This window comes from Nanorana parkeri, unplaced genomic scaffold (genome assembly GCF_000935625.1).
Source record: "Nanorana parkeri isolate BGI_ZX_2015 unplaced genomic scaffold, ASM93562v1 scaffold108, whole genome shotgun sequence".
NCBI classification, from domain to species: Eukaryota; Metazoa; Chordata; class Amphibia; order Anura; family Dicroglossidae; genus Nanorana; species Nanorana parkeri.
The window spans coordinates 1022138-1082470 of record NW_017306376.1 but is presented as its reverse complement, the minus strand read 5'-3'; the positions used below and the strand labels follow the sequence as shown (position 1 = coordinate 1082470).

General features: G+C 38.8%; 1 protein-coding gene across 1 annotated transcript; it reads left to right on the top strand.

Annotated features, from left to right (window-relative positions):
* Positions 1-14891: 14891 nt before the first annotated feature.
* UNC5B (unc-5 netrin receptor B) lies at positions 14892-48847 on the top strand. The gene is made up of 16 exons (XM_018553064.1): positions 14892-15174; positions 17833-17976; positions 18396-18499; positions 21984-22164; positions 25639-25806; positions 26958-27122; positions 29280-29312; positions 32714-32908; positions 33411-33782; positions 35731-35818; positions 36386-36554; positions 37263-37496; positions 40341-40490; positions 41409-41573; positions 45391-45569; positions 47811-48847. The coding sequence occupies exons 1-16, from the start codon at positions 14892-14894 to the stop codon at positions 47974-47976; spliced, it is 2796 nt and encodes a 931-aa protein (XP_018408566.1). The 3' UTR covers positions 47977-48847.
* Positions 48848-60333: the final 11486 nt, after the last annotated feature.

Here is a 60333-nt window from a genome sequence, read left to right as displayed (position 1 = left end):
TGGGTGGGGGGGGGGGGGTGGTGAGGGATGTAGTGTTTCTCAGCGTGGGCAAGGTATGGCAGAACACTCAGCACTAAGATGAGTTGGCTGTGTTTCCAGACACCCGGTAATTAGTGGGAAATTCTCGAGTCTATGAGAAAAATTGTAATACTTATGTACGGTAATGACTAAATGACTAATGAAAACACTATAATTACTTTGCTGCAGCATGAAAAAAAAGAAAATAACAGTTTTCTGAAGAGATCTTGTCTCAACACATAAATTACTACCTCAGACATTTATCTAGTGTGGCCTTGCTATTTGCTTTGTAAATGTTTCATGCAACCCAACTCGGTGAACTAGAATTTACTATGACTCTGTACCTGCTCATTGCCCTGTTAATTGCCCAGCCAAGGATATACTGTATGTGCATATAGGTTCTTGTTATCTTTGCACATGGGATTCAGTTTAGCTGTCCATTTATTAGGTCTGTCTACGGTTGGAAAGATAGAAACCTTAGCTTTTTTCCACCTGGGAATAAATATGAGCCTTATGATGATTTTCCTATTAAAAAAACCAAAAAGTTCTGTTTTTACCCACCAGGTTGCAACCCCGTGTTGGGCTACAATCTCAATACAAATTATTAAACTAAGCATGAGATTGTAGTCCATCTGCCTCACCTGACCGCACGTCCCAGAGGTGTACCCTAACAAGTAGAAGAGATTGATGCTATTCTGTTACTTGGAGGTGTCATGAAAAATAATTTTGCGTGCATTATTGGAAAACCAATGATCAATATGCTTATAGCATTGCTTTTAAAAATATTCCGGTGTCACTAGCACTTTAATAACCAAAGTATGCAAACCCGCAGTATCTTTTCTGGGCTTTTTTTGGATAAAGAGCAGATGGGGCAGTTAGACATTTTGGAGCTATGACAAATCAACCTTTTATTTTGTTACATCCAAAATACAACCCTTGTTCATTTATGTTTGTTCTTTGTTATATAATTGCCAATTGTACTGAATCATACAGTGGTTAGTGGGTAATATATTCTGAATAGACCATGTTTGTAGTAGTTGAATGACTATGCACTGTAACTAACACTGCACTAACAATATCATATAAAATCTCTGGATGGCCTGCCAGAAAGAGCATTTTTCCATCCAGTAATGGAGCTAATTCTTAACCCTGTGGTTGCCAAATTCAGCAAAAGCTTGTCAGACAATTAGGTTAAAGGGATGGTAAAGCTGCACTCTGTATTTTCGAAAAGCTTGGCATAACAGTAGAAGCTTTTCATGTAAAAGCCGCTTTACCCTTTTCACACAGATGAATAGAATTCACATTGTCTAGGAATTTTATGGGATGGGACATAAATATGTAAAAAATGCATGATTGTCTGTCGGTTCTTGTTACACTGATAATGACATACTACAGAGGCCGTGGAATGTTTCAAGGAGTATCCAGGGATGGAAAAAATAAAGGGTATGAATTGTCTGTTAAGCCACAGTGCAAAATTATGGCTTAGTGAAGAAGTATACTAGGTAACCTGTGACACCAACTACATGCCAGGAAATGAATGTCACAGGAAGTGAAGAGTTGCATATTGTCTAAATGTGGAGAGATGTTTTTATGAGAACAAGGTATGGTGATATATCTTTGATCCTTTTTGTTGCATCATTGGGTACAGCAGTGATTTTCTCTTTTAGCTCAGTCTGTGTGCGCATGAAGTGCATGTGTAATAAAGGTTGTGTTCCTTTTCCTTTTTCTCCACGGGTAACAGAAATCATAGTATTTGGTGACACGGAAACATTACAATGTCTGGGAAAATCTGTGTGTGCCCTCCTGATTGTAAGCACCCATTATTACCTTCTAGCTAACCCTAAAGTAGAACTAAACACTCGTTTTTATCAGTAGATATATACAAAAACATTTAGAAAAATAAGTTACCAAAAAGGTCAAACTTACCTGTGTCTCAGCCGCTCGCTCCTGGCTGTAGATCTGAAGCTTCTCAGGCATCCATGCAGGAGGATGAGAGCAGGTGCATGCACAGTAGAGATCGTCGTTGGGGGAGAAGCGGAAAGACACGGAGGTGAATGCATGCAGGAATTTGTGACTCTAATGTCACTTTAAAGTGACACTAAACTCAGGAGTTAAATCTTAAAAATGCATTCAAGTACCTTAAAGGAGAACTATGAGGTGAGTGCTTTTCACTCACCTCATAGTTCTAGCCGACCTGTGACAATGAAACTGTCACAGGTCGGCTCAGTAAATCGGGAAGTGAGCGAACACATAACAGCGTTCGCTCACTTCTCCATCCTGTCACGGCTCTCTGCCGTGACAGGGGAGGAGCTGGATTCCCCCCTACCCGCTACGTTCCTCCAGCGCTGACTGGCTGAACGGACAGGGCAGGGGGTGGGTACAGCTGGCTCTGCCTCTAGATAGGCAGAGCCGGCTGTCACTCACGCAGCTGGGCAGATCCAGACATAATTGTCGGGATCCGCTTTAGCTGCGGCGTCTCAGTATACCGCGAACTGTAGCTCGCAGTATACTGAGCTTAGGGTGACGGGAGGCCGCTAGTTTGTGTCCTCCCGTTACCCTAAGGAGAACTATGGGGAAAAGCCCTAACCCCATAGTTCTCCTTTAACTATTAACAAAAATTTAGCTTATTCCTATATCACTCAGTTGTAGATCCTCAAATCATTTCTGAATTGGTGCTGGCACTGTCCTTCCTTCTGGAGGGTGGGTACTTTTGTTCCCCATGGTCCCTGTGTGTGTTGTAAAGTAGTCACCACTCCAAGCTCGCTCCCTGTGATGAAATACAAGCTCAATACAAGTTAGCTAAACATGAGATTGTAGTCCATCACTGGAGCGAGCTTGGAGCGGTGACTACTTTACAACACACACAGGGACCATGGGGAACAAAAGTAGCCACCCTCCAGAAGGAAGGACAGTGTCAGCACCATTTCAGAGATGATTTGAGGATCTACAGCCGAGTGATACACAAATAAGATACGTTTGTTAATAGTTAGGATACTTGAATGCTTTTTTAAGATTTAACTCCTAAGTTTAGTGTCCCTTTAATGTGGTTTAATAATTGCCTGATTGTTACAAATTATAGTTAAAGGGAACCTCTACTCCATCTTACACTTTTAAAAATAAAAGTTCTGTCTTAACAAGATGCCTGCTTTTGCCTTTATTAGGTATAACCATTTTTATTAAGTATGCATGTGTAATTGGATTTGGAGAACTCTCCAATGCACATACACAGGATTCTCTTATACACATGTATTCAGGTAAACCTTTTTTATTCCTTAGTTACTTGTTACTTCATTCTTTTCACATTCTCATTAAGAGTACACCAGATCAAAATAATGACCAAAATAATTGACATAAAGGGGCCTCAAGATAACTTAAGAGCTGCAAATGTTATTCGTTAAATGTAATGCTACAGAAAGCTGTCAGAGAAGATATATAACAGGAGATGGTTAGAGATTGCAAACATGAGTTGTTGCAGGCAGAGGACATGTTTCAGGAGACAGTCATAGCCTGGAGACGTATTACTTGAGACTGCTTGAGACTATTACAACCCATTGACACATCAATGCTCCCACAATTGTGCTCCCTACAGTCCCCTTAAAAATTACTTGTGCAGTGTTTGATACTTCTCTCAGCAAGATACACTATAAACCTGTATTCACACCTGAGTGACATAAAATATGTAAATTTTTGCACATTTTTAATGCGCGAACACAGTGGTGTGTTTTTGCAAGCAGATCTTAGCACATTTACGTGAATGGGCAAATCATGTATAAATGAATGTGCAAAAATGCAGCAAAGGTGCGTTTTTGAGCATTCCCATTGAAGTCTATAGGGCCAAGAAGAAGCTCATGTATTTTCTTCAAGCGCCGGGTATTTTGTGTCAAGCAACAAGACGCTTAGATGTGAACATGGCCGTAGAAATGAATGTTGTTTTTTTGCCTGAAAAAAACACTACAAAAGGCTCTGTGTAAGAATGGGGGCTAAAAGATCAGAGAAAAAACTCAAAACCTAAAAAGATAAAAGGGATGTACAGAACAGGAAAAAAAGGAGGATAGTATGAGCGAAATAAATCAAACCATTAACTAGTGGTCAAGCAAAACATCCACTGTCTGCAGGGGGCCCTGAGGGCTGTACAGTAAGTACTAAAGGGCTGCAGGTTGGGCGCCAGGATTGTACACCATCAAATCCACATATTTGACTTATTTATTTTATTAGTGACATTTTGGATTGACTTAAACAGCCCGTAGAAGTAAGGTGACTGTTGCCCATTCTGACCGTTTTTAGCCATATCAGGTTTCCATGTTATACTAAAGTTGCAGCAGACACTCGATTGCTGAAAGCTGTCTGGGGAACATCGACTGGACAAGTTAGAAATGCCTTGATCATTATTCTTCATTGAAGCAGTGGGTACTGCTCACCCACATCTCTTCCCCACCCCTCACGCTGACATACCATGTAGGTCTGCAGTGATGACCTTCAAATTTATAGTGGGCTCTGCAGCATTGTAAAGATTTGCTTTCCTAAGGGCAGTCATATGTGCCTGCACATCAACCACTCCCTAATGTCTATGGCCAGTCCTGCTGCTTATGTAGGATCCACTACACCCATACAGTATGTGTACCCTGCTATAAAGTGCTATAAAATATTATGGCGTTATAAAAACAACCGTTATTTTAAAACAAGATTTTTACCTTTTTAAAACTTTTTTATTGTGTGCTATTGCTAGTGTAAATCTAAAGTGCTGTCGGGTATACTGAATGTACCTAGAATTTCCTCCACATACCTGCAGCAGCATGTAAACACCGCCATTACCCCCAGATGCTTGGCTTTTCTCAGGGGTAAGGCATTCCTGGTAGTAAGTTTGCCCACTCCCATTTCCCACATATTGGCACATCACTATGTTGGTCTGACTCAATGACCAATAAAAATATGTAGCAGGGGGTAAGCAAGCTTCAAAACTACCAGTAAGTGCCGAAGTGTTGCCTGTTAGGAAGCCCCAGCATTTGCCAAAATGGCAGTTGCAGATACCTCTATTGGAATTGTTTTTCTTTCATTCTAATGGCAGAGCTGCTTTAAGTGACATTATAATCTAAAGTTTAGCTCCACATGTAATATTTCCCCCCAAAATATGTTCTCTGAACGGAGATTGTGGTTTCTGTTTTGCCTTTTTAATTGGGGATTAGGAAAAAGCTGCCGTAAGATGTGCTCTGCATTTTGTCATATAACAGGCGTGCCTTCATTGGGAGCAGGACTGCTTCCCAGCACACAGGAACTTCTGCAGCTGGCTCACCTTGACACCAATTTAGTGAAACATTCGTCCTCGGCCCAGTTTCTAGGGAAAATCATTATCAGGCTTTTCTAACTAGGCTGCTCTGTCATTTACTGCAGAAGTGGAATAAAAATCCATACTGGGAAAAATAGCAACTCTCACACTATTTTATCTAAACAGTTCTTTATTGCCAAGCAAAGTTAGGTGTAATTCAGGGAGGTCGATTTTTCACTGCTTATTTTTATTTATAAAAAGTGGGGGATGAAAAATGGCTAATTTCTGTAGACAGCAGGGCTTATTTATCAAGTTCCTAAAGCAAAACAGTGCGTTGAAGGAATCATTTTCTGCACAATGCTGTAACATTTTAGAAAGTGGTAGGCCCCCCATTTAGCATGCAGGCTCCTTTTCTCAAATAATACTGTAATAAAATTCCAAGCAACACAACTACCAAGATATAGATTGCCAGTGTGCTTGGACTGTTACTGTTGCCTAGAACGTTTTTAGACATAATTTGTTGCCTTTTAATTAAAACAGCTCCTTCCTGGCCCACAAAGTGTCCACTGGCTTTTTGAAATCACAGGAATAGATATCAAGAAATACATTGTAATGACAATTTCCTTCATAGTCTTTGCTTGCCTTTCCTGTTACAGTCGTGCAGGGTGTCTATATGTGACTGTGCAGTAGGCAAATAAGTTGGACCCAGTGTGCTGAGTAATCAGCACCCTGTAAAAGACTTGGTTTGACACTCTCCTCTCTTCCTCAGCAATACAAGTCTGTGGGAGGAGACTTGAGATGAAAGGTGTGGCTTTTACTCACACTTCAATAAGGGCAGAAAAATAATTTTTGCAGGGATGAAAAAAAAAAAGCATTTTAAGACATTTCCAAACAAAAGCATGTGGACTTTTTACTCTCTTTAGTCCTAGATTTTCAAAAGTAGCGTGTTTTTGCATGCTGTGTCTTTTCCATACAAATCGTTTTTTTTGGTCTATCTCAGCTTTTTCATCTGTCAGAACAGAGAAATGCTGTACACAGAAAGCAGAAAACATCTGCCATTATATTAGAACTTGTAGGCTCAGCAGGTGCATGCATGGCTGGATTCCTTTTTGAGCTCTGTAGAACTTAATGTCCACATAGCCACATGATGGTAAGGAGCACTGAATAGCGATACCTTAAACTATTGATGGAGAGAGAAGATGTTGGTATTTGGCCAGCATTTTGTTATAGCAATCATGTCAGTGTGTAATACATACAAGAGGGTCTTCCAGTTATGTTAAAATGAATGTAAAGGTTTAATAGATTGTGTGCACATCATTGAACAGCACTATAGGTAAACAATGCTTAAAGGAGAACTATGAGGTGAGTGCTTTTCACTCACCTCATAGTTCTAGCCGACCTGTGACAATGAAAGTGTCACAGGTCGGCTCAGTAGATCGGGAGGTGAGCGAACACATACCGGGTTCGCTCGCCTCTCGATCCTGTCACGGCTCTCTGCCTGCATGTTCTCCCTGTGCATGCATAGGTTTCCTCCCACAATCCAAAGACATGTTATGTTAATTGTTTGCTGCCTAAATTGTCCCTTGTATGTGTTTATATGCGTGTGAGGTAAGGACCCTAGATTGTAAGCTCTTTGATGATGGGGACTGTTGTGAATCTACAATATGCAAAGTGCTGTGTAAATACGTTATCTAAAACTAGGAGAAAAAAGTTTTGATTATACTTAACAATTAAGTGTAATTTCATATGTCATTCAGATGTAGAACTTAGTGGTAGGCTGGACATATTTTGATATTATTGTCTTCCTTGTGACTCAGGCTGAGTCTGTTTAAACAGCCCCGATGCTGGCAACGTACACTGTACGTCGTCAGTCACGAAGGGGTTAAAGTATTAAATAAGCAAATTAAAAAATTTGAACAAGCTTGCAGCAGTGTCACTTCGTTTTCATATGTACTGCATTTTTATACCATCCTGGAATGCAATAAAGGAGGTACATGGCTATTGTTTATACCTATGAAGTACAGAAGTTAGTAGGTTTGAGGTTAAAGGACTCTAGAGCCTTAAAGTGTTATTAAACCCTCAGGCTAGCGAGCAGCAGATATATGCAAAAACTTTAACAAAAAAACCTTTTGAAACAGGTTTAAACTTACCTGTGTCTTCGCCGCGCACTCCCGTCCGAACATCGGACGAGTCTCGGGTGGCTGCAAAGGATCTTTGGGCGCGCATGCACAGTTTAGATGCTTTGCCAGGAGACGAGGAGAGACACAAGGTAAGTACATGGAGCAGCGTGCACCCGCCAGACTCTGTGGGACATCAGAGAAGAGGAGGAGAGAGGGGTCAGCGCTGGATCGGAGACCCGCACCTCAAGGTAAGCCCTTAAATTAACATTGGGGGGAGGGGAAAAAATATCCTTTAATGTCACTTTAATAGTGCATGCATCCAGCCACATACAGAACACTCCTCTTTGTTAGCTGCATAAAACTATGAGCAGCCCTATGACTTAATATAGATACAGGTGGTTGGACATTGCCAGAAAAAAACAAATAGTATCCAGCACTTATATGCGCTAATATAAGGAAGTAATGCTGACTTCTACAGTACTGTCAATGGTGGTGATACACCTAGTAACTAGCTAATCAGATTCTAGCTGTCCGTTTTCCTTTGTTTTCTATGGGACTTCTGCTCCACTTTTATAGGATATCACTGACATAGTAAATGCTTCGTAATACAGCTTAGTCCTGTAACATTGTGAATACAAGGATAAAAATGATATATACTTGGTTGGGGCTGGAATCGCTGCCAGCTTGAATTTTATTCCAAGTATAGGCATCGTTTTTCCTTTCAGGTGGCCTGTAAGCAAATTTATTGCCTGAGATCTTTTCAAGTGCAGATAAGCATTTTTTTCCTTTACTTTATTATGAAGATGATTTCATACATTTGCATTCTTGTGACTCTCTAGTTCTCCTAACAGATGGAATTAATTAAAGTAAAAATAGAAAGAAAGAACAGATAAAACATACTGTGCTTGATGACCCTGCAAGAGCTGTTTTACTATGGGATTTGTGCTCATTTTTTAGTGATGTACCAGCAAGAGCTCTGCTTTATCTAGCGTTTGATGAGCCTCTTACTTTAATGTCATAGGGAGTGCAGATTTCTCAGCCGTCCTTATTTGTGTTTGTTTTTTTTACCCAGTGTGATATGGAGTCCTTCTTCTAGTTATCCTGTGAACAGCTTCTCCTTACTGCCAACCCTAATTAATCTGCTGGGCCATGGACAGCCAGGAGATGAGTGCATTCAAGTTCAGCTCTGCCAGTTGCCAACAGCCCATCAGTGGTGGGACAACTGCCATACTAGCCCACTCCGTTGTTACAGGGCCCAGGGCTAAGGAGGGCTCAGAGCAGTGCACACAAACACTGACATGCACAATGTATTAGACGCCTTCACGTGTCCATTGCAAGTTTTCACCATAGCAGTCTGTGCTACTGATCTGTGAGGACAAATGCCCAGTCTCTGATGAAAACCAATGGCATTCACTGACTCTTACTGTGTATGGTTAGCGTTCCCTGAATGGGAGGCAGCATTGCATTGTGCATCTCTTACATAAGGCAGTTTTTGTAGGGTATGGCATTAATTTATGAAACTCTATGGTGACACTAGCTTGCTTGCTTGAAATGTGTCTAATGAACTACATTGTGTTAAAAACTGATTCTTACACATGGAAGTGTTTGTAAAGCCAAAACCTTTTCTTGTTTTGAATAGTATAAAGAAAGGTTAGACCTATTATCGGGTATGTATTGCTGTCTTTACCCCTGCTGGAGATATTAGCCATCACTATTGGTCCTGATGGTCATTGTAATAAAAAGTGATGGGAAATCCAACATTGTTACAGGAGGTGAGATGAGGCGAGGGGGGTATCCCCTCACTTGGAAAAGATACCTTACTTCCTGATTTGTCTCTGGAACAGTTGTTTAAAGTGACACTAAACTCTGTAGTTAAATCATAAATATGTATTCAAGTACCTTAACTATTAACAAAAATGTATCTTATTTGTGTATCACTCGGCTGTAGATTGTCAAATCATCTCTGAATTGGTGCTGACACTGTCCTTCCTTCGGGAGGGTGGCTACTTTTGTTCCCCATGGTCTCTGTGTGTGTGTGTGTGTTGTAAAGTAGCCACTGGTCCAAGCTCACTCCAGTGATGAACTACAGTATGATGTCACATTTAGTTTACTAAATTGTATTGAGATTGTGGTGCATCACACACACAAAAAAAAAAGCCTTATCCATTGTCTACTCCTGAAATGAAACAAAGTTATGACTTATCCAGAAATCACAGGAAATCCATATGATATCAGAATGATGTCACAGAGTCCCATAAGTTTACCATTGTAGTAGTGCTGCCACTGACAGTCGGCAGGTCCAGCTTTAACATTGCCAGAATTGGCTACAGCCACTGTCACTGGGCACTGCTTAAAACGCCATTGCAAAAACAGATGTAATTACAGCACTGTTTCACAATGGCAGCTAGGACTCGCATGGTTAAAAATATAGATTACATTTAAAGCAAGCCTATCGCATAGAAGAACCTTTTAATCTCAGAGCAACACATGAAAGGAGGCACAAAGAATTAGCTGAACATAACTTAGTTTATCTGTCTGTATACTCTGAGCGCCTTGAAGCCCAGGGCGCTTCATTTTGCATCCTTCACTATAGTCGTTAATGCAATACAGTGAGCCTCATCATCCAGCATTGCAGACAGGGTGCACCGGAACTTTTATTTCTTAGCTGGAAGTCAACAGCGGCATATTGAGTGCCATGCGTTATGGGACTTCAGGGGAGCCCAGAAAGGTAAATTTATGTGCCTTCTGCTCCGGTGCTTACTTTTTAGTCTGCTTTTGCAAGTTTGCTTTAAAATACTTATCTTCGCTTAAACGGTGGTTCTTGAAATGAAAATGATATCTATACATATCTGTCTGTATTGATTGATTCATTAACCACTGGAGTGTATGCCATCCTCATTAGCACTAATTAAAGACTTACAATTACCATCTAATAGTTTTGACAGTGTTTTGCATGGTGACTACAAAAGCAATGTTTAAATAAACCCCACAGTGTCTCGAAGGCAATGCAGCCCCTTCACAGGGCCTTAAATAGGTTTTCAAATGCATTGCTACCATCTGTTTAGGAGTCCCTGGGTGCTTAAATCAGGGAAACAAATTAACTGCGTATGAGAGGGAAAAACATACTTAAATGTCCATTGGTTAACAACTGTTTATTTGTGGTGTATTACTTCAGGCTAAATAGGACAGCCACAGGTACTGGTTGGAAAAAAAAGAACATATAGAAGTCTATTTCTTGTTTTGGATGACACCATCAGGCATCAGTGATAAAGCCATGTAGGGATGCACCAATACCATTTTTTCAAGACCAAGTACAAGTACTTTCCCTCAGGTACTTGCCGATACCAATTACAGATACTTTTTCTTAAAGGGACAGGTGACATTTTTTCTAAAATAATACAGGCTAATGATTTTAGGGCAGTTTCTTTATAACTGTGAAGAACTATAACTCAACCCATGATTATACAGCAATGGAGAATGGCAACCAGCAATAGAAGACTACATATCCCATCAATCCATGATTATACAGCATTGGGGAATGGCAACCAGCAATAGAAGACTACATATCCCATCAATCCATGATTATACAGCATTGGGGAATGGCAATCAGCTCACCTGGGCTGTGTGCGGTTTCACCAGGGCTGTGCTTGGGTCTCCTCGTGGCTGCGTTCGCATCTCACCAGGGCTGCGTTTGGGTCTCACCAGGACTGCATACAGGTCTCACCAGGGCTGCGTTTGGGTGTCACCTGGTTTGCGTTTGGGTGTTACCTGGGCTGCGTTCACATCTCATCAGGGATGCGTTCGCGTCTCACCATGGCTGCGGTCCATAATAGAAGTCACCAGCCCTCGATGATATGTGCAAGTAGTAAAGCACTTTTTATTCAATCGTCACATGCATCAAACAGCCTAGGCTGTTTGACGCATGTGATGATTGAATGTGACGATTGAATAAAAAGTGCTTTACTTCTTGCACATATCATCGAGTGCTGGTGACTTCTATTATGGACTGTATCTGACACGGCGCCATCCGTGTTGTCACTTCAAGCACCAACCTCTTACTCAAGATCTGTACGTTGTATGGAGTGCAGGTGATTTCGTATTAATGATTTCACCATGGCTGCGTGCGCGTCTCACCAGGGCTGCGTTCACATCTCACCAGGGCTGCCTGTGGATTTCAACAGGGCTGCATGTGGGTCTTGACAGGGCTGCATTTGGGTGTCACCAGAGCTGAATGCAGGTCTCACCAGGGCTGCATGTGGGGTTCTCCAGGACTGTACAGGCGGGCATCGGGCTCTCCAGGGCTGCATTGGCATTTTACCATGGCTGAGTGTGGGACTGTCCAGGGCTGTGCCAGTCTTGGGAAGGAGGAGGAGATGTGAAACCAGACCGGCATTATTTTAAGTGCCGGCATCTGCGCTATATATCGGTGCATCCCTAAAGCCAAGTTAAACATTGAGATTGGAATCTGTTTTAGGTTCTGGATATTGTGAGGATCCCCAAGTTTATACCATGTGGCAGTCATTTTCATTTTTTTTAAATCAGGTTTTTCTTGTGGTCTGTGTATTTCTGACCCTGTGACCCACATTATCCTAGTCCCTTGACCTGTTGTCACAAGGACAAGAAGAGAGGTGAAATCTCCCCAATGTGGTCACAGACAACACAAAAAAACTCAATGTTCTTATCTCCCACTTTGCAAAATAGAGAAAAAAAGGTTTTGGCTGGAGTTTGACTTTAAACATTGAAAATAGCTTTGTTTTGTTTTATTGTATTACGGTCTCTAATTCAGTCTCTAACTTTGAAAAGAAGATATAATCACAGTTTACAGTACTTCTCACGTAATTCATTTGTTACAATTTCATTGCCAGGTATTGAGAAAAGCTTGGCACATTCGTCATTTCAGTTTTCAAAATTAGGTACCTGTGTTGAACCTACCTTGAATGAAATGTGCCATTGTGGGTAACCTTCCATTCTAGACTCAACCACGTACATGTCAGGGCAGTGATATACTCTGCACTCTCTCCTTACCTTAGAGTTGCATACAATTAAGACAATGCTGGGAAAATTACAGCCTTAAAATAAAGTCAGATTTAAAATTCTGTGGTAGTCAATGGTAGGGTGATATGGTGACAACAAGTGAAAGAAAGACACAGATAGATGAAGAAATTAGCCTGGAGTTTAATTCATCATTTCCAAAAGAGCAGTTAATGGATTATGACAAATGTCCTGCCGCTTTCTCTTAGTGCCGTGTTAAAACTGGAAATGAAAAGTCAATTTTCCCTAAATGGATTTTAAACGAGCCAGCAAGCGTCCCTGCTCTCATCCTTACTAAAATAATTTTATTTTTTTACAGGAACAAACAACAAGCCACAAATACAGTTTTAGATTGTTTAATGTTTCCTCAATTTTCTCCAATAAAAAGAAAAATATACTTTATGTATAAGAACTGTGTTTTATATCAACCGTATGTTTAGTAGAACTGAGCTTATCTTTTACAATAAAAATCTTATTTCTTATCATTTGTCTGCAATGACCTAACTAATTTTTGTATGAGGTGGAGGCTGATAGGGTACAAATACAGTGGTAACTTGGTTCACGAACGCTTCTGTCCGCGAACAATTCGGTTCGCGAACAGGAAGTTTGGCAAAACTTTGCTTCCATTCGCATTCTCCGCATCAAGTGACGAACAAAACCACAGCCATCTTCCTTACTCTGACACATGGTCGTGGCTTCCTCTAGAGGAGATCGCGTTCTGATCACAGTTTGATTCGGATCACGACCAATTCGGTTCGCGACCAGAATCGTGGAACAAATTAAGTTCGTGAACTGAGGTACCACTGTATATGTTTACTGTAGAATGCTGACATTAATATTGAGCTCGCTAAGCACCAGCCAGAAATGGGCTGCAGCGTTAAAGCTGCCTGTAGGCTTCAGATGGCAGTCAGCCATGTGGGAATGACACCTTTGCCCTCATGCCAGAACATCTATAGACAACTGCTGAACATGCTATAGAGCTAATTTCTCAAGTTTGCGTAAATAAAGATCTAACCTGCTTGATTATGCCAGACAGCAATCATCTGACAAAGTCATAGGCTGCCCCTAGACCTCATCATCACCTGATCATTTCATATCTATGGGTAGCTTAAAACTTTTTAAGCTGATTTCCAATTACTGCACATTGTTTTTCTTTGCACCATCATAATAATCCTTGTATGTGCCTGCTATCAACTGGGCTTTGGTTCCAAAGGCTTCAGCTGGAGATATTAAAGCTGTGTACAGTGGTTAGATAGTATTTGGTTCTATTCAAACACAGAATCAGGTATGGTCATGGTTCATGGTCACAAATGATATGTCTAAGAAAACCTACATCCATAATTAAGGTGTTTTTGATGGGTGGTTAGTGTTAAATAGTATCTCCCTCTGTAACATTATTATGAAGTGTTCTGAAGTTCCACCAATAATCTTGTCCCCTCACTGTTTGCTCTACATGTAAAGGAATCTTTTAAAGGAGAACTATGGGGTCAGGGCTTTTCCCCATAGTTCTCCTTAGGGTAACGGGAGGACACAAACTAGCGTCCTCCCTAAGCTCAGTATACCGCGAGCTACCGACGTAGATGACGGGATCCGCCCAGCTGCGTGAGTGACAGCTGGCTCTGCCTATCTAGAGGCAGAGCCAGCTGTACCCACCCCCTCCCCCGTCCGTTCCCGCCAGTCAGCGCTGGCGGATCGGAGCAGGGAGGGGGGAATCCAACCCTCCCCCTGTCACGGCAGAGAGCCATGACAGGATCGAGAGGTGAGCGAACCTGGTATGTGTTCGCTCACCTCCCGATCTACTGAGCTGACCTGTGACAGTCTCATTGTCACAGGTCGGCTAGAACTATGAGGTGAGTGGAAATCACTCATCTCATAGTTCTCCTTTTAAGAACTGTTATGTCCTGTAAACTGCTTGTTATTATGTAGCCAATGTTACAATTAGGGTTGCACAGATACCAAGTACAGTACTCGGTACAAGTACGAGTACATGTACCGATACTTTTGAGCTCCAAGACTACACTAGAGAAAAATTCAAAAATTAGGAGGCAGCTGTCATTTATAAGGAGCACACAGAGCTCCTGGGGTTTGTACATCTCTGTTTTAATGTACGATTTTGTTTTTATAAATATAAATAAAGGGATGCACAAATACCAGTTTTGCGAGTACGAGTACTGATACTTGCCGAGTACTTACAAGTACGAGTACTGATACATTTTTGTTTATTGTCATGTGACAGTTTTTCTAAAACAATACAGACTAATGATTTCAGGACAGTGGTGGAACGCCAGAGCTAGGTCCCAGCTGCAACCACTGCAACCCGGGTAGTTCTCATGAAAATGCCAAGTATCTGCACTGGTACTCGAAAAGTATCTGTGCATCCCTAGTTACAATTAACAGTATTTAATACCCAGAGGACAACCATTATTAAAGCTTGCTAGTAGTTTGCAGTAGTAATATCGATGATAAATCTTGACATTTCCATATTTTGTTCTTACATTGTATATTTTCTGTCCTTTGCAGGAGTAGAATACAGTGATGTCCTACCGGACTCCTTCCCTTCCGCTCCAGCAGAATCTCTACCACATTTCCTCTTGGAACCCGAAGATGCCTACATTGTAAAGAACAAGCCCGTAGAGCTTGTGTGCAAAGCTAACCCAGCCATACAGATCTACTTTAAATGCAATGGGGAATGGGTCAACCAGAATGATCACATTACTAAGGAGAGGGTGGATGAGCTCACAGGTGAGTTACAAATGTTTTTTTTAGTAAACATGTGTGCACACTCTGAAAGCCAGTTACAAAGCAGAATTGTTGCCCAGAGAGAACAGGTGAAGAGTTCATATAACTTGACCGGTGTGCACTGGGAACGTCCACAGCAACAAAAGTCCATGTCAAGACACAAGTCTCCAAGGCTGGCCATACACGGCTCTGTTTTTCTCGATTCCTCCATCAATGCTACGAGTACGTTTATCGAGAATTCCCCGCTGTTCCTTTTGTATTCTTACATTGCCTGCCGGCCTCTGTCTCAATACCGAACAGATCCGCAGCTCATTGGTGGCCAGCTCTGCACCCACTGTGCAAATTTCCACAGGTTCTTGAGAATTCGCACAGTGTATGGCCACCTTAAGGTATCTACATATTTCAAGAGAATAGTTTTGCACCATTTTAATGAATGTGGCTAAATGTTTGTGCTCAGGAAATTCTAACTGGTGGTACGCAGTCCCACTCATGTGCCTGCTATAGCTAGCTTGTCTCAGTCCAGTGGGCAAACTTTTATTGAAAGTGGCTGATGATCAATGGAGAAGATGATTTTACATCATGAAATGTTCACTACTTAAAGCAGTCTGGCATACATTATTAACCCTTGCAGTGGGGCTACCCCCGCACTTTAAGCGTTAACTGCTCATTTTAGTCTAAGGCAGAAAATAAAGTTATACTCACCCGATCCTCTGAGCTGGCCAGCTGTGAGAGTGCTCCTTCAAGCCTATGTCCTCCTCCTCTGCAGTGATGGTATGTCCCTCGGTGTCCTAAAGTCCAATAAACAGTGTATTGGACGTGATGATTTTTTTTGTAAAGATTGTTTACAGTTAGCAAAAAGGAAGTGAAGAAAAAAGTTTTTGTTTGTAGTAGGAAAATGCTAAAATGTCTTGTTTGTATTGCTGTCTGTGTCCTTATTGGGAAGGATGTCTATCAACGAAGGTTGCAACTTTGTTGTTACAACCTTTTTTTATGTTCCTCCCTAGACCAAAATGAGTAGTTGACCCTTGCAGTGCAGGGGATTGTACGGTGTGGTGCGGTGTGTGTGTGTGTCCTGCCGCTACTGGTGCCACCATCGCCTTCCCGGTCTCCACTGTCCCCCGGGACTGGCATGGTGGGTCTCCCGTAATGGATCGGAGGGAGATCAGCAGGCTTCCAGCCACTGGTCCCTCCTCCGATCACTGGACCCGAAAGTGATGTGCATTACATCACTGAGGCTAGGTTTACACCTAGGCATTTCAGATGCCGAGCTGTTTTCGTGCGGTTGTCGCGTGTTTTCGATCGCGCGACTGTTCATTGTAAACCGTGCGATTGTTGCACGTTTTTCAATGCATAGAGATGACTATAGGACCCAAACTGCGCGACAACCGGCCGGAAACAGCTCCTGCACCTTTTCACACGACAGGCGATTTTGGTCGCCCCACAAACCGCAAAGGTGTGAGCAGCCTCCATTGACGTCAATGCGAATTTGTTTTTTGCGCGATATCGCGCGATAAATCGCTTAGGTGTGCACCGGTCCTTATAGTGTCACTGTGCACACTCTCCAGCTCTTAGAGCCAGAAGAAAAAGCTGGTGAAGCAGATCTCTGCTTCATCAGCTTCTTTGGGGTCCCTAGGTGACATTAGAGGTCTGAAAGATCTCTGTCTCCATAAAGAGGACCTGTCACATTATATTTGCTATTACATAGGGGGCTTGTTAGCTGGCGTGACCCCATCTTTTATATTTTACTAAAAAATTTAGTATTATAGTCTGTTTCTGTGCACTAAATGTCATTATTATTTTATTTTATCCTATAAATACGTGTCTGATACACATCTGTGCAAATACCATGCAACATAACAAATTGCAGCTAGCATCTTTTTATTCTACAGGGCCTCTGCTGTTTTAGTCTACAGGACCTCTGCTTTCAGAAAAATATATAATTGTTTGGGGGTCTGAATCTGTTTTCTAGCCAACAATCTTGATTTTATCATGTTTGAGCATATGTAAGAAATTGCTCCGGGTAGCAAGTGGTTAATGCTGAAAATAAATGGCTGATTTTTGGTGATGGCACCTTGCCTATGACTATCTGACAGTGACATACAATGTTGAATATGGAAATGTGCAGGCTCAGTAATATCCCTGTTCCGAAACTAGAACTAGTTGTGGTGTTGGTGGATAGCGGGAGAAATAATTTGTGGGATGTATGGGCAGCGGAGTGGGGTAAGTGCTAGGGAATTGTAATGTTTTGCCAGCGTAATTGTGAAATAGAGTTAAAATGGTGGATCATGTGAGATGATCTGAGGGTCATAGAGATACGAAAGCGGAAGAGAAATTGCTACTAGAGGCAGAATCCCCCAGGGGCACAACTCTAACCAAAGCAGCGTGCTGATTGCAAAAGTGAATATATATAGGCTGCAGCACTTACTTTTGGCACCTGATACCTTTTACAGAACACTTCGTCTTGTCTAATGATGGTTGCCTGTGAAATGTTTTGTTTTTTCATTACCCTGTGAAACTGAGTTAGTTATAAAGCAGACATTTACTGTATACCAGCTCATATATCAATTCCTGCCAAGTGATGTTTTGCCACATGCATAGTAGTTTTGTTGTCTGCTCATTAGGTAGCAATTTGTATATTAACACTTTAGATCCTTTTACTAGGTCTTGTGGTTCGGGAGGTCCAAATCGAAGTGTCCAGGCAGCAGGTAGAAGAACTCTTTGGTCTGGAAGATTACTGGTGTCAGTGCGTGGCATGGAGCTCAGCCGGAACCACCAAGAGCCGTCGGTCCTATGTCAGGATAGCCTGTAAGTTTGGTCCATTAGTTCTATAGGAAACTGGCTTGTCTAAGAACATCACTGTTATTGTAATGTGGATTGTCAGCTGTATTGACAACATCGCCATCTTGTGGTGATATTTGCAAAGTGAAGCCTTGCCCCTGATTGATTTCTAAATCACCAATGAGGCTATAAATGCAAGATTTCCGATAACAAAGGATAGCACTGATCTTTTATTTACATACATTTTCAGGGCATTTTAATATAGAATGACAACTCATTCAAAAGGTTTGTAGAAAATATCCCTGTTTTTATCTGCAAGTATTTAATTTGTAAAGCGCTGCGCAAACTGTTGGCGCTATATAAATCCTATATAATAATAATAATCTTGCTTTTATATAGCAGGTGGTATTTCTTGTAAGTTAATTTATTTTTCTTTGTGTTCACAGATCTCAGAAAGAATTTTGATCAGGAACCGCTGGGTAAAGAAGTACCTCTTGAGCAAGAAGTGTTACTTCAGTGTCGTCCACCAGAAGGCATTCCACCTGCTGAGGTAGGGTATCTCTGTTTTATTGTGTTCTTAGATGAGGGCTAAATAAGAAATCCATTGACTGGTTTGCTGACTTTTTATGTGCATACCTCCTAGCAGTCTCAATATTCTTTGTTGTTATTGATGACATTTTCAGTTCTAGCTAGCTTGCCAGAAGAGAATATAGTTTGCAGTCTCCTATTGTGTTTTGTTTTACATTCTAGAATGGCTAGAAGTCATATCACGATGTATAAAAAGGCTGTGATCTGAGGGTCATGGAGAGGATCTTTTTAACAGATTAAATTTGAGCATATAGCTAATGATGGGATTCTAATTCCACTTGCATACAAAAATTGCTGCAATTTAGTATAATTAAAATGTTCTACTTCTATAATGAGCAAGTTTATTTAATTGTTATATAGAAAGCAGATAGTCCAGAATTACAGCCACTTCCCCATCCAGCAGGAGCTACCACCTGCAAAGCCTTGATAGATAAATATCGGTAAAGGTAAGGGAGATAAATGAGCCGCATCCAAGTGAGCAGTTACGTTTAGTTTTGATGAATACATCCACTTTGCTATCCTATTTTATTACTGCTCAGTAGAATTATTTGTATGCTGTTACTAATGAGTCATTCTAATGTCTAATTGCTCTGCTACTTTTCACAGATATTCATTCACCAAGTGTTTGACAGAACTGGTTTACATAATGTTGCCAGTCTTATAAAGGCATGTTGCTGCTAAGTTGTTTTTAAAATGAACCCAGTGACTTACCCCTACAACACAACAGAGTCACCAAACTTACCCCAAAGCAGGACATAATCATATTGCCTTTACTCCCATTCTGCTCTCTTCAGCTCCTTGAGGTAAAGAGAGGTCGCACTGTGTAACCAATGTAATGTGACAGTGCTGGACAATTACCAAGCACTGGTGCTATCACATCACAGAAAGAGTTGCATACTCTGCCCTACCTGGAGGTACCAGGTATTATCTTTTGTGCCTGGAACAGTGTGACAGGTGAATAAAGAGAATCTGTCATGAGAAAATAGTGGAGGTTGCAATTGCTGAACTGTTCTTTAGAGAATGCTAGCTCTCTGGCTGGCATGGTGATGATTTGACTTCATTGCTGTCTGAGTCACAGACCTGAAGTATAGAGATAATGAATTCTGACAATTGTCTGACACATTTACAGCATGCTTGTTTCAGGTTGGTGACTTAAAATTAAACTGTATGTCCACTCAGCCAAATTGGGATAACACCTAGTGTATATTTGTTATTGTGAATGTTCCCATTTATAGTATAACAATCAAATATGTATATAGCATAACTTAAAATACTTTAAAAAAAAGTTACTTACCATTTACTTGCTGTTTTCTCAATACCCCAGAACTGAAGTTTTTCCATTATCTGCCATTTCAAGGAGGGGACTGGAGGGGGGTTTAGAGTTAATGTTTACCTTGATTTACTCTGCCTGTGCTGTGCTGGCAAATCTCATTTTCATTTGTAAACTAGAGTTGAACAATGTCTGTCCCAACAAAGAGTTAAAAATCATGGTTTTGTGTACAGACTCACAAATTGTTCAGACCAGCTTGCAATCTGGTCAGGGGCCAGCTCCAATGCAACATGAAAATTGTATTGGAAAAAAATAATTAAATAAATAAAAAGTTATAAAGGAATACAAATCCCAGCAATACATTATACAGCACAATGTACCATCAGCTATAGAGGAATACAAATCCCAGCAATACATTATACAGCACAATGTACCATCAGCTATAGAGGAATGCAAATCCCAGCAATACATTATACAGCACAATGTACCATCAGCTATAGAGGAATACAAATCCCAGCAATACATTATACAGCACAATGTACCATCAGCTATAGAGGAATGCAAATCCCAGGAATACATTATACAGCACAATGTACCATCAGCTATAGAGGAATACAAATCCCAGCAATACATTATACAGCACAATTTACAATCAGCTATAGAGGAATAAAAACCCCCAAAATACATTATACTGAATGCAAATCCCAGGAATACATTATACAGCACAATGTACCATCAGCTATAGAGGAATACAAATCCCAGCAATACATTATACAGTGCAATGTACCATCAGCTATAGAGGAATACAAATCCCAGCAATACATTATCATTATACAGTGCAATGTACCATTTGGGGGGAAAGTGCAGGCAGTGGGAGTTGGTGGGGAGATATTTCAAAGGGGGGAGGGGGAAACGTCTCCACCAACTTTCTTCCCTGAGATCGTGGTGTGGGAGTGTCTGTCGGCAGCTGCCGTCCCCCCATGCCTGCTCCTCCTGGCTTCAGTCTTCTCCCAGTCTGCTCCCCGTGTGGCGATTGTGGATGGTGTGGCAGTGGCAAGTCAGTGAGAGCTGGGTGAGGCAAGGAGGAGAACCGGGATGCGTGGAGCCGTGAGCAGGGCGACTAGTTGAATGCCAACTAATCGATGATTGAAAACGTTAACAATGTTTTCATCATCAATTTATAATCAACTTAGTCGATTTCGTTGTTGCAGCCCTAGACATAGTCATTAGAGAGCCCTTGTGCAAGAACAGTTTTTGGGCCCCCTTTCAACAACTGCATGAGTACCAATACTTATTCATGATTGATAGATAGATAGATAGTATAACTTTACGATACTTTGAACTTTCCATTTACTTTCAGTGCAGATGGTGTTTAGAGGAAATGGAAGACAGTGCCAGTGAGGCATTATACACTGCATGGTTTGAGCATCATTAGAAAAAACAAAAAATGCTTCTTACCAGTCCAGGACATAATCAGTGTCCAGATGTATGTTACAACAGGAAGGGTACCATTACCCACCTAACCCACATATAGTATAATTGAGCACCTTGGACAAATAAGGCCCTTTTTCAAGTGCACAAATGGTGGGTCCTTCCCAGTTGCCAAAAAGAGAAACCTAATTTCTATTACTGCAGTCTTTATGAGGTAAAAATTCAACACTTCAGGAGGGAAAACCCTGAAACCTAGGTGTTGTGACCTTGCCAATTAAATTCCTAAGGCATACAAGAAGGTGGTTTTTAATTTATTCCAGTCGCATCACATAACTAAATACTCGAATGAAGTGCATATTTTACTTCCTCTAGCCTATCCTTTGCTGTGTACTGAATGGTGGTGTGTTTCTCTTTGCATGTCGAGCTCCTGAGCTGTTTGAGAGATTTGAAAACCAGTGTATAACTCTTTATACTGAATTAGAGAAGCCATTAGCTTCCTATTTTAAGGGTTATTGCACACAATATATGCATATTTGTCTTCTGTATTGAAAGCTGCTCCTAATGGAAAATTAATGTGGATTACTTTGTGACATGTTTAACCTTTTCAATCATTTGCAATAATCCCCAAGCTTCTGCAGTTCAAAGATGACTAATTGTTGTTGATATTTCAGCCAGTAATGTGTTCTCTTTTTAATTATTTGTCATTTAAACGCCCGTCTCTTTTCTTCCCCTCCTTTCTCAATAGGTGGAATGGTTAAAAAATGAAGACATCATTGACTCCACACAAGACACCAATTACCTCATAACAATTGACCACAATCTCATAATTAAGCAAGCCCGGCTCTCAGACACAGCCAACTATACCTGCGTTGCTAAGAATATTGTTGCTAGACGGAGAAGTACCACAGCGACGGTTATAGTTTATGGTGAGGGTTTTTTTTATACTTCTGTGTGGGGTTCATATAAAAGGATACCTGCAAAATAATATTGTTCTTATTATTTTTTCCTTTGGCTCTTTTTTTTGGTACTATGAGACTTGTTTTTATATGTTTATATTCTAACGTTTGCTGTATTTACATTGAAATATTAAATTGATAAATGCTTGGCCATTTTTCAGATCTTTTCTAGAGGCATTTTTTTTTCCACCCAAACTATTTCACAAAATGTATTGAACTGGCTGATTACATACTGTTTACTGTATTCAATACAGCCATGCAAAGCACAGTAATCCATAGATACCACTCGGGTTTAATTTATCTAAACTTAGATCAGTGAAAGATGACTTCAGTTTCTTATGGGCTGCGGGGATGCCTTTCCCATTAGATACATTCAAAGTAGTGATTACCTGTTAATTCACAGAACAGAAACACAATCCTTTAGAAGTTGGCCAACCTAGACACCAGTTCTTTAAGTGTCCTTTAAGGGGAACTGTGCTTAAATGTTAGCTGGGATAGAAAGGTTAAGAGTAATGGAAGGACGGAACATACTTACCTTTCCTGGAGAAAATAAATCTCCATCCAGTTTTGGCTACATTTCTGAAGGGTTAGGCATGATTACATGATCTTTGCTGAAGAGTAGGATTAGCTAATCTGAACTCTGATCCTTCTGTTGAGATCACATGACAAAGTGCCCAGACATTGGGGTTTTTGACCACAACCGAAGAGACCCAGGAGCAACATTTTCTTTACAAAAGTTAAGCATTCTAGTCATTTTATTAGTCCTTTAATATACCCTCACACCCAACTAAGACTGCAATAGACTCTGTTATGTTTGAGGTCCTGCATTATATTGGCGGGCATGTTCAACAATTGGTACAAGGTTTTTACTTTAGGAAGCATTTGTTTTTACTGTTCTTTCTACATGTAAAAATACCATTTTGTTCATCTTGGTTCAGGAACAAAACTGAATTTGGTTGTGATTGTGCTTCAACTTATTCAATTGAGGTATAGTCATGATAAAATATATAATGACATTGACAATTTAGGTGTACAAGTTGTTTATCGTTTCTTTTTAAAATTCCCAATACCAAGATACCAAGGCTTATATGTAGAACAAAATAAAATATTTCATTAAAAAAGTAGGTGTTGCGGTACTTAATGAAAAGTACATCTGCAGAGATTTTTTTTCTTGCTCCCTGCCAGTGATGTACACCTAATGCACTCTGTGATGATTTGGCAGTTTTGCTGCACTGCTCCTGAATTTAAAGCAGAGTTGCCACTCTCGATTAGACTCTGCCTGCTTGCACTACAGTGGGGATGGGGCTACTACTGATTCACAAGCCTGTAGCTTGTCAATCATAACCTATCCACACCTAGTCCTGCCTACTGCTTTCTGGATTGTCAGCTCTGCCTCTGTTGCTGAAACCCTCCCACTGTAAGCTGCTTTATCTACGAGGGGAGTGTGTGAGACACAAATGAAAGAGGATATGGCTCAGTCAGGGAAGATGAAGGAAGCTGTTTGTTTACTTTATGAGGCTTGAGCATGACACAGCAACTGGATATGGGATTTGTTTAGACTGTTATGTTGGAGCCTTTAAATGTGCTTTAATATGAAATATTTAATCCACCCAATATACATTCCCTTTAAATATCAGTGGTATTTCAATGCAGTGTAAGCGAGGCGTCTGCCTATAAATCTGAATTGGTTTGATAGAGATTTGTGAAGACAATGGAAGAGAGTTAAGGAATTTTCTTGAGCTTCCACACGGAATGTCTTCAGAGTGAGACAGTCACATTTTGGCAACCAATTTCTCATAAATATGATAGCCCCATGTCTGTGTCTTGGGAAATAACTGTGGATGTCTAGCACAGAAATATATCCTGTCTGTAATCTCAAACCCATACCTGTCATGTATACAATCTGCAGTCAGTTTCATTCTGTGTAGCAATTACCAAAAACAAGCTGCCATAGCAGTTCTATTTCTCTAAAATAAGCTTTCCTGAGTATTAAGCTAAAAATACATAAAATCGGCACTAGGGACTTTCATTACTGTGTGATATTTTGAATTTGGAGGTATTTTAGATCAGTTTTTTGGGATACCACTTTCTGAATATTTTTTTGGTCCATTTTATTAATTAGACACAATCATCAGCAATATCTGTTCAATTTAAAGTGATACCTTATATGAAGGACTGCACCAAATAATTATTTTTTTCTTAACTAATGTTGTGTTTTGGATAACTGTCCAAACACAATATTTTAGAAATTTTTGGTATTTTCAGCAAGCACCATTATTTGTTTTGTTCCAAAAATCTTAGAACATTTGGGAAAACAAAAATAAATATTCATTTAACGAGGATATGTGAACAGCATGAAACGTTTATTCAGTAATCAGATTGTTGTACAGCATTCCTAAGATCTGATTGTTCTGAAAGAGAAGAGTACAAAGTGGATGCAGGAACTCAGCCAAATCCAGTTATGTCATGTTTAGATCTCTATGATAAGAATATAGGTAGACATTTTATATACTGCCGGGTACATATTGTATTATACAACAGAGCTGTATAATACACGGCTTAGCTTTTTTTATGTGAGGCATACAGATGTGTTCACGAAGTCAGTGCACAATTTGGTGGTGATGTACCAATCACAAGAATCCAAAGCAATTATTCACATTTCTGTTTTCAATGATTAACAATGATTACGGTATGTTCTGGGTGACTGGTTACTATTGGTTAGTGCTTATTAATTGTTGCCCTTTGCACCTACCTATTTTTAATACCGAAATAGCCCCCTTCAGTATTTGAATAAAGAGATCATATTAACAGCCCTCCAATATATTAAAAGATGTGAGTTTGATGAACAATTATACCCCTTCACTTTGCATTTTCCTTCCTAATGTTGTTTTCTTCTGTTGACCAATTGGTCCCTGTTGATTACCTATGACACTTGACAGCTAGTTTAGAACAAAAACCTGCTTAAAAGTCGATCTATCTGGGGTAAGATATTACCAGTCATAGAGCCAAAGTAATTACAGTACATTGACTGATGATGTTTAATGTTTTTCTGCACAGCAAAGCTTGCAATTCAAGTAGCAGATGTCTGGAAAATAAAACTAAGTACCGCTTAGCAACTCTCAATGTACTAAATTAATTACATCTGCTTATAATAACCATAGCACCTGTTAATGGGGTTTGTGTGCCAACTCTACCCAGCCGACAGTGGGTGGCATTGATTTTTCCAGGCTGGACAGTGGCTTACCAGATGGTTATAAATATTTTCAAGTCATTAGTTAAGACAATTGTTATTTTTCTCTCCTTATTTTTTTTTCTCTGCATGCTATTAGCTCTAATAGGTTTCATAAGTCATTAGTCCATGTTGCATCCATTTTTTGCTAATGAAACTGGAAGACAAAATGGCTTCTTTGTTATGGTGAACCGCATTTTATTTTTCTGTTGTAGTCAATGGAGGATGGTCATCTTGGTCAGAATGGTCTTCCTGTAATAACCCCTGTGGTCGTGGTATTCAGAAGAGGACACGGATGTGTACTAATCCAACTCCACTTAATGGTGGGGCCTTTTGTGATGGTCAACCACTTCAGAAACTTGCTTGTACAACCATGTGTCCAGGTAAGTTTCATTTCAAAGGCTGTCATCTATATACTAATGTTTCAGCTCGTACGTTGTATACAAATACAGTCTTTTGAACTGTGCCTTGTAGAGGTTTTGCTTTCCTAGCATTACTCTGGGCAGTTTGAAAGCATTATAGCTCCTGCTCAATCTATTAATGACTGACCTGTCATTTATAATATGTTGCATTTTTTTTTTAAATTACTGTCCTGTGTCCTTTGCAAGACTGTTGCAAATGATTTTACAGTAATTTAAAGTAGATCCAGTCTAATCACAATCTCAGATAATCTTTAACATGTAAATGTAATATCAACATTTATTTAAAATGTCTTAAATCTAAAGATTTCATTAAAATATTTGCCACAAAGCACACTTTTTATTATAAGATGACAACAATTTATCCCAATTGCTCTCCTGCGTTGTCCCCCAGTCACTTGCACTTCAGATGAAGACTTCAATGGGCCATGCACAGGGTTTTAAATGCTGTTATTGCCGCCAGAATGCTCACCTGAGCAAAGACCTGCACTCATTCATTAAGGGGCTCATATAGAAACCTTCCAACAAGCATAAATTCTTGGGCTCCCCATGCGAATGGCATTTGCTCAGCTTTACATTGGGCTTAAAGTTTATACATGACCCCTAAATGACTGAAAGAGGCCGGAGAAGATCAGCAGATCATTTGGTATACTAAATGTCATCCAGGTAGGGTTTAGCTTTTTTTCATTTCGAATTTGTGTAATTTTTTATCTTACACACAACAGTGTGTCCTTTTGGTGGCAAATATGCAATATCTAGGTCACGTTTATTAAAACATCTGAATGTATAACCGTCTGTGTTGACTTGTATCAGCTAAACAAATTAGACCTGCACTGTAAATTACAATGGGAACCTGAAGGTTTGAATTGAATGGTCATTATGGGACAATACAGACAGTTCTTGCTGATAAATGAAGCTTACTGTCTGTGTTTGCTCCTTAATACCCCAGTCATATTTCATCTGCTACTACAGGATGTATATTGTAAGTAAAATGGTAGTAATGAGGCACGTACACAGTTCTTGTAATTTGCTTTGTTAAATCCCATTTTCATAATAGGCTTCTTTACCTGGCCTTCTCTTTCTATTCTTCTAATTTGCTGTATTTTTGGATTCAGTTGACGGTGGATGGACTGAGTGGAGCAAGTGGTCAGCTTGCAGCACTGAATGCACGCATTGGCGAAGCAGGGAATGTAACGCACCCACTCCTAAAAATGGTGGGAAAGACTGCAATGGCGTGCTCTTAGATTCCAAAAACTGCACAGATGGCATGTGTATGCAGAGTAAGTGTTGGCTACTAAATGTGTTGAATTAAATTCCAAACCATAAAAAGTATTTGTTATAGGTGTTTAATATTAGCCTGAGGGCTGCTTGCCGCAGCTTGTTTATATTATTGTGATTAAGATGCACAATAAAATAATTTCCCAGTGCTCTTTAAGGACATCTTTACGTATATGTAAGCTTTTGCTAAGCCACCACGTCCTCGAGCTGAACTACAATAGCCTTACCCTATGCAGCTGCCTACATTACTTTGTTCCAGAGCAGTGGCCTCCTCAGTTGCTAACAGCCTGTCCGAAGAAAGTCTGTTTAGCTCTGGCCAAAGACACTTCAGAGTTACTTGACTTGAATGGGCTTTATATGAAGACTCGAAATACTGCTCTATTTAAGGAGACTTTGTGAGTAGTAATGTCCAGTGCTGAAGAGATTTATGTTAAACAGGCTCTGAACAATGGTGAAGGCCGCAGCTCTCTTACTATGAAAATAAGCAGCTTGGGAAGGGGCAGTGGCTTCTGTATAAGTTTGGATGAAGGTACAACTGTACTTTAAAGTGCCTCATATATTCAACAATACAAAATAGTGATTATAGTAATGATATGTAATTTTGATAATAGTGATACCATTTGCAGCAAGCTAATGTGTTGGTCGTTAACAGAACACTTAGGATAATACAAGCTGACTCATCTAAAGAAGAAATGATGTATATACACTGCCTGGCCAAAATAAAAAGGTCCCCAACCGGATTTCGGGCAGTGTTAAGAGTTGGGGTTGCTTGGGTTGGTCAGGTCTAGGTACAGCAACATTCTGTGCCCAAAAAATGAGGTCAGCTGCCTGCCTTGAATATACTAAATTACCAGGTTTTTCCATCAATTGATTTTTTTTCGTTCCTGATGGCACGGGCATATTTTAGGATGACAATACTAGGATTCATTAGGCTTAAATTGTGAAAGAGTGGTTTGGGGAGCATGAGTCATAATTTTTACACATGGATTGGCCACCACAAAGTCCAGACCTTAACCCCATTATGCATCTTTGGACGGAACTCTGGAAGGGAATAAATGTGATATTGCATAAGCTTATCGAAACTATGCCACAGCGAATGTGTGCTGTAATGAAAGGTGGTCCGACTTTTTTGGGCCAGGCAGTGTGTGTGTGTGTATATGTATATACAGTGTGTGTGTGTGTGTGTGTGTATATGTGATATATATATATATATGTGTGTGTGTATGTATGTATGTGTGTGTGTGTATGTATATATATATATATATACACACACTCATTTTTAATGCCTTTACGTTTTTATATGTTTAAGCCTCTCAAAGTAGACCTTTTGTGATTTATTAGCTCTGACAAATTAGCATTTATATCAATCCCAAGTATTGGTTGTGAGAATTCCTTTTGTGCATGTAGCTTTTTAAATCTCATTAAGGTGTGCTTCAGTCAAAATAGGAAATAAAGTCTTAAATGCTTCAGGGAACACACTGTACTTGCTCTGGGCTTCTATTTATCATTCATGCCTGTAGTGGTCCACCCTAGTCTTTTGTTGTTGATCAGGGAACACCTAGTTTAATTGCAGGGGAGAGATTTCTAAACACACCCATTATATGAAATTTGACCGAGTCTCCAATCAGGTTTAAATTTTCATTGGAAGTTTAAATAATATTGATGATACTTGAAGTGGAGAGAGTTTCGCACAAAGATACAGGAAGGTCACCAACACACCTGAAATGTAGGAATTGACTTCAGTGGACTATCAACATTTAGAAGAGTTGCAGAATTTCTTAAAAAGCGTTTGCAGTTCACTTGTTCCCCACAACTGTTCTGTACATTTTGGCTGATAAGACATTATTATAGTATTCCCTAACATACCTTTTGCATGTAAATTACAGTCATACTTTCACTTGCATGCTGATGAGATGTCAGAAAACTGCAAAGTTACTATTGTTAATGATGCCACAGATGAGATTTTTGCTTCCGTTTTTCGGAGTGAACGCCATCTGACAGGGTTTCACAGTTACATTCCATGACAGTTTCAATCACAATCCATTACCATGTAATCTGTGTATTTCTTTTTAATTTTCTTTTCATTGTCATTCATTGTATTTGCTCCATTTTTTTTTTGCCAGGGTGACTAATTTCATTATGGTTTTTGTTTCTAACAGACAAAAGAGTTTTAGGTGAACCAAAAAGCCATTGTAAGTTTCATTTCATCACTTTCATTTTAATTCATCTTCTGAGTTCTGTTATCTTATTTTGCATGAGCGCTGATCTGTTACCTGCACTTTGTGTAATTGTGGAGGTTACCATATAATATCATGAAGTCTGCTGCTGACTTTAAACAATACTGTAATCTGCAGTATTATAAATCATTATTGTAAGCCTAACTACGGCCATATTAAAAGGCAAGCAGAATAATCAAGATTGTAAATGGGCATTTTTTTACCTGGTGCTCTTTATTATTATTATTACAAGAAATAAACTTGTCCTTATGGGGAAGCTGTACATTTTGCACAGTTCTTATGCTTATACAAACACAGAATTGTCCTAAAGCAAAACAAATAACATTTTAGATACTTTATGAGCCTGTACAGTCTAATATATGTTCATATTGTTCAGTGTGCTTTTCAGGTAGCAATCAGCACACAACTGAAGCAATAAAAGTAATAGGCAACTGCATTTCAAACACCACCAATAGCAGGGCTGTGCTGTGCCACCGCAACTCCCTGAATTGAGCCAAGTGATGGCTTTAAAAGCATTCTTACTGCCACAGTGCGAGCCTTTAAACAAGAACTCTGGGTGAATCAAATCTTAACCCTTGCAGTGGGGCAACCCCCACACTGTAAAGGTTAAGCACTTGCTTTGTCTAATGATATACTCACCCGAACCGCGATGCCGGCTTGGTCCCAGACTGGTCCCTTCAGGCTGTCTCCTCCTCACTTCAGTGATGGAATGTACCTCAACGTCCTCACAGTATATGCACTGTATAGGACGTGATGACTACCAAGATCTTGGAGCAGAGGGGGAGCGAGGCTGAAGGGACCAGTCTAAGAGCCAGCCAGGATTGTGGTTCGGGTGAGTATATTTGTTATTTTAGTTCCCCTGAGCACTTTAACCTTTGCAGTGTGGGGGGCAGCCCCACTGCAAGGGTTACGATTTTATTTGCCTGCAGTTCATCTTTAAGGTCCTGTCTTGAGCATAAAAAAGCTGTTGCCTTTAGCAACTGATCTGGTATTAGGTTTGTGATGCAGGTTGAAACTAAAATAGCCCTTAATTGCTTATTATTCGCCAAAACCCTATTTTACCTTTGCATGCTGTTTGTAAACAAAATTAGCCCTTCAGATTTTGTAATGTGCTATCAATTAAGTAGTCTGGTTAAACTTAACTAAGGAAAGGCATTGGGATAAACTGGATATATTAATGAAATGGTATTGGCTAAAAATCCAATTCAAATACAATCCTAAGAAGTATACTGCTGCTTTCTTCAAATAGGAGAGAGTGTGTCATCACGTACATCACAGGTCCAACAAGGTTTTTTATTTCCTATTTAAGCAAAGGCAGCAGAGTTTCCCCAAGTATCTCTAACATCTGGCCTATGCATTGGTGTTAAGCAAACCCTAGCACTTAACTCCACCACTGCTCAAACCACAACACTAAACCCTCCCTCTACTCAAACCTTAACACCTAAATCTCCCTGTACTCACACCTAAATCTCCCTGTACTCACACCTAAATCTCCCTGTACTCACACCTAAACCTCCCTGTACTCACACCTAAATCTCCCTCTACTCACACCTAAATCTCCCTCTACTTACACCTAAATCTCCCTCTACTCACACCTAAATCTCCCTCTACTCACACCTAAATCTCCCTCTACTCACACCTAAATCTCCCTCCACTCACACCTTAACACCTAAATCTCCCTCTACTCAAACCTTAACACCTAAATCTCCCTCTACTCACACCCTAACACTTAACCCCCCCCTTCAAACCCTAACACTTAACCCCCCCTTCAAACCCTAACACTTACCTGTTCTCAATCCCTAGCCCCTAATTCGTCCTCTACCTAAACTAGAACACTTAACCCCCATGCTAACAGCTTAACCCTTTACATATAACCTGCACCTTAATGTTGAACTTAACAGAAAATGAACCTCTACAACAGCATACTTACCTTATTGGACATGTGAAGGCTCTGTGTCAAATTTCCAATAGCCCTGCAATAAGGCCTCTGTGCTGAACAACAAATGATCGCTGGGCAGAGCTATGGATATCATTTATACCACTGTGCCGAACCATACATGTGGATCCAGGAGTTTATAGCAAAGATACAGTCTAAAATTACAGATCATTTTATTCCAACTTGGATGTATCTGTATAGTCATAACTAGAGCAAGATATGTAATCTATCTAATGTGAAGTAGGGGTTGGAAAGTACACAGAATAACTAGATAAATAAATTATACAATTGTACCATATTACCAAAGGTACATATTATTATCGTGGACAAAATTGTACATGGATAAAATCTATACCACATTTGCTGTGAGAGCAGTTGTCCTTGAAGCTTCTTCTAGAAAGAGAAGTAGCCATATGTTTATCAAGCAGATGCATTTTGCAAGTTCTTGAACCTGACCAGAGGGAATGCTGTACACAAAGAATTCTAGGCAGTATAATAAAAGAGGATGAGTTGTGGATGACAGAGATGTCAGGGAAGTTTTGTTGTAGAATATGAGAACTGCACATTGATGAAATGAGTCATTTCTATAGAACGAAATTAACAAACACTAGTTACATAATGTCTGAACAGAGCCTTACAATATATTGATAATCACTGTAGTATATACATTTTGCTAACTGTATTTATATGTACAGTATTTAGACTATAGGAGAGCTGGCATTGAATTTTATAGTACAAAATAGCCGTGCATACCTTTTTATGTACGTTTCTTTATTAATGTTAGCACCTTTTGTGTTGATTCAATTATTCTTTATATGATGTCTGCAATAGCAGCACTTTCTGTCTCTACCAGTGTTCATTTTTTTTTCTTTCTGTGCACTGTTTGTTTTTTGACAATCAACGCCATCTTGTGTCCTTTTTTTGTGTAGCATTTGTTATTATTTTTGGCCTAGGGAAATTAACAATTACCTTTTTACTAATATTCAGGTGGAATCCTAACCAAGTTTAGGGCAGTGACTGCTAAAATCCTGTTTCAATGAGAGCACCTCAGCTTTTCTTTTCTATTTTTTTTTTTTTTTATAAAGTAGTTTGTAATAAATGGTCATCAACTTCAGCTGGTCAGGTCAATTTAGCCAGACTTCACAATGCTCCAATGCCTATCGCAAACTGTGTACACCACTGGCCAAGAGGTCTCTAGCTTACTGTGGTGTAGGCCTGGGCCAGATGTGCTTGCATGTTTCTGTACCTCCTGTTTCCATATCTTAAACCTGAATGCTTGGATGACCCATATTTATGCTCTCAGTTCCCTGCAAGACAATATTATTGTGTGCGCATGTCCATTGACCCACATATTATTTTTATTGACATCTAGGTGATCATCAGCTGTTTGTTCAGTAATTTACTGTTTTCTCTTCATTAGTGTTGGACTCAACGGGGGACGTTGCACTGTATGCCGGACTGGTTGTTGCCATTTTCATCTTCATTGTTATACTCATGGCTGTTGGCATAATTGTGTACAGACGCAACTGCCGAGATTTTGACACTGACATCACAGATTCCTCAGCAGCCCTTACAGGAGGCTTTCATCCGGTGAACTTCAAGACTTCCAGGCACGGTATGTCTAATGTGCTTGACACCCTTACCTATGCACTACTGTGTGTGTTCATTAACTGTCGCCTTATGAGGTGCGGCCAGATGGTCATAATAAGAAAACAGATGAGGCTTATAACGACAGTATTCCATTCAGGGAATTGTAATTACACCTTTATATTTTGTAATTACAGTATACAAATCCGTGACACATGTTAAAGATAGAAGTCGTCATGATAAGATATATATTCTCATTCTATAGAAGTGAATATCATATATTATTACTAGGTTAAGGAAATGTAATAAGTTCTGCAGCTAGCTTTTTTTTTTAATAGCATGTTCAGTTGCTGTATATTGTCACTGACTGAATATGGTGATCTTGTTAGTTCAGTGCATTTGTGTAACTATTGAGCAAATACACACTATTGACTTGAACAAAAACACTAAAAGACGTAATCATGTCTTGAAGAAATGTTTATGTAAACCTGTTTCAATTAAAATTAATAAAATCTTGACTCTTTTTCTAGATAATTCTCATTTACTACACCCATCGATGCAGCCAGATCTTACAGCTAACGCTGGGCTATATCGAGGGCATATGTATGCCTTGCAAGACTCTGCTGACAAAATCGCCATGACTAACTCTCCATTGCTGGATCCCCTCCCAAACCTAAAGATTAAAGTCTACAATTCATCGACAGTGGGATCATCACCTGGAATACAAGACAACCTGCTTGGTTCAAAGTCTGTAGCGTCGTATCCATCAGACACTAACCTCATTAATGCAAGAAATAAAACCATGAGTAGCCAACACTTGTTGACTTTACCCCGTGACTCCAGTAACAGTGTGACAGGCACATTTGGGGCTCTAGGTGGAAGGCTAACATTCCCAAACACAGGTGATCTCATAATTTCTAATTTGTCTAATTAACTTTGTATTTGGCTAAATGAATAGTATTAAAGTTGAAGGATTTTATTGATGCTTGTGTCTCCAGTAAGGAGTTTACCTTCCTTCCTTTTTTTCTATGCAAATGACATAGCAGAAAGTGTCAAGAAATTGAGGGGGATTCATCATTTGACAGTTGACAACAGTATCCCAACTGTTCCCCATTCTGCTCAGATTTCTATCCCTCATGAAGGGAGTCTTTAAGAACTCCTGAAACACATTGGATTTTTAACGGAATGCTAAAAAAAAACTTTACCGGGACCTAAATATTACTCTGGCACATTTCTCTTTATGATTTTTAATATGTTGATACAATAGTCTAGTCATGGCCCCTGCATACCAGAGAGCAGCCTTCCAAAAGCTTCCACAACAAACGATATGTACAATTGGTCACCTACCTACACTAGGGAACACAAGAATCCACCACATTGTCTTCAAGGTGGGTAGGGTAGGTGGTGGTAGGTGGATAGGTTAGGGTAGGAAACACTTCCCTACCCTATCCAAGGCTAGGCAGAAAAGCTGTGGGTGCACATACACTGTAAGCAGTATTATACAAAAACAGGTAATTATTATGATGAAAGCAGACATTAAAAATATGTGTAATTGAAAAAAATATTTTTTACATATTGCCTGAACTTCCATTTACCAGGCTACATTCATATCTAATTAAAATTATTATTTAAAAAACAAACATTGTAATTACTGTTGTGCTCTTTTGCTTTATTGTTTGAGAGCAGTCAAAAAAAGTGTGAGGTTTGTTTTCTGTTTCCCAGACAAATTTCAAAAAAATCTCATTCATATCCAAAATATGTTTTGGGTGCATATTTTTATATGAAATTACATGAAATGCTGTAGCAATGTTGTTGATTTGATATTATGCGCTTCAGCACAATTAGGACTGAAAATAACTTGCATTAACTAAAAATGGCAGTTATGGCTCCTAATAGCCCAGAATGTTGTGAATATGCATGTAGTTATAATTTTATTCTTCTCTTGCACATTTAGAATTCAACATCTATGTGTGGTGAAAACTGCCGGTAAATTATAACATTACACCCAACTACCACCACAGAAAATCTAAGCTAAAGAAAGTGGTTATACTTCATGACATAATTATGTTCTATAGCCAACAACCACTAGACAAAATATTCTAACTTGGAGCTTACACAGGACTTTCTACGTTGTACTGCCGTGAATGAAGTAGTTGTGGAGGGCAGGGAATGCAAATAGTAGTAGTGGAAGAAGCAGCCTGTAAGGAAAACCTTACATAGGTTAAAGTTCTGTTCTGAAGGTCACATTGATAGATTTAGAAAATATTAATGGATCAATTTTGTATGTACGGTAACTGTTTATTAAACTAATCAAATTGTGTTTAGTCGCTCTTTAGAGTAAACCTGTCACAAGCATAAGCAATTCAAACTAGAGATATAAGTAAATGATAAGCAGATGACACATTAAGTGAAAACCAAATGGCAAAATGATCAGTAGATCCAGATAGCTGAATGCAAATCTTAACCTTTTCTGCAAAGGTTTCACGTGGTCCCATCCCTACCCACCTCCTGAACCTCCCCTTTGATCACTGAGGCCACCCGTTTATTAAAAGACAAATAGGGAATCAGGTGGGGGTAGGTCATACCTGTATCTCGGGATATTCTCATATAGTTTTCCAGTAAGGATATCCTATGATGTTTTTTTAATCATATGCTTAGTTTGTATTGCCACATTTATGCCAGATTTGCTTTTGGCTTTGAATTCTAAAAAAGGAATCTTACCCCCAAATAACTTGAAGTAATTAAATTATATGATCATAAAACATTTATTCTTTTTAAGGGTGAATATATTAAAAAATGTATGAAATGTTACATGCCTGGGACTTAATACTGATATATTTAATTTTCCAGGGGTGAGTTTACTGATACCGCATGGAGCAATTCCACAAGGAAAATACTATGAAATGTATTTGATGATAAACAAAAGAGAAAACACTGTGTAAGTAAATGATCTCTCCTATGGACTCCTCGTGGCTTTATACTTACTGACATTTGTAGATATGTTTTTACTTTTTTTTTGTGTGTCCATGTCCTCCAGTTTTATTCAGTCAAATAACTGCATACAGCCTATATTTTCTTAGTTGACTGTTTTATCTGCTGATTAAAAATTATCCCGTTCAACACAAAAACACATAAGTTGCCAATTCATAACTATTATTCATTTAGCTGCTAAACCCAAGTATCCAGGAGCCATACCATAAACATACTTGGCCATGCAGAATTGCAGTTAAATGTAGAAGATTCATATGTTCAGTCTGCACGCTGAGGTTAGTCTGTGGAAAATGGCCATACAATGGATGCACACATCCACACTATCTCTTTTCCATACCATTTAATATTTGATTGCGAGCCAAATGTGTAAGCAGTAGTGGTAGATATTGGGTCTAAAATGGCTTTACCTGCTTTGAGAAGCCAGTGATCACACATCTGATGGTTATAATATACTGAAATTATTTATGCATTATCATACGGTAAAGTGACAACATTCTTGTGGCTTCTCTTGCAGACTACCTTCGGAAGGTACGCAGACAATTTTGAGTCCTATTGTAACTTGTGGCCCCACTGGACTTCTCTTGTGTCGACCAGTCATTTTGACCATTCCTCATTGTGCTGATATCACCACATCCGACTGGATTTTACAGTTGAAAACTCAGTCTCATCAGGGAAGCTGGGAGGTAAGATCGAGGATCCCAACAAAAAGTGTTTAGTTAAAGATTTCCTACAGCTCTTGGACTGCAGAACAACTTGATTATTTTTTACCTATAAAAATCCTTATTGTTTTATTTACTTGCTTTAAATGTTTTTTTTTTATTACATACGGTTTTGGCAGTGAAAGGGTGCTTGTGACTCCAGAACAGCTTGCTCAGGAGAAAATTCTAATTAAGGACAAGTGAGTTTTCAGTCAGTATTCCTGTGAAGAACCAATGCTGCTTGGGCAGCAATTGAAGTGGACACCTTGTGGAAGGGTGTCCATGTCAAGGCTCTTGTACCCAGGCCAGGGGTTCGCTGTCAACCCCTGCTGCTGATGCAGTGTCACAAGATGGATTAGAGGAGTTCATGAGGATGACACAGAAAGTGTGTGTGTGTCTAGGTCTGCTATCCTAGACAGGCAGGCCTGTCTAGGACGTGCAACTTTGTAGTGGTGAGAAACCAGAGATTTTGTTAGTGAATGAAGCTAGAACAAACCCCTGCGAAAGAAAATGCTGTTTTTCCTACACTGTTTGCTGACTAAACATGTGCAGAAAGTCCTAAGGCGCACTCTAGCACGTGGACTGGCTCATCACAAACTCCATTTCAAACTAAATCAGCCTGTATTTCATTAAATGCAGATTTTCATCAGCCTACTTGTTTGCTAAATTAATGTTTGTTTTGTTGTTTTTCAGGAAGTTGTGACATTAAATGAAGAGACTCTTAACACACCATGTTACTGTCAGCTGGAAAGTCAGTCTTGTCATATTTTACTTGACCAGCTGGGTACCTATGCCTTTGTCGGGGAATCATACTCCAGATCTGCTATCAAGCGGCTCCAGCTGGCAATATTTGCACCTATTCTTTGCACTTCGCTGGAATACAACCTCAAAGTCTACTGCTTAGAGGACACACCTGATGCATTAAAGGTAAAAGAAAAACATTTTGTGCTTTGGCTTTTCTGTTTTCGAATTTGCTATCTATAATAACATCACTCATCACTAAATTTATTTCCCAAAAGCTAAGTTCAAATGGACCATTCATTAAAATGTCAATTTCATATTAATTGGGAGCTTATCAGAATGACCAAATTACATTAATATTTTGATTCAATAGAGAACAAGTAGTGCCTTTATATTGGCCCTATCAACGTAATTCCACAGCAATTTGTGGTGGGTCCTGGATCTATAGAAGAATTGTAGATATTTCCCCAGATGCCATTTTTGGAGAGATTTCTCAACAATGGCTAGTTCAAGGATAAGTAGCCCTAAAGGAGCCTCTATTCTTCTTAGTACTGCCTAGTAAAATTATGTTCAATTTGGGAACATTTTTCATATGTGTCCCCATGCAAGCTGCCAGGCCTTCCTTAATTTGTTATCCATTGTTAACAAAAAAGGCAATTCTAGAGAGGGTGAAATACTTCGACAAGAGCATGATGTACGATTAAGCAAAATGTCATACTTCTTGTTAAAGCAGACTTGTTTGATGATCAGTGCAGACTAAAATGTAATAATGTTCAGTGATGGTGGACTTCACACATTCTGTACGTAATAGATCACATTAGCTTGAGTCGGTTTTGTGGCATTTCTGGTTAATAAAGTAAAGCTGTTTTTTTCCCAGCTGTTAACCTAAACTCGTGTAACCTGGAAATCTAGCTATTAACTATTATAAATCAGGCACAAAATTGGGTTTATTCTGGAACATTAATTAGCAGACCTTTCGTCGACGCAGAAGCTGAAACACTCTTTTTAATCTTAAAAAGAGCAAGCTAATTAAAAGTAGAAAACTGTTTCCTATTTTACCGTTTTAAATATTCAAATGATGATATTACGGCAACGTATACTTGTCTAACCTTATAGCTCCCAGGTAATTAATGTACTCGGAGAGCTGCCTCAGTGTTTAAAGGGCAAAATAAAGTAATTATTTTTACTATTTCTCCGTTTTGCACGCCAGTGTGCAAATGTCTTCCTCATAACCTCATTATCTCAACAGATAATTTCAGAAAACAAAGTTAACTGGGACATTACATAATAATCAAGTTGAAATTCAGGTTGTGTGTTTAGTTTCGTGTACTTCAGATTCTCTAGGACCTCTCAGCAGGCCCATCTCCTTCTAAGTATTTATCATCAATATTATTAATAGTCTAATCCAGTATAATTGTACTAGAATAAAGTTTCTTATGCAACATGTTTACTGTTTTTTAAGTTCAATTTATGTTGACTTGATTTGATTAACAAGGCAATTTGTCACGTTCTGTGGACTGGGGCACTGGGACACATGAGCTCTGGGTTTTGCAAAGCGGTCTGAAGCAGAGAATGGGACTGGGAAGCTGAAGTGATACCTGGGATGCAGGTCACAGGGAACCTAGGGACTAAGGTGGCTTTGCGATACAGGGGCGTCCAGACACAGGGGACTAGGACAGGGTGACTGCACAATAACCGGGGTTATGCAAGAGGCGCAGAATCTAAGGAGGGCCTAGTCTTCCACAGAGCCTCCACTGGCGATTACGATTGTGCGGCAGGACACCTCCCAGGTTGCAGCCCTCTGACACAACCGTGCAGACACGACTGTCCTGCTACTCTGGGGAACTGGACTCAGTGGCAGGTAGGGGCTACGGATACACAGAGATATGCACTGGGGAACTTGCTTAGCACAGGGGCCACAGAAACCCGGCGAGATGTGCACAAGGGTAGGTGCGTAGAGCTAAAAGATGCACTCGGGAATACACTGGGAGATGTGCACTGGGAGACATGCGTAGCAGAGAGGCTATGGATATACCGGGAGATGTGCACAAGGAATGCACAGAGGATTGTGTGTTGCACTGATGCACACAGGGGAATACACTGGGAGATGTGCAAAAGGGAATGTGCGTAGCACAGGAAGATACATACGGGAAGGAGCAAAGCACAGACACTAAAGGAGACCGATAACGAAACACATGGAAAGGAGTGCGAGATATACAGGAACACTGGGAACAGAGTCACAAAGAACGGAGCTGAGCAGGCAGGTAAATGCAAGGAAGGCATACCAACAGTACTCACAGGGACTCACTGGGAACTAGAGCAAACAGGGACACAAGGAACAGCACAGAGGGAAATAACCAAACTGGGAGATCACAGGGCACACAGGAGGAAACCTGAAAGCACAAGGATCCAAGGAAGCACAAGGACGCTGGAATCCAGGAAAGCACAAGAACACAGGGAATCACGGAGGGTCCGACACTAGGGAACAGAATTATTGCTCGAACCTTGTTGCTCGAAGTAATTCTAAATAGGAGAGCAAGTGTGCAGATTGGCTGTAGCCCTGTGCATCACCATAGGCTAACAGCCAAAAACCTGGGAAAAGTCAGGCACAGAGGCAGGACACTAGGGAAAATCCGGCATGGATTCCAGGACATTGTAACATGATTCACCTATATGCATGTCTTTTGCGGCTGTCAGAACATATTTTCTCCTTATTGTGATTGGCTGAGCTTTTACTGATAGTAAAGATAACCCCTTCCAAAGCTGTACGGACTAGAGGAGATTTGACACTTGCAGTGTGGAGACGGTAGCCAAGGTTTGAACTGATGTGTAACTTTCTTAATATATTTTAGTGACCTTGAAATACTTTAGGGATATCTGAAAAATAAATCATTTTGATAAAATAAATTTTTCATTAAGGTTTATTACAGTCAAGTAAAAAAATATGCGCAGTATCAAGTTAGCATAAAGTAAGTCCTTTTCATAATAAAGACAAAACATAAAATCTTTTTTGCTTTGCCTTGTACACAGGAAGTTCTGGAACTGGAGAGGACCTTAGGAGGCTATCTCATAGAAGAACCAAAGCCACTGATGTTTAAAGACAGCTATCACAACCTACGCTTGTCTATTCACGATATTCCTCATTCATTGTGGAGGAGCAAATTATTGGCCAAATTTCAGGTCAGTGGGTTTAATCTGACAACAATTCCCTATTCGCAGCATTCTGTGTGTGTGTGCGTGTGTATGGGATTAAAAATGAAACTTCCACCAAAATGTGGTATTTTTCCTGTTTTGGATAGCGTGTAGAAGGGTTAGACCTGTAGACACTGTCAGTGCGACAGGAAGTGATGGGAAAATCAAACATTTCTCATTTTAGAGGTAAAAAATCTACCGTTAGGGAGACCTGTTTAGGTGACAACTGTTAAGATTTGGATTTCTTTTTCTTTTCGGTAGAGTTCCACTAATTTCCTGTCATGTTGGCTGGAATTTGAATTAAGCCAGCTTCAGCCAAAATCTGTTGTTTTGTTTTGGGTTGTGCGGGTGATGGGGGTATTTTATGTTTCCCTATTAACCCTTTCGCTGCCAAGGACGTATGGCATACGGACCTACAAAAGTGCTTCCAGCTGGCCAGGTCAGTATGCCATACGGACCTGGCATTTACAGTTCTACTATAAGCTGATGGTCGCTTTAGCGACCATCAGCTTATAGTTGCAGAAAATTCAAAAATGGCTTGGCCAGCTGATTTGAAAAATGTTCCGGAGGGCTTGGCAGCGAAAGGGTTAAGATGTCCCCTTAAAACTTGTGACACTTTTTTTGCATTAGGAAGCTTCCTTTCCTGAAGACATCTGCACACCCCATTTCTTCTAAAGGACAGGTTGTGAGGAAAAATCTTCCCAATGACAAACACAACAATAAATATTTTTAGAGACGTTCTTCTCCTTACCATCTTTATAGAAAACAAGCAAAAACTTTTGACTGTACATTAGTATTTCAACTGCTAATTCTACAATGTCTGGATGCTGCTGCATGTCAATGGCTGCTAGGGGGACTTTTTAATATTGTCTTCACCCAATTAATAAAAGTGTATGCTTTTTACAGGAGATTCCTTTTTATCACATCTGGAGTGGAAGCCAGAGAGCGCTGCATTCTACATTCACTCTGGAGAGGTATAGTCTGGCCTCAACAGAACTAACATGCAAAATCTGTGTGAGGCAGGTGGAAGGAGAAGGACAGATTTTCCAGTTGCACACAATGCTGGAAGAGGTATGGATTTACTGTTAAGGACTTAAAAGACTTTTTTTAATGCTTAAAGTCCATTTCCACCTTTGCAAGTGATTTTCATTTATTGTGGTAATGTAGAGGTGCATTGATGTTGTATACATGTGAACATTTTCATTATTCACATTGCAGGCTTTGTTAATTTTTTATATGAAGGTTTTATAAGCCTAATTCTCATTTTATCTTTTTATTTTTTTATATATCTTTTTATTTTTTTATATTTTTTATAACTCAATTTTCGAGTTTTCTCCCCTCCTTGGTCTGTTTGTAAACTGATACTGGAGCTTAAACACAAATATTGACTCTTTTATATAGATATATGGCACATGACTTAAAGACAAACTGAACTCTGGAAGCTTCACCCAGAGGAAAGGCAGGCAGGGGGCACATGTCTAGTCACCAGTATTGCTATTGATCTCCCTTGAGCTGATCTTTACCCTGTTATCGACTTGCTATGGCTTGTTCTGCAATATGTCTCTGTGTTGAGGTTTCCATCTTGGTGGGGGCAGGGTTTTGTTTCCTTATGTCGGAGCCTCCAGCAAAGAGAACAGTGAGCAGCATAAGTGTCATCCCCAAATATCAGCCTAAATCTCCTAAAATGTGCAGTCACAGACAGGAGCGTCTAAAAATCACTCTGCAGATATACAGCTATTGGAAAAAGAATGCCAATGCACCCGCATATACCAAGGGGTACACTGCAATTTTTTCTAGAGGAATTCTAAACAAAAGGTAGCATCAGGGTGCTGCTTAGGCTAAGTTAGTCTTTCTAGATGTCCTCTATAACAAAGCAAATCTTCATTTATGAGTTCAGGCCCACATTAAGGATCTCAGTTTCAGAATAAGTGCATAATTCTTAAGTGGAGTTCCTCTATGTAAAACTTCATCCATGAATGTCACACACTAAAATGGAGGCATCAAAGCCATGCAGCTTAGTAGCATTTATTCTGGTGCTCAAATGAATCTGAGAAATCCCCCAGTGTCAACAATTATATTGGGCGTTTTAGTGACATTTTGTTGCTGGTCAAATGGACCTTATTCTTCTGATGGCCTTGAAGAGCTGCAGAAATTTTTTCCAATCATGCCATGACAGGAAACACTGGCAAATACCAAAAGGGATTGTGTGATATTTAGGTAGCTGTGAAAAAGGGCAAACTCAAATGGGCGACTTTATCTCAGTCACAATTTAATAGAAAATTTAAATTTGCTGCAGCTTGTATATAATTCCATTTGCCCAAGATCTTACTGAGTGAACATCAGAGCGGTTTTAGCTGCATGTGAGCTTCACAGAGCTTTGAGTTCAATCATAAACACACGTATGTGCTAGCTTGCTTTGTATTGCAGGGCTTGTTTATTCCCAGGTTGGCTTCGGAGTGTAGAAGATGAGGTCTTCTCTATGTAAGAGTGGCCACAGTCATCTGCGGGATGCTAAAGTGGAAATGCCTCTTAAGGATTTAGCACACTGTCATGATTTTATTATATGTGTAAATAAGTATGAAATCGCAGATCAATGGCTTTTATTTAAAGGTGTGGCAGCAGAAGAGTCAGTATTACATATCTGCTTTGCGCGGGCCACATTTAAATCACTTTGGTTTTAATGGTGTGCTGTATACACCCAATCAATTGCAGCTTACATCAACATGTAATAGAAAGAGCAATAGAAAACAAATTCTGATTTAGATGCTACAAGTTAGTTTTTTGAAAACATATCTGCCCTGCTAAAAACATTTTTCCAACATTTTAAATAAACTATTGACCTTTTTTTGAGCCAGGAGACAATGTTATAATTCTTGCCAATGCAAGCTCCAAATGTTTTTATGTGTTTTTCTCTAGTGTATGTTTTTTCTTGGTTATATTTGTATCTTGTATTTTATTTCCGAACCGTGTTATTTAAATATTGTAATTCAGCAGCATTCAAATTGCAGTTTATTTTCAGATTTATTTAAATGAAAAACCTTAAGTAAAATCTGTCACAGAAAAGCCTTTTAAACTCTTACTTGTGTATGTAAATCAAAGCAACTTGTCTTCATCATAAAAATCCATTTATAGACATTCTTTTGTAAAGATTTTAAAATAGACATTCGGTATTTAGCTTTTTGTTTTATTAACTTTATTATATTTTGATGGAGTTGGAGCGTTGATGTTTCTTTAATGGCAGTTTTATCTATAGATGTGTAATGGTTTTTGGATGGAGTAATGAGCAGAAAACATTAATTATTTAGGTTTAGCCTAGCTGTGGAAATATTTGAATGACTGGCAATTATCTAGTCTGTGAACATAAAATGCCTATCATGAAACTGTAAGCATTGTGGAAGAACAAGGCATTGGTTTGTTTAAAGCAAACATCTTAATAAAACATGATGTAAAGTGTGAGACCTCTCTTTGTGCTTTAAAACATTTAAGCATTAACTCCTTCCTTAATGTAGAAATCAAAAGAGATGTTTGACTGTGCTATTACTAATCCCTTCATATTTCCCATAAGAACAGACCAGTTTTAACATAATTACTACGTACGGATTGATTTAATGAATCCATACACCCAAAATTACTTAATGATGGAAAGTTGGCAAGCTTAACTTTTAGCGTCTTGTTTTAGAGATTTTGATGGGAGTTTTCTGAGTTTGCGTTAAAGTAGAACTCCAAATTTATTTGGGAGCAAATCCATTCTAGGTTATATATTTATATCCCTAGTATTTAATCAGACTTGATCTTTACCCGCTTGTGGTCTGTAATTAAAATAGGCCATACCAGTGCAATTCATGAAAGTCAGTGTTGAATGGAGGAAGGTCGTGTTGCCTGTTACGATCACATAATGGCTCCTAGTATTGTAATACAAATCTTTACATCCTTTTAAATGTGCAGCTCTGTTTAAAAGTATCTCAAATGAAACAAAACTTTCAGTACTGGGATTTACATTTATTCAATTACAGTATTAAGTGGATGAGATGACTTGGACATTTTTTGTAAAAAATGAGAGCTGGTACTATGGTTGCAACTGTGAGGAATTTGACATTTTCATCAACTTGTAAAATATTGGCTGGCTTCAGATTATAATGGGAAGGTAGTTTGTAATCAACATAGATTGCGTAGCTATTTTAAGTTATTTCAACTTTTTAGGAGACCGTTCCAGAAACCTTTTTTAGGTAACACTCCAACATCTCACTATCCTTATTGGATTTTTTTTTTTTTTAATGGCAAGGCCATGTAGGGGCGGGGGAAACAGGAACTACTTTGGGAGGTCTCTGCGCCATTATCCCTGAGAGATACTGTAGACTAACAATAATAGGTAATTATAATAATTAATAATAGGTAATAATTGGCAATAGGTAATTCAACTTATTAGCACCTATAGATAAAGACTAATTGTTTTCCATGCACTGACCCTGCAATATCATATATTATTTGTTGTATGTGACCATGTGTGCAGATGCTCTGTCAGTATGCTTTAAAGAACATTCACTGCTATTCCAGGCATGTGGAAAAAGTGTGTCTGGGTACACAGAAGCATTTCTAAAGTGTTTAGCGAGAAGGGTGCTTCTCAGTTCATCTTCCTGCCTATAGCTGTTTTTTCTCTTCTATTGACACTGGAAAAATAGAACAAAGGTGTAAAATGTGGCTCTCTGCACTCTTCATCCAATGTCCATAGTTGCAGAAAAAGCTGAGTGAGAGAGGTGGAGCTTATCTCCAGTCTTTTTATTTATTTAATCCCTCATGTATCACAAGGGAGCTGAATGTTACTGTACACATGCAATTAGTCACAACATTTTATCCAATAAAGGTAATTTGTATTGTTTTGTTTTAACAGAATGCCAAATCATTTGATCCTTTCTGTTCACATCCCGGAAGCAATGTGACAACCCAGTTAGGACCATATGCCTTTAAGATGCCCTTAACCATCCGGCAAAAAATTTGCAATAGCTTGGATGCCCCAAATACTAGAGGAAATGACTGGAGGCTTCTAGCACAAAAGCTCAATATGGATCGGTACGTCTTTGATTTGTGTGTGCCTGTCTCATTTTTCAGGTCTGCCATAAATAGTAATTTTATATTGTGGTCTGTAGACTGGACCATAAAAATGTTTTTATTTCTGAAATTCATTTATGCACTGTGTTGCATTCATAGGTGTGATTTTAAGTGAAGTTGTGTTATCAGATATATTTCTGTTTAGTCATAAAACCTTTCTTCATGTTTTTCATGCACTGCAATTGAAATCTGTGGGGCCACGCTGATGCACCAAAAAAAAGCACCTGTACTGTTTTTACCAGGCACATCTCAGCACAATGTACAGATGTAATCAGGCCCCTTAGAAAATATTGATAATAATGGTGTCTTGCATTGTCACTCGGAGTCCAACGTGTGTCAAAGCACACAGGTGTGAACAGGGACTAAATGTGGTCATGAACATAGATCAGACTAAAAATGTTGTTTTAACCGTTCTGACTGTCTGAACATAAGCTGATACTAAGGTGAACTCATAGGCATCCCCAGCATAGTGTTGTTGTCATGTGAAGCACAAACACTCAGGAAGCATCAGACCTATTGAATATTTTATAATAATTACCATAAATAACTAAAAAAAAAATCGACTAATAATTAGAATTCATTTGGAATAGCCTGCATCACTGCAATGACAAAAATCATTGTGCCATATGTTTTAAAGTGCTTGGATTTTCCAAAGTAGAGATCTCAGAATGTTATTTATTTATAGATCATTAAACTACCATTTAATGGCATAACAAGGAAGCATATAAAAAGAGTATTGGATCTAATGTTTAAAAATTTACAGCTGAACTTCAGCTAAATACACATATAAATATACATATACAGCAGATCTTTTTTCCTGCCAAAGGAAGTACATAAGCACTGCAGCACAGCTGTCTGGCTGTGTGCTGCTCCCAGTCTGTTTTGTTATACTTTGATTAGATCTTAGTTGATAATTCAAATATGTAAAAGGAAAGCTTAAAGTTTAAAACCTGAAGTTTGTATATTTTTATATCATTATTTTTATTACTTCCACACAGGTGATATACATATATGTTTATTGTTTTGCCTTCTGAAGGGTTTGTAATTTTCTTTTAGCCATTACTGATATACATAAACCGGTTCTAGTTGGTAAGGTCACACTGCTACTTCCTGGTTTAGCAATACTGATTCCTAGGTCTAGTCCCTGTTCACTGGATAAAGGTGACAATGCTGATTCGTTGTCTTATGAGGAAGGTTTAAGGTGCCCATACACTGCACGATTCTCGTACGGGAATCGTGCAGTGTGAATGAAGACGTGCGACCGTTTCTACTGTACGGTCGCACATCTTTTGTCTAAGGAGCACGCTAGAAAAGCAGCCGAAAATCTTACGATTTTCAGCTGGTTTGAATGATGCTCAGGAGACAAATGCCGAACAGGCCGGTGTGCGCACGCGCACACTGCCCGTTCATCATTGCGGTCATCGGAAAGCCCGCCCCTCAGGGGGCAGGCTTGCGATGATCGCAGGTACGATCTGCCTGTCCAAGATGGGCAGGTTGTACGTTTTTTTAATTACTTTACAACCATCGCAAGACCAAGGTCTTGCGATGGTTGTAAAGTGTATGGGCACCTTAAGAGACTGAGAGGTGACAGAAGGAGCTGAATTACTGAACCAGGAAGATTAATTGCTTAATCAGGAACAGGATGTATGTATATCACCTATCTGGTTGTGCAGTGCGTAAAGTGTGTTTAAATTGCAAGACTGATGGAGCAGAATTACCTATACTTTGGCAACAAAATATATATACATTTCATCTGTGCTTTTAGCTGTTTTAACTGTCAGGAGTTTTGCTTTATTACAGAGTGCTTTCAATACATTTATGTTACAGGGCATACTGGAATTTCTATTAAGAAAGCTCAGCATTAGCTTTGTTTTTGTTGAGATTGACACCCCCTAGACTGTCTCTAGCGGTATGTCCCTCAACAAGTAAATTTGGCTATGTATGTGTAATCTGATACGCACTTATTCAGGTCTATTCACAACACAGTAAGTCAGCCTGGTGATTAGGTGCTCTGTTGCCTCACACTCACCGCCTTCTGACTGCAAGTGGTAAACACAAAATATTCATATGTGTTATTTCATATTTATGTGTTTAAAAAGAAAATATATTACCTTTAATAAATCAGAAATATATGCATAAACACTGTAAATCATTTTTTATAAATAACAGTTCTGATTTGTGGTATTTTTTTTCCACTTCTAGATATCTAAACTATTTTGCCACCAAAGCCAGTCCAACGGGGGTTATCTTGGACTTATGGGAAGCCTTACACCAAGATGACGGTGATCTCAACACTCTGGCCAGTGCCTTGGAAGAGATGGGCAAAAGCGAGATGATGCTTGTCATGGCAACAGAAGGAGACTGTTGATGACCTCAACTCATTTGACTTGAGTGGGTGAATTTGTGAAAAGTGGAATGAAGATGGAGGGCAGGAAGGCCTTTGGTCCTTAAAACAAGAGACATTTTCAGTCCTTGTTTGTGCTGGATGACTCGCAGAACTGCAGCTTAGTGGGGAGATTGAGTACTCCTCACAGTCTAAACACAACCAGCCTTAGAATTCCTTACATACTCTGTTTACAAGCCATTCAAGTGTCTAATGGAATACCCTTTCACTCCACTCCACATAATGCCAGGTGCACGAAGAGAAGCATCATCGGTACCATGATAGCTGCGGATAAACCTCTTTCACATCACCATTTAAGAAAAAAAAAAAGAACAAAAATTATGACTTTGTAGTTTAATGCTCTTTCATTTCCTCCATCTTTAGAAATATCTATTCTTTGAACAATCTGATCAAACTGTTTTTATCCTGTCCAAGCTTGGAACAGCCTTATAATTAAGGCAAGAGGTTTCTTAGGAAACGCAAGTTTATTTATTATCCAGATCTTTGGATGAGTCTTTGTTATATATGTAATGATTGAGATTTCTGAGTGTATGCACCCGTGTGTATGTTTGAGGTAGGCTTGCCATCTGTCCTCCCTGCCATCTTGCTCCAGTAGAAGTTTCTAATTGCAGACAAATTATTTCAATGGCCTACTTACATTTGTGGGGCCTACTTGTCAGTATAATAATGTTCAGCGCTGCGACTGTACACAGACTGCATTGGGGTTTGTTTATTGTTGTTTGATTTGCCATAACAGATTCTTCATATTTCACTTACCTGAATGGAAACCCTACACAAGCTCAGGGAAAATATTGCTTATGTTCTATAATCCTACCACTGGAACGTGGAAAATAAGTGGTCAGTTTAGAGAACTAAAAGTTAAATGAATCAATTTAAAGGGCCACATTTAGGAATATTAGTGCATCTGTAATACTAATACTACAACATGCAGCTATAGCCCATACATAATAGAATCTGATTAGATGGTACAGGTTTTAACCAATATTTTTTTCAATACAACCTTCCATCAATATTGTTGTTTTTTTAAAAGCCCTGGTTTCATCCTTCATTATGGTCCTTTTTTTATTTCATTTTAATTCATGTATAATGAAATGACAACATATTATTTTACAGTATCAACCAGTAAATTTCAAATTAATTTAACTTTCCTTTTATAACAATCAGGCTTCATTGGCTAATTGGTATTGTAGATCTGCAAGAGTGCTTATTGGCATACATGGATCCATAACGTGGGATAAAATTGCCTTGTCATGTTTGCATTTATACATGCATAGAGAGAGCTGCCTTTTGTAAACAAGAGTGCATAAAATGGTTAGCTGTATTGTGCAACAGGCTCAAGTAGTAAGAAGTAGTAAGCTGCCTTGTGTAGCATGAGGGAAAAGAGCAATGATGTGCAGTAGCCTATAGCAGCCAGTCTAATTTTATTTTTGATCCAGTTAAAGCAGCCAATTATGAAAGATACTGATTGGTTGTTGCGGGTTGCTGCACTTTGAACATTGTTTATTGCCTTATTAAATAGGGGCTTCAGGGTCCTTTTCTACTTGATTGCATATGTAATTGCAAACATCTTGCCAGATTATTAAATTATTAAAACAAATTTGTTTTCTGACATAAGGAAATCTAACACTTCGATCATGACTCCTTTAAAAAAACAGAACCATGTCTTTACAAATTTCATTGTAACTTTTTAGATTGTACCTAAATGTCTTAACCCCCCACACACACAAAGGTTTTTGTTTAATAACATGTGAATCCGTCCATGCCATTGTAGAAATTTAAATTTATTTTTTCAATAATACGTTCATTTATGTATCACTACAATGTGTAAAGAGAACTGGATTAAAAGTGTTATTTTTCTATTTCAAGTTTGATTGAATATATAGCACTTTGTACTAATCTTTCCGTACTGCTCTGCTTGAAGGTGTGTAAATAACTAGGAACACAGTGTTAAATTATAACACCACGTAGCGTGATGTATGTCTTTTTCAATCAATCCACTTTAATGTCTGCTGGGCTCCAAAGAAAGAATCTCCAGGATTTGTATTGTTGGCAGTTGAATCATAGTCTACTTTTGTGTCTTCTAACTTGATTTTCTATATTTTTGTTACCTGTTTAAAGGAGAATTGAAGCCCTAGTAATGAATACATACTTCTTTCACATAAGAACTCTATCCTAACAGTTTAGCTTTGGGTGAATAATCTTTAATAGCCTCAAGGCCTTTGTTGGACCTTTGTGAAAGAGGTGTTTCCCTCCTCACACAAGTTAATGGGAGCGCAAAAGCAGCTTGAAGTTTCATATAGCTCAGAAGGATCTCAAAGTGATCTCAAATGCAGTCTGAATGCACCTAAATGCTAGGTCGGTGTGTATAATCCAAACATTAAATACCCGAATGACTCTTTTCTCTCATCACTAAATAGTGTTTGGTCAAGTTCTTTAACATACAGTACATAGTTGTTACAGTGTGCCAAAGATACAGATTATCCACCAGTCTCTGTCCATCTCTCTTATTCCTTCTTATAACTGAACAGTCCTACTCTATGACAAATATATTTAAAGGTACAGCTTTTTCTTTTTGTTGCCATTTTTCAAATTTCTGGCCTTGGTACTGTAATGACTGGAGTTGAATCCATGGTTAATATAGTTAATCTATTTAAAGGAGCCATGAAGAATAGAGCAACCTATACAAAATACATTCTAAAGAGTTTCTCAATTTGATATCTATATTGTCTAACAATTTTACATCTGTAAAAAAATTTCTTCCTCAAAATGGATATGGTGTCTCCACCTTAAAGGATAGTAATGGTAGTGATCTGCACACTGTGTGGCAGCAACAAAACCTTATGGGGCCAATTTGCTTCTTAAAGGAAACTATTCTCTAGACGTTTGTAGTCGGATGCCACAGCATCTATATTGTGGCTTATACTAGTTATCAATACAGGTGGCTCTTGCCAACATGCCCAGGGGCTGTTGCTATTTAAAGTTCATGTAGGTGCTCTATGTCAAACAGCAATGGCCATGATATAGCATATCCACCCTATTTCTTTCATAAGCTATTCTGTATATGGAGTGGAGACTGTAAAGCAAAATCATAGTTGGCAAATTAAAAACAAATACATTCAATTTTTTTGATGCATTTTCTTTCATTTCTACTTTTTTATATTTATAGCCCAGAGTTACGGTTTATTTGTAAACAATTCCCTTTTGTGGATAGAAAGTTGTGCTTTGAGGAAATCTTTGAAACGTAAGGTTTTTAGGATTCATGTATCTACTTCTTTGAATTGCAGCCTCTGGAAATTACATTGTCTTGTAACCTGATAGCATATAAAGAGTTATCACAAGTTGGTTTTATTTATTAGATGTACCAATACAGCCAATACAAGTGTTACTAGCTTATTATAAAAGACTAGTTTGTGATAAAGAATAACATCCTGCTAGTTATGGAAGGAAGCTATGGGTAACCATTTTTAACCCAACCTGGCATCACTCTGCTGCATGGAAAATTTAATTGCATAATAGAAAGTCTTTTAAACAGAAGTGAGTTTATTCTCATACTCTTTTGTAACTGCCATCCAATAGTTTTGCTATGTTTGTGTTGTCATCCCTCTCAATGCCTAAAAGTGCTAAGCACATAGAGTTGTAAAATGCTACATTCACTTTACAGCCCTAAACCTGCAAAGAAGGATAAAGCTTTGTGATGAGATATCCATTCATATTTAAATTTGGGTACATGTATAAAGGCATTTGGGCATGAAAACTGTTCTGGGCCACAAACTACTAAGTTATGCTTTATAAACTGATGGAGCGTGGGCAGTATTGTAAGATTTAATTATGTACTTTTATATTTCATTTGCCCCGTATTATCTACTGAAAGACAATAGATATACGGTATGTTACATGTGTATATGACTTGTAACTATGGTGTTAAGCAAGTGTAATTTCCCCAAAAGTTCTACTTTTTTTTTGTTCTGTTGCATACAAAAAAAGAATCACAAGGCACTATATCAGTTAGCTTCGTCTCTCTCAGGGTCTTTTGGACATATTTTTCTGCTATAGGCAAAAAGGTGAAATTGGAGTAAAAGTTTTCAGGTTTTATTTCTGTCAGGGGTACATGCATTTTTCTATTACCCCAGACAAGTGAGTCAGACCACTGAAAGATAGCTTGTGATTAGTTACTATGAGGTAATGCATGCCATATTTGCACCAGACCATTTATGTTTTGTTTTTATAACCTCTGCAACTATTTGAGCTAAAGAGCATCCAGAGGATGACAAAAATGTGCAGACTTGTCTATGTAAAATACTTCACTTCTGTTGATTTTTCCTTTTCAGTCAGATGTTTAATTCTCGGTTATGATTTATGCATTTGAAAAACAACTTTTTAGAGTTAAAAACTTCCCAAAAAGTTGCACTTTACATGTGTTAATTTTTTTAAACTCCGTCCTGTAGATGGCAATCAATTAAAGTTTCTCTTTTTACTGTGCTGCACTAACCCCCATCCCTAAGTATGTGACTTTTTTTTTTTTTTAAAGAAAGTCAGCATGTGCCTATTGTGCCATGCATTATCCACTTAGTACCCAAATAGTGCCCAGATCAGAAATGATCAGCAGTTTTTCAAAAGTCTACAGCCTTTAATTAAAGTCATTACAAGGCAGGTGTGACTTTCAATTAAAAATAAACTTGATAAACAACACCATTGGGGAGGGAAAGGGTTTTGTTCTCTCGTTGTTTCAAGGTGATATATGCCATAGTATTTGACCGGATTGTAGACCACATCATGCTGAGGTCCATTAAATGTTCAGTTCAAAACATTTATCAATTCTAAAACAATTTGATTTTCTTGCTTTCATTTTTACTTTTTTTTAAAATATATTTTTACAGCCATGCCACAGATTGAAGTAGTCTGAGGAGATTATAATTTGTGTAAGAGGCCTTAACACCAATGTGCCTTCACAGTGGCCCCTTGAAACGTACAGTAATTTCAGTCTATTTGGACTACAACTAATTTATTCATGATCCTTCCTCAAAATAAAAGCTAATCCATGCTTTACAAGTTACATACTTTTTTAAAGCTTACTAGGACATACAATCCAATTTTAAATTCATGGTCAAAGAATGCAAATAAGAAATACATTTTGGTCATATTAAAAGGGTATAGCTTTTTTTTTTGTCATAGTTTTCAACCACAGCACAGCTGGTATTAACCTTATATTTTGTGGAAACTGTTCTGATCCTTAAATTATTATGTGCCTTTTATGACTGAATGCAAGTTTTTCAGCCTGTATATTTTTTTATTCTTAATTATACGGTTCATCATGTTTCCTATTTTTGTTACTTTTGCTAGTTTTTATTTTTAATTACATTTGTTAATACATTTAGATACTATACTTTATTTGTGTAGAAACTTCAACTGCATCTCATTTAGTGAGTAGCACCAAAATGTATAAAGAGGCAGATTTTATTTTTTTGCTTTGTTCACCTGCTCCCTTTATTTTCTATAACCAAGCTCATTTACCAAAATAATGTATTATGTTGGCTAGTATAAATGTTATGTCTATCACTGAATTTAAGATTTTTACTTATGAGGGATTTACATGCAGATTAAAAGTTAGACTCTGAGATATGATTGAAGTGTCATTGATCAACATATGGAGAACACCATTCAAACTTCATGGTAGCAACGTAAACCATGTTTTTTTTATTAAGTCTAAAATTATGTAAATTTTTTTAAAAAACATTGCATTTTGTGGTTAGTTAAGTATTGGAAAATAGCTTCCTGTGGCTTTAACTATTGGACTGTGACACTTTCCTATTATCTGCTTGAAAAAAAACACCTTCATTTAATAACATATAGACAATGCAACACTTCTGATTGTGTTGCATATCACCCTGGTAAATGTACTAGCTTGATATTGTTAAAGTAAATTTGAGCTGAGTGATGCATGTAGGCTGCTATTGCTCAACTGTCCTAAAATGCCAGTTGAGTAGATGGCAGTCATCAAAAAAAATTGGAATGCCAGCTAGTTGACTGGTCAGCCCAGTGCATTTAATACTTCTGAGTTATTGACCTGGGACAAGAATGAAGATTTATGAGTTCTGACTTCTCATGCTGCATGCTTTTTCTGAGTCAATAATTTAGAGAATTGTGAGAGGTCAACAATGGCAGTTAGCATATTTCCCTCAGCACAGGTTTCCTTAGCATTGGTTTTGCAAATTAAACCTCAGTATCTGTTGTAGACGCTTTGGTAGCTGTGACTTCACAGTTGCAGATATATTACCTTTTATTAATAAAAGCAATTTAAACTTTAAAAAAAAAAATAAGTTCAACTTGTTTGACAGTTATTGCTCTTTTTAATAAAAAGAGCATCTTAATTGTGGCTTAAATATGTGATACATACATTTTATTTAGCCTGTTCTTGCAAAAATGAATATATTCAGTTTTGAAGTCAGTATTAAATCCATTTTTGGAACTGTGTTCAGTGCATGGAAAATGAATGACTGATTAAATTCAATTTGATTTAATTAGAATAAAACTATTGTAACATTATTTTATTATTCACAAATAGTATCACTGAAAAAACAAGAGTCTAGCTGATTATGACATTTTACAATAGGATGGTTAATTTGTTAAAGTTATATTTTGACCCTGAACTAAACATTTTGAAATGAAACAATGTCATATTTGTGATTGCCATTTGAAACAAATGCATAACAACCATTAGTATTTACTTAACACAATACACCATCTATTGAACATTCAAAATAATTATACAGCTATTATTTCTCATGTCTATTTTTAAGTGATAATTGACATTCAGTGATAACTTAAAAATATCAGAGCTCTAAGATGTGATCTCTAGTTATCATGTATTGTGAAAATGATAAAATATGCATTTGATTATTTTAATTTATGTTTGACAAAATGCATAAATTGAGGTCTTTAAATGATTCTACAACTATGCTTGCCAACAGCAAATTTGTAAATTTGAAGAAAAAAAATGTTACTGCATATTACAGAATCAGAAACCATGTATGCTTTCAAATTGAATTTATTTTCTTTTTTCTAGTTGCTTGTCAATGGATTTGTTTCTTAGTATGTTTTTCTTAACGTAGCCAGTCCAGGAGCAATTATTACTATGGTGAGAATCAGCCTTATACTATGCAAGAAGGCAATCTTATAACAAATTACCTTCTGTCCCCAATATTTTTAGTTATTGGCTTTACTCCATCATTTTCTTATTTGCATACCAATGGTTAAATAGTTCACCAAAATCAGTATCAATTTATATGTTTTAACAGCATGGTGAATTTCTAAAATGTACAGTAAAAATGAAACAATTAGGTAAGATAATGTGATATGTGTAGCACAAAGGGATCTTATAAGCCTTAGTTAGGCATGTCATCTTTCCTGTTCCTGCTAAATTGTTGGATTGCTCTTAAGATTGTGACATTGAAAAGAGTGAAGGTTAGTGGACACTAATGCAGCAGTAAGGTAACCATGCTAGTGTGTTCACGGGGTGATTGCACTTTGAACTGCAATTTCGTTTCTTGACTGCATGTTTTGCCTTCATTTAGAGTGCACTCATTCAAAATCAGAAATAATTCTTGATGCCTCTTTGTAAACTGTATTAGTGCATGCATACTAGCCTCAGTGCAGCCCCTGCCGTGAATGTGGGCCGTAATGTACACCCAGCACATAGCTGTGCTGTTTTGATTGATACATCAATGTATATAGATAACATGGTTTACATTGAGATTATTTAGGTGCAGTTGCATGGTTACTCTACTGCTGTATACGTGAGTATGCACTCAAGAATATTTTATACAGGGACTACAATTTATAAAATTGTACTGTTTATATGGCTTACCAGGAAGTAATTGTATAGGTACACATATATGTACCAGTCAGTTTAATGCAGTGCACCTGAGGTTGCTGAAGCTAAATATCATTTTTGTCAGTTAGCTTTAAGGAGAGGAGTTAGTTTGCTTCTGTGTAATTTATTGCCATACCAAGCTAACTCCTGCTTCTTGCATATGTATGGCACTATCATGCAAACATATTGGAAACACTAATTGCATAAAAGTGGAAACTGTCTTTTATAAGGTTTGTGTATAGTTTTGTTACATATTGGGTTTTCTATGGCTGCTTTCTTTTTCTCTTCTTTTATTTTATATTGGTATGGCATCCTTGTTGCTTCTATTACTTTTATCAGTGTTTATGGTGACTTTAGGGGAATCAGTGTGGGCATCTTTAACATCCACTGTGAGCCAGTGGATGTGTTGTGAATTGCACTGGCGCCCATTTTATTAATAAAGCATATGTGGAGCATTTTGGAAGTCCTCTTTCTGCTTTACTTACAGGTATGCAATAAGCAGACATGCGTTCTTTCATACCTAAAGAGCAATTATTGCCTTTTTAAAATTAACCAAAATTTATTTTTCTGTCTCTGTGGAGACTTTCTGTTTGCTTCACCTTCTGCTTATTCCAGTCTCATTGACATTTCTGGGTAATAGTGGACTTTGGACAAATGTTGTGGACGTTGTCTGTCTTACCTGTCAATTAATTTACACCCAAAACCTTCAAACACCAGTCTGTTAAAACTGTAAACTACAAATTGTAAATAAAGTTTAGCATTCCTATTGTAACAAATTAATTTTTATGCAATAAATTATATTTCCTAGTCTAATAAAAATGTGTCATTGTGTTTTTTTTACTTTTTATTAAAATTTATTCTAGTCAAATGATTTTAGTGAAGGGGCAGAGGAATTGTGTGCCTGAATTTTTAAAGAGGAACTATAAAAGAAATGTGTGCCCAAAAAGACAATGGTCTAGTAACCAATATTGCATTTAGGCTCCCTACAGACGAAGTTTCCCCAGAATCCACTTAACATGCCTCACTCTACACTGTCTTACTGTGGAGGTGGCTGTCTTGGTCTAGACTAAGGGCTAGTTCACACCAAGCGCATTCCAGGAGCAGAGCTGTTACAGAACGGATCAAAACTGCGTCCAATGTATGCCAATATTATTTTGGGCTCTAGTTCACACCGCAGCATTCAGTTCTAGAGCATGTAAAAAAATGCTCTGGAATGCATGCACACGCATCAAAAATGCATGCAAACGCACTGAAAACCCATTTTCAGGCAAAAACCCCAACTTTTTTGTTTTTACAAAAACAGCCTGGAACGCGTCAAAACACACTGCACTGTGTGTGCAGAAACTCGTGCATATCTGGTCCGCATTTGGTGTGAACAAGCCCTAAAGGTCTAAACTATTGTGGAAAAACTACCAATGAGAATACTGCTACTAATTAATACAAAATGGTAAGATAAATATTAGTACAAAATGTTTCCAAATGTTCAGAAATGAACAGGATCTGGTGATGGAACCTACCATCTTGGAAGGGGTCATAATGTCACCTCTGAACTAGAAAATTTTTTGCCTGTTACCCCCTGACAATCAACCACAAGCCATAGAAGCTGACCTCCATTTCCTTGGTTTACCTAGTCAAATGTACCTGAACATGGGGACATTATTGGATTAGAGCATGTGTGTATATATTATATCTCCTCTGTAAAATATGGAGATGTGTACATCAAGAAGTCTGGTCATTTGATGATTTAATGCAAAGAAGAGTCACTAACTGGCTGTGATTTACTATTAGTTTTGCAAAAGTGTGCAGACGTTTAGATGGATATGTGGTCATGTTTATGAAGCTCTATATGGCTGTTACTAATAAGACACAGCAGGTAGGCGTAGGAACACCAGATTCATGATGGGAGTGTGCCCGTGGCTTCAGAAATCCACTAGCTAGAGTAGCAGTCTACTTTTTACAAATACGTTTGCATGTGGACTGGTTGATTTTCAAGCAAAAGATTAAAGGAGAACTATGGGGTCAGTGTTTTCCCCATAGTTCTCCTTAGGGTAACGGGAGGACACAAACTAGTGTCCTCCCGTTACCCTAAGCTCAGTATACCGCGAGCTACAGCTCGCGGTATACTGAGACGCACAGCCGGAGCGGATCCCGACGTAGATGAGAGCCGTGACAGGATCGAGAGAGAGCCGTGACAGGATCGAAAGGCGAGCGAACCCGGTATGTATTCGCTCACCTCCCGATCTACTGAGCCGACCTGTGACAGTCTCATTGTCACAGGTTGGCTAGAACTATGAGGTGAGTGAAAAGCACTCACCTCATAGTTCTCCTTTAAAAGCTGTGGAATTAGCATGGTGGTAAATATCTGCAAATTATATTACTTTCTATACTAAAAACATGACCAACATACCTGAATCTAACAGAGATATGACAGAATGCAAGATGAAATAGTGGCCACTTGCAAGCGTGATATATTTGTTAAATATCCATCTGTCCACCACTGTGAACTATCAGACATTTACTCAATGTGGCAGAGTACAGACATTTACTCAATGTGGCAACTTTACAAGCTACCATTACTGCTTTCCTTTTGTTAAAGCTTTATATCTGGCTGTTACTGTCTCATACTTTAGCAGCAATGCTGTATACGTAGTGACCTAGAACAAATATAGAAAAATAAAATAATTTTGTGTGTTGTTTAAAGCAGTCCTACTGAACAATTTAAAAGTGAGCCTGTCCCTGGGGATAGACTGAGTTTCCCCTCCATAACATGCAAAGCAGAAGCCAGACTTTGAATTCTTGAATGTTTTGTTCGGACAGACATTGTTCAAATCGAATTTATAACTGGTACAGCTGGTAGCATAGAACAGATAAAGTTAATTTTAGTAAACATAACTTACCAAAGTTCCCTCTTTAACGTTACATAAGGGGGAAGCTAGGTAGGATTATTAATAGGGCTGTGCAAATTAAAGATTCATTTCTCGATTAATCGTTAATCTTTTTGGTTGATTAAAAATGTTTTGATCGCTAATGAAAATACTCACCTCTCCGCCACCTTGCCAGAGTCTCGTCGGAGATCCGGTAACGTCACGGACATAGACGTCACCGGACTCCTCCCCCCTTCCCCAAGTGGCTCTGTCGGCTAACGAAGGGAAGGGGGGAGGAGTCCGGTGACGTCGCTGTCCCCAAGTGGCTCCGTCGGCTAACGAAGGGAAGGGGGGAGGAGTCCGGTGACGTTGATGTCCCCAAGTGATTCCGTCGGCTCACGAAGGGAGGGGGGAGGAGTCCGGTGACGTCGATGTCCCCAAGTGGCTCTGTCGGCTAACAAAGGGAAGGGGGGAGGAGTCCGGTGACGTTGATGTCCCCAAGTGGCTCCGTCGGCAAACGAAGGGAAGGGGGGAGGAGTCCGGTGACGTCGATGTCTGTGACCTCACCGGACTCCTCCCCCTTCGCTAGCCGACGGAGCCACTTGGGCCGGTGAGTTTGCCCAAGAAACGTTCTGCACAAGCGCCAGCCAAGGCATTGGCCTATACACATACAGCACAGCAATGAAGTAATAAAATGAACTAGGATCACACTAATCCAGCACGTTATTATTCTGAGTTGCCCCACTCAAGCGGCGGCCATATTGAGTGGGGCACGTGAGATTAATAACGTGCTGGATTAGTGTGATCCTAGTTCATTTTATTACTTCATTGCTCTGCTGTATGTGTATAGGCCAATGTAGTTGGATCTGTATGTGCGTTATAATTAATCGATTATTCGATTAAAAAAATTTTGATTAATCGAACATGAAAATTTTAATCAGTAACAGCCCTAATTATTAAGAAAGTAAAAGTGGTCTGGAACTTTAAGGAGAACCCCACACAATTTTTTTGTGTACTGTCACTTTTAAAGACCCACATTTTTTTTCATAACACCATGTGAGCTTTAAGTCATCCCCTATGCTATTTGAAGTATTTATTTATTCTTCATATTGCCCTCTAAGCCACACAAAAAGTTCTCCCCCAATGAATGTTTTTTAACAATAGCTTACCATTTAGCCTTGAAAATAGCCCGAAAAATAACAAAGTTTTTTACTTCCAATGTGGGTAAAGCATTTAACTACATTATGAGTGCCGTTTTGGAGCAAATAGAGATATGCCACACATACCTCCTGTATTGGTAAGACATTTACCAATGTTCGGTGTGTACTATTGTAACACAGGAGAATATATGTAGGCTTCCACATTTATGATTAAGCTGGTGTCTCACCACTTAGGGCCCTTTCACAGAAATTCCAGTGCGTTTCAGCACGGTTAGTTGCTGAAACACACTGGATCGCATACTGTGATCCTCCCTGCATTCCGGGGTGAGAGGGGGTCTGGAAGTGCATTCAAGTCAATAGCACCGCAGCCACATCCCCCAGCCTGCAGTGTGATCGCAAAAAATAGTGCAAATAGTGCAGGGGGCAT

Excerpts from the sequence above, each read along its gene's own strand:
- UNC5B (XM_018553064.1), top strand. The coding sequence starts at position 14,892 with ATGATAAATCTTGACATTTCCATATTTTGTTCTTACATTGTATATTTT. Across the intron at positions 17,977-18,395 it reads GTCCTATGTCAGGATAGCCT|ATCTCAGAAAGAATTTTGAT; the intron begins GTAAGTTTGGTC and ends TTGTGTTCACAG. Across the intron at positions 35,819-36,385 it reads AACAAAAGAGAAAACACTGT|ACTACCTTCGGAAGGTACGC; the intron begins GTAAGTAAATGA and ends CTTCTCTTGCAG.